Genomic DNA, 69,325 nt, shown 5'->3' on the forward strand with positions numbered 1-69,325 from the left:
CTAAAAAGAAAGTTTAGGCACAGAGAGAGGAGAGAGCGGACATGTGAAAAAGCAGACATGAAAACTAAACAGAGAGAGATGCCCCCATGAGCCCAGATGTGTTCTCCATGAGCAGAAGCTGAGAGAAGTGGACTGGGTGTGTAGTTCAAGGGTACAGCACTGACCCAGCATGTGCAAGGCCCTGAGTTCAATTCCCAGAACAAAAATAAAATAAAGAAGACTAAGAAGAAGAAGAAGAAGACAGAAGAGCAAGAAAGAATTCTTCTAAGGAATCACGTCTCTGCTGACATCTGGATTTTGGACTTCTGGCCTCCAAAAAGCGTGAGAGAATAAATTTCTGTTTTTTGAAGCCACCAAGTTTGTTGTAATTGGTTTCAGCATTCAGGAACTGAATATAGACGGTGAGCGCTGGGAGCTGTAACCTAATCAGTCTCTCCTAGAATGATAAGAATTTGGGGTAAAGGGAGAGATACTGAGTCCCAAAGGATGCTGGGGGCCATCTGGCGCCATGTGGAGAGGGAGGGACAGAGACGAACAGGGGACTGGGCAGAGCCTCAGGACACTGGGTCCCCCCGAAGGTAGCCTTCCCTTCCCAGCCTTTTTAGCAACACAAGCCAACACTTTTCCCTTCTTTCTTAAGCCAGTTTGAATTGGGTTTCTGTCACTTGCAACCCAAAGAGTTCTGACTAACAGAATTATCCTCGCCTGATAATTATCATGAGCCTTAAAAATAGCTCAAATCTTTGACCCACTGATCCATCTTTCTGCTCCAAGAAAATAATCAGTATAAGGACAGTCATTGCAATGAGAAAAAATAAAAACAGTCAATATATGCAATTACAGGAGATGCATCCATAAATTCTGGTCATCCCTATGGGGGAAACTATGTAATCATTAAAAGCCAGATCTTCATGCTCATTATAAAATGGTAAGTGAAAAACAGGACATTAAAAAATATATACATATGCACACATGTACGCCCTCATAATTTTGTATATAAGCAAGATTTCTCCATTTAAAAAAAATTTGCTTTAGAACATGTTTTTTAAAAGATCAATACACATATAGTTGAAATCCTTTGTATACTTTCCCCCAGTTCCTTATGTAACCCCCTCCCCCTCCAACGGTAGCCACTCTGGTATTCCCAAGCGGCCTTTTAAATATTTACTACCTACGTGTGCATCCATAAGTAACACATAACGATATTTGTACATTTTTACATTTTAATAAATAGTATGAGGCTTTCTGCGTCTTGCTTTTTCTCAGCCAACAATACGTTTGTGAGCTTAATCCATCTTGATAACTTGTAGCTTTAGTTCATTAATTTTCACTGCTGTCAAGAATTCCATTTCTGAGTACCCCACACTTTATTTATTGCTTCTCTGGTTAATAAATGCTGTGGTTATTGACAATATTTCTGATTCTAAAATGCAGCAGCTCTTATGTTTCCTTGTGTACACGGGTGAGATTGTCTCCAGGGATTTATACCCCAAAGTGCAGCAGTTGGGGTCCCTCCCTCTGGGGAGCCGCTGCTTGGATTGCTGAGTAGCTGCTACCCAGGGTGAGTAAAGACTTGGCATTCCGCCTCTCCCACGGGGAGATGTTTCCCTGTTTGCAATTCAGTGGGTAGAAAACTGTGTCTCTCTGTGAGGTTTTGATGTGCATTTCCCTGTTTATGGTGCCACCATCCTCCCACTGGCTCTGTCCCCTTCGCTTTCCTCCTCTGTGAAAGGTCGTTGCCCACTCTTCTACTCCGGCATTTGCTTTTTGAATGGAAATGTATATGCATGAACTGCGCTCAGATAGCAGCAGTGCTTTAGCAACTTTATTTTCTTCTTTAGGTAACAGTCATTTGGGGAGGTGGCCCTGTCTTCCCACCTGGAAACACCACCTCACCCGGCAGCCACCCGCCCACACACCTGTTCCAGCCACGTGGTGCAAAGGGGAATCGCCAGCCTCTTGCCCAACCCCACCTCACAGGCCACAGTGATTGGCCCAATACGAAGCATGTGACCCAAGCCAAGCCAATCAGAGGCCTTCCCTTGTTTGAATACGGTTTGTCGTCCCCTAAACTCGCTGTGGGACATCCTCCTTGTGAGGAAATAAGAGGGTAGACGCTTAATCAAACTGTGAAGGAGGGGCACTTGGGAAGTAATTGAGATTAAGTAAAGCCAGGCTTAGTGGCCCACGCCTGTAGTCCCCGCAGCTCTGGAGGCTGAGTGAGGCTGGAGTACCGAAGGTTCAAAGCCAGGCTTAGCAATTTAGCAAGGCTGTAGCAATCTGGTGAGACCCAGTCTCACAATAAAAATTAAAAGGGACTTGGGATGTGGCTCAGTGGCTGAGTGCCCCTGAGTTCAATCCCTAGTACAAAAAAAGAAAGAAAGAAAAAGATAAAGTAATTGAGGTGGAGGTGGAGTCCCCATGATTGAATACAGGGTCTTTAAAGGAAGGGGGAGAGACCAGGACAGAAAGACAGACAGACAGACACACACACACACACACACACACACACACTCCTGTCTCTCACCATGTAATGCCCCATGTCATCTCAGGATTATGCCAGCAAGAGGACCATCACCAGATGTGGCCCCTTGACCTTGGATAAGAACTGTGAGCCCAAATCAAGCTCCCCTCTTTATGACCTACCCAGCCTGTGCTATGCCAACAGCAGACTGAGACACCTGGGATTGTAAACCCAAGCGGAGGAGAGCACTGTTTCTTCCTTGATCATGAAGGCAGAAGAATGTGAGGCCCGCATTTCACAGCAGAGGGGGCAGCCTGAGACCAGGAAACCATTCAACCAGGGGAGGAAAGAAGCCGGCGCAAGTACAGAGGGGCCTGCGGGTCACCAGCCCTCCCAGACATGCGCAGCCCCCTGCAGCTGGGACCGCCGAAGACCACAGACTTGGAAGAGGAGGCCTGCCCCTACCACTGAAGGCCTCCAGCCTCTGCACCCCCCCTGCCCTGGCTCTGGCTTCCCAGCGCCTTGGAAACGTCTAGACTCAGGGCTGCAGAGAGCCTCACTTCTGAAGCTGGAGAAGCAGCCCTCAAAGGGCCTAGGCCTGCTGACCTGTGGGGAGTGGCTGTCCTGGGTCCTGGAGGTCCCCAGGGCCAGTTCCTGCCCCTCGGGTCTTGCACCTCCCCTTCTCACGGAGGCTCACCGGAGGCTTAACAGGAGAAGTGTGTTCCAGAAGATGTGGCTCATGGGAAAACTTCAGCCAAATCAATTAATGATAAAACCCTTGAGCAAACACAGCTACTTTTATCATTTTAGAATGTTCTGATTTGAACAGCAAAAGAAATTAAATTAGAAACACAGAGACTCTGGGTCAGAACCCTGGCCGCTCTTGTTGGTTTTTAATCTCCCATTAAACGATATATCTTCTGATGGCTTTTGTCAGTTTATTCAATGTAATAACCCAAGACTGGTGGCCTGCTGACCTCTTCGTTCCCTCCACAAGGCTGACAGGGAGGATACCCCTGGCAGCCAGGTCAACTGATCAGCTTAAAATGGGGATGGGCAGGTAGGCCACGGTCATGGGCAAGAACAAGGGCACAGAGGACCCTGGGGAGTGGACATCAGCAGAGCTGTGAAAGCACAGGGTAGGACAAGGAGGGGCCCCAGGGTTATCTGTGTGACCCCCTGAGTCACCTGGAGCCCAGAAAGCATCTGTTTTCCCAAATCACACTCAGAGCTAAGCTTGGAACCTGACATCCTGTCCATAGGAAGGGGCTGAGCCTGGCACTGGGGTGTGGTCCTCAGCTCTCTGTCTCCTATCACGGCACCGCTACGGCTTATTGAGCTCAGTCAGGGAGACAGAATTAGAAAGAGGCGCAGACTCCATCTTTGGAGAGATCTTGGCCTAAAGGAAGAGGCAGCTGCCATCGTGGAGACCCCTCGGGAGGCTCCAGGGTGATGGAGACACTGACAAATTCAAATGGGTGCCCCTAAAAATTCTGATCAGAGGAGCAGAGAAAATTAACATCCTGTTTTGGTGAGAAAAAGAAAGGGTGACTGGGCACACACCTGTAATCCCAGCAGTTCAGGAGGCTGAGGCAGGAGGATCTCAAGTTCAAAGCCAGCCTCGACAAAAAGTGAGGTGCTAAGCAACTCAGTGAGACCCTGTCTCTAAATAAAATACAAAATAGGGCTGGGGATGTGGCTCAGGGGTCAAGTGCCCCTGACTTCAATCCTGCCCCTCCCCACCTGCGGAAGGAAGGAAGGAAGGAAGGAAGGGTGGGTGGGTGACTGGAAATTGCTGTTGGCTTCACCAAGAAAAACTTCCTGGAGGATGTGGAAAAGGAAGAAGGAGCCATGCTGAGATGCCTACAAGCACTTACGCAACCATGCACACCTGAAACCACGTGCTCACAGGCCAGGTGTAAGCAGCACAAGTGTTCTCCTTCCTCGGGTGTGCACAGATGTGTACATGCAGATTCACACACTTGCCAGGCCTGGGCTTTGTATGTAGCTCAAATAAGATCTGCTCAGCACAAAGGTAGGGGAGCCTGCACCGCCCGCCACACTTGAGTCCACACACAGCTGTATCTCCTGTCCAAAGTCCCTGAGCCCCCTGCTGGGCTGCACCTGGACACCTGGCCCCTGCCAAGGTCCAGCTTCCTGATGAATCTCGCTGAGGGACACTCACAGGGCTGCTCCCCAGAGCTGCCTTCAGCACAGAGGTCCCACAGGCTGGGGATGAGTCTCCAGGGCTGCGGGCCACCCCAGCCTCAGAGAAAGGCTCTCCCGGTTCCCTGGGCAGCTGCTGGCTGCCTCCCTCTTCTTGGCTCAAGGTGTCTGCGGCAGGTCAGGCTGTTGAGATGGAGATTCATGTGCAGGTGTCTGGGAAGAGCTCCTGGGCGCAGCGCCTGTGGGGAGTGAGGAGGCCGGGCTGGGCACAGGGAGGCGCAGCAGCCACGAGGCACAGCACAGGCCTGCGCCACCCCACAGGGAGCTGTGGAGGGGATGGCCCCGCAGGGTGTCCCTCACGGGGAAAGGGGACTGTCCTCTATGCTGGTGCATCTACTGGTTGCTGGCTTCCGGCTGCCCCTGGAGAGGTGGCAACCTTCAGGGAGGAAGTGCTTTTCAGCCACGAGCAGTCACAGGGAAGAGGGGCTCAGGGTGGAGCTGAGACCCATCAACACCTGCCCCCGCTGGACAGTGGGCACTGAAGTCCTGACAAGAAGTAAGTGGACAGTACCTCGGGTCTACTACAGTCTCCAGAGGAGGAGGTGCCCCACACCCTTCCTACTGCAGGTCTCACTCGAGGCCCTCCTGCTGCAGTTGATGCTCCTCTCTTGAGTTTCTTGGGGCCTGCTCCCGGGCCCATGTCTTCCACATCATCCCATCTCCTTGGATTAGACTTCACAGCTCCAGGTCCTGGCTTTGGAGGGAAGGAGGGTCCCTCCAGCACCCTCTGTCCTCTTTCTAAGGCCTGGGCTCCTCCCTGAATGCAGGGAGCTGAGTCATCCAAAGAAGGGGTTGGGACAACCCCAGGCCTGTGCTGGGTGACTCAGATCAGCTGGGCAAGGGCTGAGGCCACCGATCCACTCTGAGCTGATGAGACAGTGGGGAGGCTGGCATCGGCTCTGTGGGTGGGAGGTGGCTTTCCACTGCTGCCCACAGGGTGCCTTCCCCTGTACCTCTGTCCTCTGTTGACTCGGCCACCATCTCCGTCTACTTCACTGAGTCCTGAACAGGAGCCCAGGGCCTGCTCCTCCTCCCAGGAAGGTGAGAGAAGGAGCTGCCCCCCAGGCCGGACAGCCTTTCACCCTTCCTAAGATGTGCGCATCTTAATGACCTTGGGATGGGGATCTGCCTGACAGCCGGTGCGCACCCTGGTCTAATCAGCAGCCCTTTCCCCTTGGTGGTACCTAAAATAATGGATCCTTTTCAAATCAATGCTTTCTTGGATCTGATGAGATGGATGCTTTGCCTCCACCTGGGAGGTGACGCGGTCCTCTCTTCCTGGGGAGGGAGGGACCAAGGCCCAGCTACTCCCCGCGTGTCCTGCTCAGGTTTTCACCGTGCGGCTCCTGCATCTGGCCACTCCCAAGCTTCCCGTAGGCACATGAAGAACAGAGCCGTGTTCTGGAGCCAAATCAAAAATTATTTTTGGAGCCTCAGGGCAGGGCAGAGGTTCACCTCCCATGCCCTGCAGTCCTCACCTGCTGGAAGTCACCACCTCCTGAACCTAAAGAAGAGTGCCCGGAAGCTGGTGCAGGGCCCAGCTGGAGGGCGGGGGTGCAGACCCTGGAGAGGGGGGCTGGGGCTGCAGCTCCAGACGCAGCCTCTTCAAGTGTTGCTGGGCCTGGCACTGTCCCCAGGGGAGGGAGTTGGCCCCGTGAGGTGGCCACATGTAAGAAGCCTGGGAATTCAGAGAGAATTCAGAGAGAAGAAGAGGCCAGGGTGAGGGCGGCAGGCAGAGCTGGGGCGCGTGCTGGACCTTGCCCAGCCGTGGTGGGGACACCCCTCAGCCAGGCTCCCTGGGACAGCTTCCCTGCCCTTCCATACTCTGCTTCCAGGGCTCTCATCACTCCCTGGAGGCTTTGGTGGACACTAGATGGCCATCCAGACAGACTCTTCAGGGAGGAGGACATTGATGTTGGAGCTTCTTTCAACAAGCAGCAGGGACAGGAGGAAGCTACTCCAGGCTCAGGGGCAGGCGTGAGCAGGTGTCTCCAGAGGGGAGCAGCAGGTGCTGGGGAAGCTGAGAACCTCTGGGCAGCAGAGCCTGCGAGCTCACTGCGCCCCCCACCCACCCACCTGAGTGGGACGCCCACAGCCGGGGCATCGAGCAGGGCAGCTTGCAGGGCAGGTCAGTGGTGCCCTGGCCTGGGGGCTGCTCGCTGCATCACTCTGCTCCACAGATATATGCTGCAGGTCAGGCGCCGGGCTAGGGGTCGGGGACTCAGCTGTGAAGCAAAACTCCCTCCTCTTAAGGATTTTGCCTTCTAGTTCAGGAGAGATATATTAAGGTAAGCAGAATTATCACTTCTTGGCCTTTTAGCTAGAACCAATTATAAAATGACAGTGGTACTCAGTGCCATGGAGAAAATTACAACAGAATAGAGGGGCAAGAGAGGGATAGGAATACTGCTTTATGTAGAAACTACAGGAAAATTCTTCTGGGGAGATTTGGCCAGATCTTAAAGAAATGTAGGAGTGGGCCAGGAGGGAATCTACAGGAAGTAGATTCCAGGCTAAGCAAGAAGTAGGTACAAAGGTCCTGGGGCAGGAATGAACTTGGGATGGTCAAGGACTAACAAGAACTAGAGTAAAGGAAGCCCATAAGAGAGGAGAGGGGAGGGGAGGACTGAGAGGTAAGCAGCATCAGATCATGTGGGACTTCCTGGGTCATGGAAAAGACTTGAACTCTGAAAGGAAGGGGAACTACAAAGGACTGAGCAGAAGGGGAGATGTAACTTTGGTCTTTGCAGGAGAACAGGCAGTCAGGGCAAGGGGCAGGAGGAAGAACACCTGTTAGGAAGCTGTCAGAATCTTCCAGCAAGAGATTCTGGTGGACTTGGGGGCAATGGTGCATTCCTATAATTCCATTGGCTCAGGAGGCTGAGGCTGGAGGATTGCAAGTTCAAAGCCAGCCTCAGCAATTTAGTGAGGCACTTAGCAACTCAGCGAGACCCTGTCTCAAAATAAATAAAAAAGGCTGGAGATGTGGCTCAGTGGTTAAGTTCCCCTGGGTTTAATCCCGGTACAAAAAAAAAAAAAAAAAAAAAAAAAACAGAAGAAGAAGAAAAAAGAAAGAGGAGAGAGATGCGGCAGTAGGAGTGCGTGGTGTATATTTAGAAGGCGGAGCTGACAAGATTTGCTGACAGACTGGCTTTGGGATGTGTTCCAGGATCTGTTGCTACATAACAAACCGCCCCCAGGCCTCGGTGGCTTAAAATGACCACAGTCATTTGTTTTGCTCCTGAATCTGCAGATTCAGGCAGGGCTGGGGGCAGGGGGTTCTCTCCGCTCCCCAGGGCATCAGTGGTGGCCTCTTCCAGGCCACACGGCCGGCGGGTGGGTGCTGCCGGTGCTGGAAGCTTATCCTGGCCAGGGTCCGAGGCCTCGGCCCCTCTTCACGTGAGCCTCTCAGGGTGCTCCCTGGGCTTTTTGTGACAGCAAATGGCCTCCAGGAGCAAGTGTCCCAGGAAACCGGGCGCAGGGGGAGGTGCAGGGGAAGGGGCAAGGCTTCCTCTGATCAGCCTCAGAATTCTCAGGACGTCCCACCCACGGCCTTGTACAGTCACTGAGGCCATCAGAACCCAGGGGAGGGGGTTAGACTCCACCATCTTATGTGACCATCATCAATCGCCACGGAGTGCGAGAGAGGAGGCTGCCGAGGGGACCCCGGGACGTCCCACTGGCACGTCCCAACGGTGATGCCAGCTACGGCCAGAGGCAGCTGCACAACCTCGCCAGGGCCCTTTCCCTCCACCTGCTTCCTCGGGTCCAACAACAGGCCGGTTAGAAGACAGCTGCTCCTTGCTGCCCAAGTGGCTGAGCCACAGGGTGGAGCAGCCTCCCTGTGGGTCCCAGGAGACCCGTCTCCTCCCAGGGGCTGCTCCCAAGCTCCTTGGGGAGGCCCAAGGCAGCTGGGCTTGGGAAGCACAGCAGAGAGGGTCCTGGCTCCTCGGTTTCCCCACTTGGGGCTGAGTTGTAGAGCTGTGTGTGTGTGTGTGTGTGTGTGTGTGTAAAGCCTTGTGAATTCTGGATCTGGCACTAGAAGGGCCTGGCTGGCCTGAGATGGCTCATGGTGGGGGTTTTACATCGACTCTGCAGCTCATTAGGGATTACAGACGAGCCTGGGCCGCAGGCCCTGGGGTGAAATACGGCCCCAGAAGGGAGGCTTGTGGGCGGCTAGGCTTGATGAAGGCAGCCAGGCCATTACTTACCCATCCTGATGGGCTTTATGCTCCCAGTGGTGACATTTTTGCTGCAATTGCTTAAAAAAAACAGTAGCGGCGCCTCCCCCGTCATTTTTCTACTTATTCCCTATAAATGAAAAGGCAGGACATGTCCAGGAGGGCTGTGCCAGAGCATCTTTTCTCCCTCGTGCCTTACGGCTTAGGATGAGACCAGAGATGCTGGGGCTCCTTTGGACCCACCCTGTCCTACCCACCTCCCCGGTCTAATACCCTTGTCCCTCCTGACCTCCAGTCCCTGGCCTCGTCCTCACACCTCTCTCTCTCTGTGCTGAACCCTTGGTCTCCTGGTTCCTTGCAGGCCACCTTCCTTTCTCCTCTGTTCCTCCTCAGTCCTTCCCTCTCTCCCCTCCCCCCTCCCCTCTCTCTCCTCTTCCCTCCCCTCGTCTCCCCCCTCCCCTCCCCCCAAGCCCTCCTTCTCTCTTGCACTTTTCAGGCCTCTTCCCATTTTGCAGATGAGCAGAGACCCAGAGAGATGAAGGAGCTTCCTCACCCAAGGGCCCAGACCTCATGGCCCTGAGCAGTGTGGCTCCACAGCCTGGCTCTTAGCGCTGACAGTCTAGATGCTCAATGTGCCATGGCTGTGATTCATGGCCACTGTGACGTTAGGGGTTGACCCTTGTCCCTCTAGCCAGGTTGTCTGCATTATAGTCCCCTAGAGTCTCCCCGGGAAGCTCAGGGCTGGCCAGACCCGACCCTTGCTCTAGGCACCCGTTGGTTGGAAGGCAGAACCTTGATCCCAACACAGACCTTTGGATCAGATTTGGTATTTCATGATCTCTCAGAGATTCGTGGACACCTGAGGGTTTGTGCTGGAGGATTTTCTTTGAATGGGGACACTCCACATTCTGTCAGTGTTTCCTCCAGGAGGGGGACTAGATGACCTTCAGACGTTCCAGGGAAGTGTGCAGGGTGGCCAGAGCTGTGTGTTCACAGACGCCATCGGCGATTCCTTCCCTGGCCCCATTTCTGCAGCAGGGAAGGCCTGCGGGCGGGCTGACCGTCTCCGGGCTCCTGATGCTTGATTATGCCCTGATAAATACAGGCTTGGAGATGCCCGGAAACCATACCGTGCCATTAGAGGCTGGGCCTGGCCACCTCTTTCCTGAGTTAGGTCACCGTGGGGAGCTCGGGCCTGGTGCCAGCCCCGCTGTGGCAGGGAGGGGCACATGCAAACCAAGCCTGGAGGCAGAGGCAGGGCAGAGGGCCAGGACCCTCTCTGCTGTGCTTCCCAAGCCCAGCTGCCACCGGACTGCCCAAAGCCGGCTCCTAAGGGAGTCCTGTCATCGGAAGAGTCACCCAGCATGCATGGTCGGTCCCGTCCTGTCTCTTTCTCTGATCACACAAGAAGCCCCTTAAATGTCCAGCTGGTGCTCTCTTACTCACACAAGGGACCTTGAAAGTGCCCTCTTCCCATTTCTCAGGAGGCACCCCACGCACCACCAAGGCCCTGGGCTCTGAGAGCCTCTGCTTCTCCCTCTGGGGCCCTGTCACTATATATTTTACTTCTATTTTTTGTTTATAGCCCATTTTTCCTGAGTGGAACGGAAACTCCACCAGGTGGCTGTTCTTCCCCTTTTCTCCACTGCTGTCCCCCAGCGTCTGGAACAGTGCCAGCCCAGAGTGGGCACCTAATGAATGTTTGTTACCCTGGGTTTTTACCTAGTGGATTTATGCAGTGGAGCTTGCCCAGCCTCCATCCACAGCACGCAGCCGCTGCCGGAAGGTGGCCTAGGCTGTACTGGAGAGCGCAGGGGAGAGGGAGCTCCCTGCCATAGGGGGCATCTCACCTCTTCCCCTGGAAATTCTGTGGTATCTTCCCCTAAGATTCTCTTTATCCAGGGCTCGACCCTGCGACAGCTCAAGGCACAGACATTTTTAGCTCAGGTACTCTGCTTGGACACAGGGGAGGACATTCAGGGAACAGCCCTTTGCCTTTTCCAGAAGAAAGAAGTACAGTGTCTTGCCCAAGTCAATCTGTAAGTTAGTGGTAGGCCAGATCCTGCCCTGACACCTGCCCGCCTGCCCCCCGCCCACCCAGGCAGAGGGTACCCTTCAGGCCTGAGCAGGGCAGGAGATCAGAATGAGTGGACTTGGAGTTTTGCTCAAGTAGGCAATTCAAGGGTCGAAGGCGGCACCCCAGTCTTGGCTGGGCTGGGGGCACTGGAGGAGGGTCCTGCCCTGGCACTATTACAGATAGAGCTGCTTCTCAAACAAACAGGGGGCTCCCAGAGTTTCTCACCTGGACCTCTTTAGAGCACCGACTACTGGGCCCCAAGGTGCCAGATTCAGCAGATCAGGGCTGGGACCCAGAATCTGCATTTCTAACTAACGCTGGTACTATCTGGAGAGGAACCCACTTTGAAAACCACTGACCTAGCTAAAAGCTTCCCAGCAGTCCCCAGGTTCACCCTGGGGAGTCGGACAGGACGGGCAGAGGGCAGGGACTGCTCCTCCCCACCTTAGGCCCGTCAGGAACCTTTAAATTCTTCGGGGATTATTTTTGTTATAATTTTTAAAGTTTTAAAAGAAAGCAAGCAATTCAATGCACAGTGTGAGTGGCAGTTATTTATTCAACCTAATGCACATTTATTATGTGCCTACTGTGTGCGGTGTAAATTTTTTAATAGCTAAGGTGAGGTCCCCATTGTCTGGACACTTAAAAGTCATGATGGGGAGGAGACAGATAAAATGGCATTCACAGAAAGGAGAAGGGATGACTGCCAGCCGAGTTTAGAGGTACAATAGGAACACAGGTGGCAATTCATTCCACCTGAGGAGTTGGGAAGAGCAGGCAGGGGAGGGCAGCATTTCACCCAGCCTTGAAGGATCCCAGCCAAGAGGAACATGTGAACAGAGCCCAGAGAAAGGCAGGATCTGCATTTTTAAGAAATTGGACCAAAAGCCTGGGGTGCTGTGGCCTTGGGGAGGGGAGTGGGTTGGCAGGCACTGGAGGCAGGCCAGGAAAAGCAGGTGGTGGGCAGGTGGTGAAAGTCCCTGTCTAAGTGACTGTGACTTTGCAAAAGAGCCCTGAAGACCTGAAGCGGAAAGAAGAACCTGGAAGGGCAATTTGGTGGCTCTGCAGGAAGAGAGGGGGGATGGCTGGAGAAGGGAGGCTGGGACCAGGGAGAGGCAGGTGCAGATGTCTCCGAGAGGGGCAGCGGGGTAAGGGGTGGAGGACAGCGGAGTGGGCAAGGAGAACTGGCTTTATTTGAGAACAGACAGGAAGTAGGAGGGACCCATATGCTCCAGGATGCCTGGGCTCTAGCTTGGCCACAGGACTGTAACGCGCGATCCTGTCCTATTTCCCTGCCCACAGGTGATTCCGAAGGCTCCAGAGTGATCCACCTGGGTGGGGCTACTGTGGAGGGGGCTGCTGGGATTTTGCCAGAGACCTGCTCTGGAGAATCCTTGCAAAATATGTAAAATTAAGGGCTCCCCTTTGACCCTCCACCTCCTTGGTCTGGCAGCCTGGCATTCTGAGGAAAGAAGGGCAGAAAGGGCTAGGGAAATCTGGGGGGACTTCCTGGAGGAGAGAGCTGGGCAGGCAGAGGGAGGGAGGGAAGTCATAGCAGGAACACAGGACCAGGCAGGTCCCTCTCCGGGCTCACAGGGGAGGAGCCCAGTCAGCAGCCTCACACCTCTGGACAGAGGCTCTGGTCTCTGGCCAACCTGCCCGGTCTGGGGCCCTGAGAGTGGCTCTGGCAAGGGGCATGGCCTCCCAGCAGATGAGGAAATGCACCCAGGGAGAGCAGCAACTCAGCTGACAGAGCCAGTTAGTGGCCTTGCAGGAGCCTGAATTCAGCCCTCTTCTCTCTGGGGTGGCTGGAGCTGGGCAGACCTCCATGGGGTGGAATCTCCCATGCCAAGAGGGTCACAGGATGCCTGGGCTCTAGGGGAAACTGCAGGGCCTGGTGTGCACTGCTCCCAGCCAGGTGAGGAGGCTGGCCCCGCGGGCAGAGGGTCACTGCCTCAGAGCCTCAGGCCACTGCTCCACCTGACCTGGGCCTAGGGCTGCTCCAAACTCTTCCTTGCAGTTTCAGCCACAAGCTGCCAGGCCACAAGTGGACAGCGGGAGGAAAGAGGCCCAAGTGCTCTGGTCCTCTCCCTAGTGGTGGGGACCATGTGGAAGGACAACAGGGACAAGCAGGGGCTCAGCCCATCAGGTGTCAGATGGATATAATTGTGCTATAGCAGGGTGGGACTCTGCGACTGGAGTCTCTCACATAAGGACAGGCCCCAGTCCAGTGACGGCTCCTGCCTGGGTGGCAGGAGGAGATATTGCCGTCTCTGCCTCGCCAGCTCCATGCAGGGCTGCTTCTTGGGGTCAGGCCCCTGCACCTCCTGTGCCCTCTTTTTAAAGGCGCCTGGGGAAGTTCTCAGGTGTAGCAGCAAATTCCCTGACTTCCCCGGAAGGCAGATGAGAATACAGGGGAGGGAGGGGACAGCATCTCCCTCCCCCTCCCGCTTGGCCTCCTTGAGCCCTGCACTGGGAGAAGCCAGACACAAGAAATTACAGAAGCTGAGAAAGTTTTGGCACCTGCCCATGGGGAGGGGTTGGTATCAGGGCAGGGACTTGGAAGAGCCAACCTCCTGCTCTCCCCTGGGGCTGGAGAATGCTCTTTGTCTGCAGAAGGGGATGCAGCAGGTGGAGTTGGGTTATGAGGTGCAGATGAAGCCACCCCCACCAAACTCCCTGCTCAGCAACCAGGTGTGGCAGGTGCTGAGCAGGGACCCCTGCTGCCCATCACCTTCTGAGGGTCTTGGCTCACTGTGTCCCTTTCCTTCCACCTGTCCATCCAGCCCTCAAATGGCCTCCGGATCATCAAAGTTTCCCTGCATCTCTCCCCAGCTGGATGCAGTCTGCGGTCTGACCGCGTCTCCTACGCCTGCACTGCCACTTTACAAACGTCTAAAGATGCTATTACGATTAATAAAATGCAAACGCATCCACACCCATCCAGATACCAGGATCTCTAGTGGATTTTCATCATTGTCACTGAGCTAGGAGGGGGAAATGCCTCAGCATTTATGGTGCACCTACTATATACACTAGACTCTTTACATCCATCATCTGTTTAATGACACCCCAGTGAGGCAGACCGTACCACCCCCATTATTCACATGTAAAGGGGCTCTAGCCAAGCTGAGCCCCAATATTTTTGGAACATTAATGGTCAAAAATGGGAACAAACTTAGTTGTCAAAGCTGCCAGCCCGTCACTGAACCATGCTGAAAAAAGACAGCTCTTTTGTTCTGAGAAAAATGATTTAGCGGGTTTTTTTGTGTGTGATAGAACAGCCAAGCCTCTCCTCTGGACTGGAGAGGAGGGGGTCTGCTGAGGAGCACATGATGGCCTCTGCAGGACTCTGGGTCACAGGGCCATGGCCAAAGGCACTCTCATTAAAGGTACAGGCTGTCAGCCGCCTAGAGAGAGAGAGCTTGGGGACTGCCACAGAGGCACTGGTCCTTCAGGTCCCCTAATACGGGATAAACTTGCCTAAACCCCAGAGCCTGGTCTTAGCCAGATGTTGTGAATTAAGGGAATTAGGCCTGTGTCCCAATGAGGAGGGAAGATGGCCCCAGTGGGAGGCAGAGTCCAGGAGCAGCCATTAACCAGAGCAAGGTGGTGGCCGAGTTGCCACCAGGGGCTTGGGAGATGTGCAAGAATTCCTTGGGGATTCCCAGGTTGGGAGGAGAACATGGAAACGACTAGACTTTCCACAAGTGGTAGGCAATCCAAGAAGCCCAGTGCTCGGGCTGCAGAAGCCGGAGGCATCTGGGTTCCTACAGGTGAGGAAACCGAGGCCAGTTCTGTGACCCAAGGCTCCCCTGAAGCCCTGCTCCCCGGCAGGAACACAGTGCAGCTCCCGGCCTCTGCCCTCCCTGGAGCGGCTTCCCCTCCACCTGGGCCATCCTCCTGCCCAGTCTCCTTGGTCACCATCCCCTTGCCCCGCAGTGGAGGCTCCTCCACTGAGTTCTCGGACATGCACGTGTGCCCTCCGGGCGGCGCTGACTGGCTGTTTACTCGCCGCCTGTCCAGGCAATAATTAGGACCCCTCTTTCCATATTAGCAGCTGCTGTCGTGGTGCTTCACGGTCTCCTGATCACATTTCTCCTCCTCTTTATCCGGGAGCAGGCTTCTGACAAATCCACTGCTCCACATTCCTGCAGAACAGGCAGGAAGATGTCACAGAGATGAGGCTGCGGTTGGTGAGGGGTCGGGTGGCTTTCTTAGAATATAAACAAGGAGCAGGGTGTGGTGGCACAGGCCTGTGATCCCAGCAACTCAGGAGGCAGAGGCAGGAGGATCAAAGATTCAAAGCCAGCCTCAGCGACTTAACGAGACCCTGAGCAATTTAGCAAGATCCTGTCTCAAAATTTAAAAAAAGGTGGGGGGGAGGGGACCCTGGGGATGTGCTCAGTGGTTAAGCACCCCTGGGTTCAATCCCTGGTACAAAAAAATAAAATAAAAAGAAAAGAATAAAAATGAGGGGCTGGGATTGTGGCTCAGTGGTGGAGCGCTTGCCTAGCATGTGTGAGGCACCTGGTTCGATCCTCAGCATCACATAAAAATAAAGGTATTTTGTCCATCTACAACTAAAAATATTTTTTAAAAACTAGAATAAAAATGAGGAGGTTCTGACTGCCAAGGCCCACCCATCTGTCAGCAGGAGGCCATATACTGCTGGGGAACAAGAAGAGACCACCTTATGACCTCACAGCACCCCCAACTCTGTCCCCAGTGCCTAAATTTCCTCATCAGAAATGTGTCCCTTGGCATAGGTCTTGTTAAAAATGAAGATCAATATTCCCGAAGGGAGACTCCTCGAACTCAGAGTGACTTCTGAGGGACACTCTTGCCTGCCTGCTGGTCCATCCAGGCTCTGCTCCCAGCAGGTTTGGCCAATGGAAGCCACTGGCTGGAGACTGGTGGGAGAAAGAGGAAGAGAAGCAGAGGTTTCTTTTCCCCTCTGATTTGTGATGTCCCCTCAGTGGCCGTTCACGGGCTTCCACAGCTGGTCCCCTCCACAGTTTGTTCCAGCCTGGGAGGACCCTGGACAGGCCCTTCTCTGCATCGCATCTCCCACCAGGCAGCCCAACTCCTGGGCTCTGTCCCTTGTACCTCCATTCTGGGGTGGGGCTCCCTCACATCCTGCTTCAGTTCTTCAGCCCCATTCTAACTAGTTCTGTACTGTATGTGTCCCTAGTGAACCCCCTGGAAAAAGTCCACTTTCCCACCTGGGACCCTCACTGGGACCACCTCTCACACCCAACTGGAACCATCCAACTCCCGCAGCATCACCCCTTCCTGCGTCAGCTTCCTCCAGCTCAGTCAGAGCCACCACCAGGCACACAGCACTCAAGTCATCTCCCAGCACCGTCCCTGATTCGCGTTTCCCTATATCCAATCTCTCTCCAAACCTGTTTCCAGGTATATATCTTGAATCCTTGGTCTCCGCCCACCATCATCTCTCCCCTGGCCCGTAGCCTCCTGACTAGTGGCCCTGCTTCTTTTCTTGCCTCCCCACAATCTGTTTTGCCTGCAGTACCCAGAATGATCTTTTAAAGACATAACTGAGGTCATGTCCTCAATACTGTATCCCACTCAAATGCTACCCAGGGTTGATGGGTATGCGTCATTCATGTGTAATGCCACCTGCTATGGGCTATCCAGAGGGGGAAAAGGGTCCACTGGAGTATATTGAGGGCTTGGAACTGATGACAGGAGACTAGACTTGGAGAACAGACAGGAAGCATCTCTGGCAGGAACGACCCAGACAGAACAAGCCAGGTGGCCCCCATTGCCACTGAGAGGAAGCCTGATTTTCTTCCCCACTTTGGGCAATTGGACTCCAAGTCCAGGACAAGAGTGAGCAGCTGACCAAGTCGCCAAGATGTGTGCAGATCCTAGCCATGAGAGAGACAGAGACGGACATGGAGAATCTGGCCCCTCTGTCTTTCCTGTCTGCTCCCAATGGGAGCAGGGGTGTTCACTAAGAGTCAAACCATGATAAATGTCCACACATGGCTTTGGGGCTTTGTGTGATCCGGTCCCCTGCCCCCAGGGCATGTATGCCATGCAGACCTGTCGGTTTCCAGACATGACCCAACTCTCTCCTGCTTCTGCAGTCAGGACAGGACTGACAGGCAGAGGAGCAGGCCCCATGGCCCTTGCTGCCTGAGTCCTCTTGTTTGCTCTGATCTTCCCGCAGCAGAGGTGGCAGGGCTGGCCCTATCTCTGCATGACCCAGTTGGCTATGGGAATGACCCTAATCCAGCCTTTGAGGCCAGCACCTGTGTAGACCCCGAGTGTCATCAGGGTCACTCAGGGCTCTAGGTTGCTCCCTCATGGGACCGTCCTCTGGTGCCAGCTACAATATCCCCACCCCGTCCTGATATGCAGAGGGGGGCTCTTCTTCCAGATGCAAGGTTTGTCCTCAGCAGATGCGGAAATCCTGTCCCTATTGTCCCAGCTCCCACACATTCCCCTCCCGCCTCCCACCACCTCCTTTAGCACCTACAGCTGCAAAATTTCAGTGTCGAGCATAAAAGACAGGTGCTTGTCTTTGGCTTTATTCTTTTAAGAAGAAAAACAATGAAGAGACAAACCCCAGGAAATCAAGCAAGAGGGGAAAAACCAACCCTGTGTTCGGGGAAATGTTAAATCAGCGAATTGAACTGCGGAGATGAAGGCGGGAGGCCGGGTGGAGCCTGTCATACCCGCGCTGTGACAGTGACAGTGCAGCAGGAGACGCAGGCCCAGCAGGAAGGGGGCTGCCAGGCTGGGAGGCTGACATCAGCACCCCCTCCTGCTGGCCCCTGAACTTCCCCCTCCAGGGCTCCCCTTCCACTCTCCTCTGGCCTGGGCTCAGGTCTCTCCCTCTCCAGTACGTGCAGTTCAGCCATGTTGCTGGAGGATAGAACTCCCTGATGGTGGCCTCCTTGGTCCTCAGCTCCTGGAGGGGAGGCCGCCCTCTGGTTCCCCTTCCCTCAAGTTTAGCCCTCAAGGAGCCACATTCCTGTTTCCCAGGGCCCCATGTTCAGTGCCACAGTCGCTGGCCTATGACCTTGGGCCAGCTAGTCAGCATCTTAAGAATTCAGGGCACAGAAGGGGAGAGAAAGAGGCGACTGGGGGTCTGTGAAGAGGGGCCTTCAGGTGTAACTACTCACTGCCAGGCTACGAGGTGGCTATGATGGAGGAACAGAGAACGTGGAGGGGAGAAAAGCAACCCGGAGCGGCAGCCATGGAGGCCAGCAGGCTGGTGGGGGAGGGGAGGCTGGGCACCCTCCCCTGTTCCTGACCCCTCTAGTACAGCCTCGAGGGGTCATGCAAGCCCTGGGGGTGGCAGCTGTGAACTGGAGGGTGAAGGAATACCTGCTGCCCACTCTGTGGTCAGTGCTGCCTTGCCCAGGCTGGGTGGTCCCCTGGTGAGCTGTCTTATCCCTGGGCAGCATCTGCCCTGGTGGTCTGTTCAGAGCCGGTCTCTGCAGGGACCTGGCCTCACTAAGCTAGTGGACAGTCGTTTAGGACAAAGTGAGGCCTTCTCCTCGGGACTGCACAGACAACTGGGCCTGCCATCATGAGCTTTGAGGAAAAACAGTGCAGGACGATGGGATGCCCTGTACAGACCTGAAAGCCCAGCGACTGGGGGCAAGGGGACCAGGCTCTTCTTTCAGGAGTGCCTTTCCTTGAGAGCTGACCGCAGGACAGCCTCAGAGCCAGCCCCCTTCTCCTCCAGCTTCCTGATGCTCTGGCTTTCTTGAGTACCCTTGACTGAGGGGTGATTGTTCCAGGGACTCAGCAGGGGAATTTTTCTGCCCTTGGGGAAAAGGGAAATATGTCCACGTCCATTTGTTTAAATTATTCAGCCCTCCAAGTTCCAAAGCTGCATGATTGAGTGCCCCAGCGTGGCCAGGGAGCTGGGACTGTCAGCACAGTGCACAGGTCCCAGAGGGCCTCCAGGTGGCTGCAGGAGGGAATCTGGGGGCTTGCAACTAAGCACCCCGGTCTCAAGGCCCTGAGAGCAATGTCCCTTTCACTGCAGCTTGAAGGGACATAGGAGAAGGAATGTCACCGCCGGGCCCAGTTGCTTGGTAATCAACCATTCTCAGTGCCCTGCACGGAAAGGCAATTAGAGCCAGAATTAAAAAGCCATCACATCATTTAAAATCCAATAACATGGCTGGCCTGAAATGTGTCCTCAGTCCCTGGGGAGAGTGGAGGTGGGCATGGGGAGGTGCCGAGGGCAGAGGAATGTGTCCGGGAGGGAAGAGAAAGAGAGGCAGAGAGGGAGAAGAGGGTAGCTTGGTCAAGGAGAAAGTTTCTGGGGCTCTTGTGGCTTCTGGCCACACGGCCAACCTGCTCCTTTAGTCCCTCTGGAAGTCAGCCGTGGCTCTGGCCTTGAAGTCCTCCAGCTTTCTGCCCATGCTAAGTGCCACCTTGTGGAATTCAGCATCGATTCCTGGCAGGTCGTCTTTCCTTGTCAGCCAGAGCAGGTGCTCCTGCAGGAACAGGCTGTGCTCCCTCATCAGTACACACACACACACACACACAGCAGTGCCTAGCACTTAGCTGAATGCTGGGCAGCTGACATTAGCTAGCTGCTCTCTGGTGGGATCTTTGGCCACGGCGTTTACCCACCACCCTGAACTAAACATCATCCCACTCTCGCCCCCCACGGCCTCCCCTCAACTTAGCAAGATCATCCCCCAAAACAACAATAAAACTCAAGATCCTCGAAAGTGCCAATTAACCACAAAGCCAGTCTGACCATTCCCCCCTTTGCTTCGGGAGGGTCTAAAGAGGACCTCTGCACACCCCTAGGTGTCAAACTCTGCCTTTGCTTCTCACTCCTAAGTGAGTCAGAGAATTTCTAATCTACTGAGATGATGTTAACCCTTTTCACATCAAATAAAGCCCTTCTGCAGGTAATCTTCCTGTCATGAGCTGGCTGCCTTGATGTGACTTGGAAGTGAGAGGGGATCCTCTGTTCCCTTTCATTTGCCGTCCTTCTTAGTAAAATCTTAAACTGGGAGGATTCAGGTTTGATGGGAGCTCTTCTTGCAATTTATGCCTCCTGTCCCTCGGGGGATTACACGTGTCTATTTTAAATAAATTCCCTCTTTTTTCTCTCCTTTTTGCAAAGAACAACTGCAAATCTTCTCTGAGAACAGCTTTTCTTTGGGATAGAATTCAGTTCTGACAGTCAAACTTCTACAGATGAGGCCCTGAGTGAATAATGATTAAAGGAATTATCTCTGTGATGGGTCTCGCCTGAGATCTGGAGATGTTCTCTCAAAGTCCTGCAATGTTTCCCAATACTTTGATTGCTCTTTCTAGAAAAATCTTATTCTAAGAAGTAGAGAAGGAAAAAAAGGGGGGGGGGGTGGAACGAGTGGGGATGGATGCTATTCAGGAAGGGAAGGTGAACCCTAAGGCCCCTGTCTTCAGAACTGCCCTGGACATCTCCTTCTTGCTTCAGATCTAGAGCAGCTGACACTTGCCACTACCTGGACCACTCTCCCCAGTGCCATCCTGCCTGCATCCTGGATGCTGTGGTGTGAACACAGGATAGTGCCTCGCTCACTCCAGGATCCTGCCTGAGATTTTTAGGACCTGGCCATTGGGTGCCCACTTCAGCAGCATGTAGCACCCAAGCAACCACAGGATCAGGAACAGAGGAGCATGCTGGCTTATGGTGGCAGAACAGGTCTCTGTGCAGCTGGACATCAATACACCAATGAAAGGGTTGGAGCCTGAGCGCCCCCCCCCCACCACCCAAGGGAACCGGAACTGTGAATGGTCTCTGATACCTGACCAGCAAACAATCCCCACTCCATTCCCGGGTGAGCGCACCCTCCTCCCCAGACCCCACACCTCCCCAGACCTCACCTGGTCTTGCAGCCCCAGCCCTGCAGTGCAGGGGAAACAGGATCCTCCCTCTTTCCCTGCCACTTGCCTCTGTGTGACTGCCACCCACAGCTGTCAACGGAATCGGCTGCACTGGGCCTGCTGTTTCCATTTGCAGCCGCTGGCAGCCCCCCAAATCCTACAGCCATCAGCCCAGCAGCTGTAGGGAAGTCAACCGCTGAAGTTCACTGGTGCAATGGAAGAAAACGTTTGGACAGCCCGCGCCTCTTACCCGAGTCTACCCCGGATTAGGCTGACATTTGAAGCGAATTTGGCTCCCATCCACCCCGCACACACTCTCTACCGAGACTCCTTCCTTCTTAAACATGAAAGTTCAAACTTTTCTCATCCAGGGACTGCCTTAATCATTTATGAAAACATGCCAGGATCCCTGTTCTAGCGCCTGGTGCCCTCGATCAAGGAGGCAGGAGCTGCCTGCCCCAAAGGACGTAAAGAGAAAGGAGAGCCTTGGCTTATAAGAGGCCAAGCTTTCCTTATAATTAATGCGTCACTTCCCAAGCCATCTGCTCTCTCTTCAAACCTATCCATCATCTCCATAAAAAGTATAAACACATATACATTTAAAATCCAATTCAAAAGAGCTGGTATCACAAGCACAATTCACAGAAAGTTCAGGAAAAACAAACCCCAGTGGACATCTAAACCACAGACCCTGCTCTTAGTACCCATCCCCTGTCCTTGGGAAAAAAGTTATGTGGCCTCCTCTTGAAGTTTTATGGCAGCCGCTTTTGTGATAAACCTCCATAAATAGAAAGGGAACCCAGAAGCAAGTTGGCAACTGGGACATTTCGAGGAGTATTTTAACCACCCGGAGAAATATTGACCAGGAAATCGGCAGGGATGCTATTGTAAAACTCAGCTGAGTCCCCAAGTCCCCTGCACGCTGTCAATAGTCCATGAGGCTGAACCAAAAAGGAATGCATTTTATCGGATTGTTTCGGGTCCAGGTTGTCGTTGTACATTGAGTGGACGCCACAGGAAATCGGAGATGCAGGAATGTTAATTTGGGTAGCAGATGTAACACACAAACAAGCAGCTCTGCAAATTGGAAATTAATTCTGGATGGACCCGCTCTGTGTCTGTTTTCCTCTCCATTTGCACCATGTCTGTATCATGGGGTCCTGGACGTATGGTTTCTGCTGTGTATCATTTCTCAGCAAATCATCTGTGAGTTAAAAAAAAAAAAGACCCTGAGCCCTAGAAGGAAAAGAATAAAAATACCCCACAGGTCACCAAAGCCCGTGTCCCCTGGGGCACCGTCCTTGCCCAAAATACATCTCTCAGTGTTTTGCTTGACCCAGTTTGAAATGCCATCAACTCATGAGTCCAGTTGCACACCTCCGGCTCTGTGGGGAACGTCAGGGACTTTAAACACTAGGGCTTAACCACTCTCTGCTCCTCCCCCGGCTCCTGCGTCAGGTTCTTCGTCCCTCCTTGTACTTTGCCTAAAACGGGCCACGCACATTTCTTACCAGGACTCTGAGCAAGGCAACCTTTTGCCACCTACCATTTTTCATTTTTATGCCTTCAGCTTTGGCACTTCCAGCAATCCCCAGGCTAATCTGGTCCATCTGAACCCTGCCTTCCTCTAGCTCCTGGCCTCCGCCTCTTTAAGGGAACCATCTAGAAAACAAGGCAGTGTTTGAGTCATCCCACCTCCCCCAGGTCCCCTCCTCCCCCACAGCTTTCCTTCTCTGTCAGCCCCTCTCTCCCACCCACATCCTCCGTCTTGTGTCCCCGGGGCCTTGGTGACACAGTCCGGCAGTTCACCTGGCCATTTCCAGCCCAGACTTCTAACCTCCCCGGCCTTCCTGTGTTAGGTCTCTGTCCTCCCTGACGTTGGCTACATCTCCCAATTTAGTATCATCTGCAAATTTAATTAACATGCCGTCGCCTCCTTGTTCCAGGCCATTAATGAAGATGTTATGGCAGCACCCGGCAAACAATATTTCCAAGGTCACGAGGAGATGGGAGCTGAACTGCTAATGCTTGTGGTTGGAGCCATTTCCTCCGAGTTTTGGGAACTTCCTTTCTCGGACTCGGGGCAGGTTCTTGCACCTCCCGCAGCCTCAGCTGCTGCACATCTGTGGCGGTTCTCATTTGGAAAATGAAGAACAGGAGACTATGCCTTCTTTTTATTCTCGTCCAGTTTGTAGCAGGAGAAACAGGCATTAATTATTTTAGGCAGAGACAATGTACACAGTAAAGACGAGCAGCCATCACCGGTTACCCAGCCTAGTCTCCCTCTCCAAGGCAGAAACCACCACCACAGGAAATGCCCAGCGGGGACCAGGGTGTCTGATAGAGAGGCAGAGACGACAGGTTCCTAGGTGGCAGACCCCAAGGGCTCAGCCCATAGTGAGGGGAGCAGAGTTCGCTTCACCCCAGCGGCTCATGCTGCTCACACTTGGTGGCCCAGGAGCAGGTCCCGAGCCCCAATGAGCCCACATTCTCCTCTTGCCTCACAGTGAGCTCCTTGTGAACCCCAATTTGCCTGCCTTCCTCACCAAACCACAGATATCACACTGCAGTACAGCAAATTACTTGGATCTGAAATACTGAATCATGGGAGATTCAGCACTATCCACGATAATGTATTCATGCTCAAAAAACTGATCCCAGGTTATTTAGTGTTTCCAGCACTTCCCTTCTCCCCGAACCTCACCATAGGCCCATCTCAGAGTTCGAGGCTCCCAGGCCTCTCTCAGACAGAAGGTCTGGAAGGTATCCCTGGCCCAGAACCCAAACTGGCCTTGCAGAGACAGGGTGCAGATCTCAGAGCCCTGGTGTGCATGGGCCTCAGGAAACGGCCTGGACTTTCTCCTGTGCTGCAGAAATAGGCCTGGCCCACCACCGGTCCTCCCTCGAGCCCAAGCCCAACTTCTCCAAGCCGAAGCACACACAGGAACAATTGCCCTTGGCTGGTTGGGCAGCTCGGACTGTGGCGCACTCAGACGCCTCAGGCTGCTCAGGAAGACAGCAGCAGGTTTGGGGAACTCACCTGGGGCCACTGCGTGTCTTCCCCGGCTGTACACCTGGATGTGGTCAACTCCCCAGAGCTGAGAAGCTGAAAAGCAGGGGTTAAAACCTGAATTCAGAAGCCAGATACCCTGAGTTGGAATCCTGGTGCTGCCGTTGGCACAGCTGTGTGACTTTGGGCTGGTTGTTTCACCTCAGCTTTCCCATGTGTGAAATGGGACGATGACCATACCGACCTCTTGTGAGATTTTAAAAAGCTGACTAATGTCTGGCAGTTGTTTATTATATACTCCAGTTGCTGTTGAGGTCAGGAACCAGCAATGTTTTCTATAAATATCCAGATACTAAATATTTTTGGCCTTGTGGGCCATGAGGTCTCTGTCATATGACCCAACTCTGAGGTTGTGGTCCTATAGATAATGCATCACTGAACTCGAGAGTGGATGTGCCCCATGAAAACTACTTACAAACTTGAAAATTAAATTCAATGTGTCTTAATATTATTTGGATTTTTTAATTATTAAAAAATGTAGGGCTGGGGTTGTAGCTCAGTGGTTGAGCATTCGCCTCGCATGTGTGAGGCCCTGGGCTCGATCCTCAGCACCACATAAAAATAAATAAAATAAAGGTACGGCGTTCAACTACGACTAAAAAATAAATTTTTAAAAAAGTGTAAAAAATTATTGCTAGCTCACAGGCTGTATAAAAAAGGTGGCAGCTCTGGTCTAGGTGTGAGAGACGCAGGTGTTATTGCACCCCACCCTAACTACCCACAGTACCTGTGGAGCCCCCCACCTCCCCAGCCCATGACAGTGACCTCATCTTAAGAGCCCCTCTTGAAACTGGGGCAGTGAGACCCCCATCAGGCAGATTAAGGGGCTCAGCTCTACCAGGGCATTCAGAGTTCTAATTCCTCAAGATAAATCCCAGAGATTCCAGAGATTTCCTTGCACATCCGCCAACTCTGCCAGCCCAGCGTGCCGGAGGAGGTCTGACTGGAGATGCAGAGTAGATGGCCGCGCACAGAGACCCTGCTGGCAGGAAGCAAGCCGCCAGCCTCCGCCATCTGTTTCCATTAAGCTTCGCTGAGTGGGGAATTTAGAGGTTATCTGTGTTGGGTTTGAAGCACTGTGAACATTTGTTTCTTTCTGAAGGGAAAAGCCAGAAGACTGAGAGGGCAGAAGTTCTTGGGCATGAAGCAAGCCCCATCTGGAGGTTTGAGGCAGCCCCTCGGGAGCTGCTAACGGCCAGCATGGTGGCCCTGGGGAAGTGGCCACAGCCCACCTGAGCCTCGGGATTCCACACCCAGACCGTTCCCCACCTCAGCCTTTCCCAGCTCCAAAGCCTTCACCCATCTCGAGTGGCCTCCAGCATGACGCTTTCATTACAGATGCTTCAAGATACTCTAAGGACCCCAGGATCCCTCCATCAAATCCTTCTGCTTGGTTCCTCAGGGCCCCACCCTTGACCTGGCTGAGGGCTCCCAGCCCACACAGGGGACCTCCTGTGCACCTCCCACCCTCTGTGAGATCCTCCCACCTGTGCATGCCCTGCATCCCCCACCCTACCCTGTGCCACACCTGGCCACACCCAGCCTTGACCCCGTATATGAAGTGACTTTGCAGCGGGGTCACAGAGGGGCTATTTCACTGTGCCTCAGTTTCCTTATCTGTGAAATGGGGAAACGAGAGCACAACCTCATGGGGTTGCTGATTTTAATTAGAACATGTCTGTCAAGCACTCCCTGAATAATACCGTGTTCTGGGAATGACACTGGCCGGCAGCAGCAGCAAGTGGGGTTCCCTGGGTCACAGTCACCCCTTCCCTCTTCGAATCTCTACCCTTACTGTGTGAACTACACAATGACCACAAGACATTTCTTGCCTGGGTGTCGGGCCACCCCAGTACTGCAAACATCCAGAGCCTCTGTGCCCCCACCCCTCTATGTCACCTTTGCTCCCTGGTGGAGTCTGGCCCTGCACAGGCCTGGGTCTGGACTCAGCCATCTTCATTAATTGATTGAAACCCCCAACACACACACACACACACACACACACACACACACACCTACCTTTCTTTCATGAGGGAACTGGGGAGGAAGACCAAAAAGAAGTTATTTCTGATACATCGCTCTGACAAGCTGACAGAGAATCTGATCAGTGAAGAGCTGGCCCGGGGATGCTCAAAACACCACATATTTAAGGGGGGAACAAAAAGACTTTTGATAAAATGGCCCTCTGAGTGGCACTGAGTTTTAAGTGGACCCACGAGTGCCACCTGGACGTGGCTGGCTTCCACAGAACCCTGGCTGACCAAAGAGGCCTTCCAGGAAACCCCCAGAAGCCCAGGGCATGGCGGGCCCTGCCCATGGTTTCCATGAGCCTCAAGAATCCAGCTCCCCACCCAGAGCCCCCAACGGTGTGGGCAAAGGTTAATGGGCCCCAAGGGGAAGAAGGGAGGTATATAAGGGCCCGTCAGACTAGTGGGACACCAGAGGACAAGCCGAGACCCCTCCAGCCTCCATCAGACCTGGCTGGTGAGTAGCCACAAGACGAAGAGGGCGGGACTTGCCAACACAGAGGTTCCAGCTGGAGCCAGCTCCATGCAGGGCTGTGGGGGAGCTGACCCAGCCCTGTGTCCCTCTGCCACCTTCAGAGGCCTAGCTGGGTTCAGAGGGAAAGCCCTGCACTGACTCCCAAGGGAATGTGTTAAAGTCCCCCATGGGGGCAGCCGCAGGGCTGAGGCTGGGGGCTGGAGAGAGGCAGCCGGGGGCAGCTCCGAGCAGATCCACAGCAGCCCAGAAACCCAAGCCCAAGCTCGGCAGGGACCCAGGCTCCTCTTGGCGTGGCAGCTTAGCTCTGGAAAGTTAAGAACAATCTAGTCCCAAGGGAGACCCTACAGCTAAGCAAGACAGGCTTGGCTGGGGACAGCAGCTGTCCAGGGAGGGGGACGGTCCCCTTCATCCAGCGCAGAGCCTTGAAAGCAGAAGCCCATCCCTGCGGTGGGGGAGGGGATTCCCGCTCTGTCCAGCTCCCCCTCCCAGCCGCCAACGCAAGTGAACGCAGCTGACATGCGGCTGCCAGTGGCTCAAGAAAATGAGCTGCAATTGGATTTTGCCTTTTTTTATTTAAAGTTTTTATTGATTCTTATGGAGTGAATTAAATGTGAACAGCAGAATGGAAAGGGATCTAAGCACCTCTGTGAAGGAAATGGGACCCACAAATGTGACACATCCGTCTCTGCTGGGAGGGAAAACAGGGCCCTGGGGACTCCACGGGGGGGGGGGGGGGGAGATAGGAAGGAGGGGCAGGCGATGGGGGCTCCGCCACTCCCACCATCCTCAGAGCAGCTCTTGTCTCCAGGCCCCTGACCAGCCTGGGCTTTCCCAGAGGTGACCTTCCATGGGTCACCGTCCTCCCCAACCTATTGGGAATTCATATGCACCTAGGTTGGAGGCTCGGGTGTTTGAGTGCTTGCGTTCTTGCTCGTGGTATTAAAATGGAAAGGAGGAAGAAAGCAGGGCTGGGTGTGGTGGCACAGGCCTGTAATCCCAGCAGCCCTGGAGGCCGAGGCAGAAGGGTCACAAGTTCAAAGCCAGCCTCAGAGACTTAGCAAGGCCCTAAGCGACTCAGTGAGATCCTGTCTCTAAATACAAATATAAAGGGCTGGGGATGTGGCCCCGTGGTTAAGCACCCCTGGGTTCAATCCCCGGTACCAAAAGAAGAGAAAGGAAAGTAGGGAGGAGGAGGCAGAGGGTGGGCGAGGAAGGCAGCAGGGATGGCAAGAAGGCAGAGGGGGTGCTGCTGGGGGGAGGCTACATGTGCCCGACTGTGCCACCCAGGTCCAGGACCATTCTGACCCCTTTCGAACTCTCGCACCTGCAGTCCCACACCCACCTGCTCCCTGGCAGCACCGGGGTCCCCTGCAGCCTGCCTTCCTGCCAGCCACTCCAGGCATACCCACTTCCAGGACTCCCCACCGCCCTCTCGGCATCCCGGGGTATGGCAGCTTGCAGAGAGAAGGCCCTCACACTGTTGCTTCTGGACGGTGGCCACCAGGCAGCCAGATGCCCCGGAGCTGGGGAGGGACGAGTTCCAATGCTCATCCCACTGAGCTCTTTTTTTCCACCTGGCTCTTACTCTGCCTGGGTGAAGGTCTCGGCCTTTTCTCCTGTGCACCTGGGGTCATGGCCAGAGGCTTCCAGGTAGAGCTGCAGTTGATGAGCCTGGATCGTCTCTAACCGTCCCAAGGAGTGCCGCCTGGGTTCTGTTGATAATCTAGGAGTTCTTTCTTTGAGCAATGAGGTCCCTCCTGCCTCACAAGGAGACCAGCTGACCCCAGAAGACCTCACCTAACCAAGGGAAGGGCTGCATGGTGTATGGCACAGGCTGGGTGGCCTTTCCCAGGAGCTTGGTCAGCGGCCACCACTCTGGGGCAGGGAGGGTACCCTGAGTTCATCTGGGAAAGCTTGGGTTCAGAGAGGCCAACCACTTGCTCAGGGTCACACAGCTGGCGTGTGGACCAAAACAGATTAGCAGTCTATCACCGTGCCCTAAATCTAGTGACAGGAGCCCCTTGTCCCTGGCCAGCTCCGGGATGGTGTCCTGCAAGGCCATGGCTGCCCTGCTGGTGGTGCACGCAGCCACCATGCTGGCCTCCCAGACAGAAGCCTTTATGCCCATCTTCACCTACAGTGACCTCCAGAGGATGCAGGTAAGGAGCCCTGTGGGTGGGTAACATGGCTGCACCAGTCCCTGAGTGGCCCAGGCTGAATCAGGGCTGGCATCTCTGAAGCAAGCTCTCCACCATCAGCTACCTATGCCAGGGCCACCAAGCAGAGTGTCAGGACCAGAGAACCTGAAGGCCAATGGTCCCTCCATGTCAGTGGCTCGCTGGGTGACACCTTTCCCATCTCTGCCTGTCGTTCAGACCGAGTTTTCAATTAACAAGCCAATTACTATTTCCTGGGCCTCTCTGTGCCAGGGGCTGCCCTGGTGAGGGGCCTGATCATGCAGGAAACCTAAGCCCCATCCCTGCTTTCGTGGAGCAGACTGGGAGCTGGGACCCAAACCACAAATCACAGAAAATTAACAGTCGAAGGCAAAGAGAGATCACGAGGTGAGAGGAGATGAATTGTCCCCCAATTGTCTGGTGTCTGTATGGCATTTGACTCCCTGTAACCAAGAAAGGAAGAAATGGGACTTTTGTGCCCCAGCCTGAGACCAAAGCCCCAGCAGGGCCAGGTGTCTGTTAGTTCTGTAGGGGTCTCATGGCTCTGTGGCACGGCCTGTCCCTGCCTACACACCATGTGGGACAGGTCTCCACACTCCCAAGGAATGGGGCCCTTTGCAGAGACCTGGCTGAACCCAGCTGCCCCCACCAGGGCAGATGCCCCCCCCCAGACCTTCCTCCCACACCCGCCAGCCGCTCACTCTCCCCAGAGGACAACCCATCTCCTCGAATCACCCCCTCAGCAGGTGCATAGCAGAATCCCAAGAGTGCCATTAGAGACACCAGAGGAGTGGGGTGTGTCTGATCTCGGTCCTGGGGACCTGGTACTCAGCGTGCCAGGTAAGATTTGGGGTTGGATAGAAATAGACAAACTCGGTGGAACGCAAGTTAGCAAATTGGTAACCAAAGGACGCGACGTATTCATCCATTGCACGGTTTCCCTTCCCGTAATTGCCAGGCACTGGGATTTTTATGAAGAAGCTGCAAACTCCTTCTTCCATAATTCATCTCCCTGTCTTGCCTCTTATAAATCACTTCCCAGGGACTCTGAGTTCTGGGCCACCCCATGGCGCCCTCACAGGCTGGGCTGTCTTGCTACCTTTTTTATAGGCTCTCGGCTACGAAAGACACATTTTCACACTTAATATGCACCGAGGGTGGCCGTTATTCTCAGCGTTTTAACTTAATTAACAGTAACAATCTGGGTGCAGTGTTTTGACCGCAAAGGAGTGAGCTCCCCTTAGAGCCGGGCTGTGGGCGAGCAGTTCCAAGGGCGGTCCTCAGCCTCAGGTACCTGCGACTGCTCAAGCAGGAGACACCTGGTGACAAGGTTCTCTTGTCCTTGGGAGTTCAGGCCAGTGCTGAGCGACTGGAGATGGGCAGGGGGCCTCTGGTGGGTTGAGGGAGGGCAGTTATGTGCAACGTAATGCTGTGCCCCTAGGAAAAGGAACGGAACAAAGGACAAAAGAAATCCCTGAGCGTGTGGCAGAGGTCTGAGGAGGAAGGTCCCCGAGACCCCGAGGAGACCTCAGAGGAGGAAGAAAACAAAATGATCAAGGTAAGAAAACAGCGAAGAGAAACTGAGCCCCGTGGAGGCAGGGCCCACTAACCTCAGCCAGCCCTGGAATGTTCTAGGACATCCAAGCAACAAGCTCCATCCTGGTAGAGGGACACAGCCACCACCAACGAGACAAATTAATCATTTTAGGCACCAAGGAAGAATGTATGGTTGGGAGTGGCTGGGGGCAATCTGGGGCACTGCCTTGTGCAGGGGAGGGGCAGGGAAGGCCTCTTGGAGGAGGTGACATCTATTTCAAACCTGATGAAGAGAAGGAGCCACCCAGGCAGAGTTGAAGCAAAGGATTTTGGGAAAGAGCAGCAGTGCACAGGCCCCGCTCAGGAGCATTGTTGGCCCTCGGCCTCATGGCTGGGCTTACGGAAGAGCAAGAGGTGGGGGGGACAGCTCAGGCAGGGCCTAGCGCAATTGGGGTTCAAAGCAGCAACCTGACCAACTTAGAAAGATCTAGGGCAGCGCAAATGGAGACCATCAAGAGGCAGCTGCATCCCCAGGATAGAGATCTTGAGGGCAGCCGTTCCCTCCCTCCCCTCCTAGGCAGGAACAGGAGCTGGCCAGGGCCTGGGACCCTGGGAGGCAGGGACTGTCCGGCCTGCAGGGGGCCTTGAACTGCCGGCCCAGACAGCTCTCCAGCTTCCAAGACCCCTTCATTCAGGCAATGAACAAATACATTTTACAGTGTGCAAGGCACTGGGGACAGAGTAGAGAGCAGAGCAGACGGTAACCCCCACCCTGTGGAGAAGGAAAAGGTACTAAAAGGAAACACCACAAACAAGATAAATAAATACTGTAACATGGTCGGTATCAGTAGGCGCTATATGGAGGAAGATGGACCAGGACGAGGAGGCGAGGCGAGTTGCAATTTTAAATAGGGGGGCAGAGCAGGCTTCATGAATAGATAGTATTAGTGCAAAGACTTAAAGAGAAGGTGCAGTGGGCCTTGGGGATGTCTGGGAGAGGAGCTGTCCAAACAAAAGAATCCTCAATGCAAAGGTCCTGGGGCAGAGGAGGACCTGGTGCATTCAGGAAGAGCAAGGAGGCTGACTCGGAGTTGTTTAGACTGAGTTCACTCCACTGAGGTAGGAGCCCTTGGGGACCTTTGAAGAGAGAAGGGGCATAATCTGATTTACACTCTAAAGGGTTTTCCCAAGCTGCTATGTTGAGAACTGAGGGTGCAAAGGCAGAACTAGGAGAGACCACCAAGAAGGCAGGAGGGGGATGAGAGAGCCCAAACTGGAGGGAGGTCACGGTAGAGGGAGGACAAAGTGGCTGAATTTTGGAAATATTTTAAAGATAGAAGCCCATGGGATTTTCTGAAAGAATGGATATGGAATATGAAGAAAGAGAAACATAAAAACCAACTTCAAGTTTTGTGGCCAGAACAGCTAGAAGGGCAGATTTGCTACTAACTAAGAGAGCAAAGCCTCTGTTGGCTGAGAGCGGGAGACAGAAGATCAGGAGGTCAGGCTGGACCTGGGAACTGTAGTTGCTGCTGGCATCCAGGTGGAGATGTTGCACAGGCAGGTGGACGTGCAAGTCTGGATTCAAGAGCAAGGTTAGGACTGGAGATGTAAGCGTGGGAGTCACCAGGGAGCAGATGGAATCCCAAACCAGAGAGGGTGAGGGTCTTGCTGGGCCACACAGGAGTGGGGCAGAGTGAGCCAGGCTCCTCACCTCACACCTCCCTCTGGACGAGGCCCAGGGAGCTTTCCAGTTCTGACTGGCGTGTGGCCCAGAGAAGGACCTCCACATTCTCACTGCACTCAGCAGGGTGGGACTCCTTTTCTCCCTGCACTCACCACAGTCACGGTCACGGAGGGGACAGGGTGAGTCAGGCCGCTGGCAGGGACCAGGGGCACCTCTGAATGGCCTCTAACTTCGCCTGAGCCATAGAACACATACAGCCAACGGATGTCCCTCCTGGGGAGGCGTGGGGTAAGGAACCCCCCCACACACACACACACACCCCTTTTTGTCTCCTGACATCCATGCTACTCGGGGCTGGGAGGTCTTTCCCGAGCTACAGTACAACCTCCTCATCTTGGAGGAAGGAACACAGAGACACTCCTCAGGAACCTCAGCCCTGAGGGCCTGCTCTTTCCCACACCCCAGGAGACTGGGCCACTCTCCCCGGAGAAACCAGGGATCTCATGTCTGTGAGCTGCTTTGTGCAGCAAAACCATTAACCCAGGAAGTGCAGGGGGTGAGGGCAAGATTGGCCAGCACCCCTAGCTCTGCCTCAAGGCCATAAGCACCCCTCTTGGTGGACAGCTCCTGTAAGTCCCACTGTGTCCCCACCTACAAGAGAAACAGTAACTTGGGGGTAGAGAGCACAGACCCTGCAGCCAGGCCCCCATAATGTCTTCTTCCTGGGCTGCTCTGTGTGGCCTGAAGCAAGTCATCTTTGTCCTCAGTTTCCTCATCTGCAGAATGGGCCCTCTGACAGGCTGCACCTCACAGGATCATTTAATATAGATAAGCCCCTTGGAACCAGCCTGGGCCCTGCTGAGCTTAGCTGTTGGTTAGGGGAGGTGAGTTCCCTCCCTGTGGAAAGCCAGGCGGGGTTCCTGGAGCCCCACCCAGCCGGTTTCAGCTTCTACCTCAGGGGGAAGTCTCAGCAGGACTCTGCCCCCTGGTTAGAACTGGGACTGGAGCTAGGACTCTCAGTGGGACCCTGAGGCCCAGGGGATAGGCCACCAGCTGGATGAAGCGGCTCCCTAAGCCCTCCAGGCACCTGTAGGGCGCTCAGGGGTTAACGGCCCTCTCCACGCCTCTCTCTTCTTGTTAACGCTGCCTTATTTCACAGCTGACTGCTCCTGTGGAAATTGGAATAAGGATGAACTCCAAGCAGCTGGAAAAGTACCGGGCCGCCCTGGAAGGGCTGCTGAGTGAGGCGCTGCCCGGTAAGGGTGGGCGGCGGGCAGAGCGCAGCGGGGTCTCCGAGGCTCCCTGCGCCCACCCTGGGGGTCTATTGCAGCAGGCATCCCCCCTTCCCCAGCAGGGTTTGAGGACAGCTTGTTTGTTTTTCTGCTTCGCACTTGAGAACGGAGCTGCCTTCTCCTCCTGGGGCACAGCCCCATCTCAGAGGGAAGGACACTCAATCACAGGGCGGGCTGCTGGCTGCTGGTGGCCAAGTGGCCCCATCCTCCAGCTCAGGGGCCGTCTCAAGCCCTGGCCTCCAAGGCTCAGGCCGGTTCCAGACGTCCTCTGGCAGAGGGCCACGACAAATCAACCCCGGGGCCTCCCGGCTCCAGATATTCTCATTTCTTCCCAAGCACCTCCGAGGCCGGGAGGCTGCTGCAACGGGAACTGTGGATCAGCTTTTCCTTTTTTTCAATCTGTTCTGCAAATCGAAGTCCTGCGCCCCATTTGGCCTTGCCGATTCAAGCTCTGCCCGAGATACTTGTGCAAAGCTAGATCTTGTCTGACAAACAGCCACTAATTACTTCTTCTAGTCCAGGAGGAGAGGCGAGAGACTCGAGGAAGTGGTGTTAGAGAGGGAGAAACCCAGAGGTTAAATGATTTGCCCCAGGCTAGAGAGAGCTTCCAGTGCCTTCCAAAACGCCCATCCCTCGCCCCCAGTGCCCTGCTCCCCCGACCTGCAGCAGGTTTTAAAAGGCATTCTGCGGACTCTACAGAGCAGCAATCCTGTACTTTTTCCCAGCAGCCAAATGACGCTCCTAGGAGAAAGGTGGACCCTCCCAGGAAGCCCTACACACCTGGATGAGCCGAAAATCCTGCCCCACCCACAGCTGGCCTCTGAAGCCAAGGGCCCTCTCCAAAGCAGATCCCTCGCCGGCAAATAAAGCATGAAATACACAGAGATGACTCCTTTATTTAATATCCTAATTTCCAAAGGGCAAACTCAGGTCATGAGGCAAAGTGAAGGGGGCTGAGGAACTGGCCATAAATGGTGCATACATTAGCAAAATGTGTGCCTTTTGTAAGTATCAAGCTCTAATATTAACTCGGGTTGGTGGAATGGGAGGATCTGTCTGGCCCTTCCATTATGGGCAAGGAAACTGAAGCCCAGAGAGATGGCAAAGCAAGGGCTAGAATCCAGGTCTCTTGAATCTTGGTCTTTTTTCTGTGTACTGACAAGCTGAAGGTCTGATGGGCCTGAGGATTTCAGGGCCTCTGCATCAACCCCGTGCTGAGTAACTTCCAACCAGCCCTTTAACCTCAATGAGCCTTTGCAAAAGCAAGGTGGTAATATCTGCCTTGAGATCTGGGGACCGAGGCACCAGCAAAGAACAAATTACTATTATTATTATCACCTTGTGACTACATACTCCAGCATCCGCAGCAAAATTGCACAGCCAACCCACTTATTTCTGCCTTCTAAACAAAACTGGATGGGAAATTTCATTCTAATTTAATTTTACATTAATGAATGTTCATTTATTTATAAACTGGGGCCCTACAGGAATCGCAGCTCCCTCCACCCATAGGTTACCAGCAACTAGACGCAGTGTCCACTCTGTATTGCCACCTCACCACCCGCCACGAGCAAGGGCTCAGCCACAGATGATGGTCACCAGGGCAAGAAGACTCCGACTTTCCAAAAGGGCCCATGTTTGGGTATTCTGACTTCTCCTGAGGAACACCCAAGCCTTCCATGGGACCCAGGCCCTGCCCTACTTTGTGTTTCCACACATTTCTGTCACACATCCTAATCAACCTCAGAGCAGCTGCAATTTCCCAGCAAATGCTGCCAAAATCTGGTACTGAATGGAGAGGGCTGCTGCAGGGGCATGCTGCAGGGGAAGGCAGAGCAGAACAGGAATCCCCACCGCACACCCTGGGAGGAGCTGCATCCGGGACTGGTCCTCGCCCTACAGAGTTTCCCCCATGTCAGTTCACCCAATTATTTGTAACATCCTCCAAGAAGCAGGAAAACAAGAGGTTCAGGTCTCTCCAGGAAAAAAAAAAAAAAAACAACAAAACAAACAAACAAAAAAAACAGTGCATGTTCTTCCCTCGACCTATGCTGCAATCTGCCCCTCCACCAGCAGGAGGTGCTCCTTCCTACCCCACCCTATACCATTTGGGGAATTTTCCCTAAGATGGGGGGCAGGGGTTGGAGAACAGCACTGAAACCCACACCAGGGAAGGAAATGGGACCTCTAGGCAATGTCACCCCAGGCGGTCTAGTTTTGAAATGGGAATTGGTTCTGCAAGCATAGCACCTGGGCAGGGCCCTGTGTGTTCCTGTAGAAAAGCCCTGTTCAGCACTGCAGCCTGGCTGTCCGCGACCCTCACCCTGGGGCCTCTGATGTGTTTCTCAGTAATGAGTCACAGCAGGGACCCAGCCACCACCTACATCTGTATGCAGAGTGCCCCTGCGGCCTGCTTAGAAGTGGTGGCTCCTTTCTTCCCTCGTTTTCCTCCTCCTGCCACTCTTCGATTTCTCAAAAACAGCGCAAATAATTCTTCTTTGCCAACAAGCTCCTCCAGGTTCCACGGCAGCAGACTCGATTGCTTAGGGGACATGCGCAGCCCTGGAAGAAATGAAAATCGGAGGGAGGTGGGGGAGGAATCGGTAAGCTGAGCCAAGAGAAAAAGACCATGTTATCACAAAACAAGAAAAGAGATGACACTCCTGGTTAAAGCTTTTGAATGTGTCAAACAGAAACCAGTCAGAGTCGGAGATGGGAGGGTGCCCAGGACAACCTGGAGACCAGGGGACCATCCCTGATGCGGACTCCCAAAGGTGTATCCAGCACAATCTGCAAGAACCTCTGTGGTTAACAGGTACATTAGCCTGCGTGGTCTGGAATGTTCTTTACACTTAACCGGACCACGGGTAATTACCAAGCAACCTGAACCTGGCTTCACAAGATGGAGATGATGAAGTATTTTCTCGGTAACCGCTTCAGTGTGATTTCATAATTACCCAGCTACGTGGATTTGCCATGAAATTGAATAGTTAAAAGCAAAGAGTAATTGCCTGATATCTGTACTCTGTAATTTAGTATAATCTAATCATGGACAAAGCCCAAAAGAAAATACTCTGAAAGCGTTACATTTTTCTCCATACACCATTTATTATTGACATCGGCTAATGTATTCCATGCGTCTAAAGGAACTCTAACCTACGCATACCAAAGTGTAATCGTGGCCAAAAGGGTCAGTGTTTTATTTCGTTTCCATCAGATTATGAAAAGCAGGTGGCACAAGTGTCCACCAAACCTGTTCTGGTATTTTCCTGAGACTATTCATCCCCTTCACTGACACATCCCCAGACCTGGAGAGAACATGGTGGCTTCCTCTTGCACAAAGCAGACACAAGGAGGCAAGAAGTTGGGAGCTCCACAGGTCATCCCAGTCCAAATCTAAGCCACAAATGGCTTCTTCTTTTTTTTTTTTGTCAGCACTGGGGGTTGACCCCAGGGGCATTTTCTGCTGAGCTACATCCCCAGCCCTTTTTGGGACAGAGTCTCACTAAATTCCCAAGGGCCTCACTAAATTGCCCAGGCTGCCCTCAAACGGCAATCCTCCTGCCTCAGCCTCCCCAGTGGCTGGGATCACAGGCCTGTGCCACTACACCCGGCTTACACTCACTCCCCATCCCTCAGTGTGATGCCACCTGCAAAGTGGTTGAGAGGAAGCCTAGAATAGCTAAGGACCCCGGGTTGGGGCTGGGGCTCAGTGGCAGAGCGCTTGCCTAGCTCGTGGGAGGCCCTGGGTTTGACCTCAGCACCACATAAAAATTAATAAATAAAATAAAGCTATTGTGTCCAACTACTTCTTAAAAAAAAATAGCTAAGGACCTCAACGAGGTGGATCAAGGACGAGTCCACAGTCGGAGAGCATCTTAGAGGATCTGATAAATGTGTGCAGGGCTTTTTGCAGGAAGAGGAGAATGGAACCCACTAAAAGATTTATGGCCATTATTATTAGTATAAGGCTCCGAAGAGACAGAGAGGCCAGCAGGAAGGCAGGCGGTGTGGTGGCCCTCCAGGAATCCAGAGGGTGCTCTGAGCAGCCCTCGCCTCTGCAAAATGTGTGGATGTGGTTACTAAGTAGCTGTAGACACTGCAGCCTCTTTTTCCTCTTTTGCCTTTAATAAATCAGAAGACTGACAGCAGCCTGAGCCACTCACCTTTACCAAACTCCCACTAACGATGAGAAAGGAGGGCGCAGCCATGAACTTTTACAGTGTTTTCCTTTTCTTTAAAATATGCTTTCCCTCATCTGACAGGCCCCTGGGAGAGCCAGGTGGACAGCGGTGGCTGAGGAGCCCTGAGGCCAAGCCCATCCCAGGGACAGCATGTGGAAGGTTCTGCGGGGCAAAATAAAGAACAGGCAAACCAACCCCATTAAAATGGGTAAAAGGGTGCCTTGGGGGTGAAAAATGTCAATGGAGGACAGAGGAGGCCACAGAATTCCAGGAAAGGGGCAGGGCCAGAGCTGGGAGCTCAGAAGGCAAGCGGAAAGGCGGAGCCCTGGGAGGCAGGGGGTTACCACAAGGTTTCTCTCAGAGCTGGTGAAGAGGGGTGCTGCCGGGCACCCACTGTTAAGAAGTTGGGAGCCTGGGAGCCTGTGGATGCTCCATACCAAGGCCTGTTAGACCCAGAAGCCACCGTGGGGGCCATGGGTGGACCTGGGTGGCTGGAGACCACCACTACAAACATGCTGGGTTCCAGGCCAGAGGAAAGTCGACAAGATGTGGGGGAAGAGCTGTGGGCCATTTGGCCATAGGTGTGTATAAAAGTGGCAGCAGCATCTCTGGATACAAAGAAGATCAACAAAGCCCCCACTGTGTCCCACTACTGGGGTGGCTCCCATCAGTCTACATTTTTAAAGCGCCCTGAGATCCATTGTGATAGAACAGACCATAACTCTGAAACACTGCAACGTTCACCTTGTTTAAGCATCAGTTTCAAGCCCTCTCAGAACACACAGGGCCAGTATTGATGCCGAAAGGCTCATTCTTTATATATTGAACTGCACAGCTGCAAGGAGTAGCACAAATGTTACCAACTCATTTGTCATGCAAACAGTGCTTCAGAAAGAAATAAAATACTATTATGTGGTATATGTGTTAGGCAATCACTATATCAAATCCATGGCATTCCGTGCAAACACAGGCAGAGAAAAGGAAAACAACACTTGGTGAGAGAAATCGCACCACATGGGAGCAGCTAAGTCGGGGAGATGGGGAGGCTAACAACGGAAGCCTGACCGTGCAGAGGCTGTAATTTTCCCAGCAACGTGGCCAGTGTTGAATACCCCTGAGGTACAGCAAGTGGCAGGAATGCAAAACCCTCACAGAGGAGCATGGCCCAGGGTCCCAGGGAGGGAATGGATTGATGTAGGTCTGCTGGGTAAAGCTGCAAGGAGATACCAGGGAGGGGGGCTGGGGAAGGCAAGAACTAATGGGAGGGCTGGAAACACTAAGCGCGCAATAAATGCTGGGAAAGGGAGCTGATGAAGGATGTGGAAGGAATATGAAGTGAGCAAGGGAGGGTGGGTAAGACAATGAACTATAGCTCTACTTCCATTGCCATCACTTCCCATGCTTCCCTTAGGGGCTTCCTGCTAAGGGCCTTCTTGTAACCAAATCGCCTGCCCTGTGGGAGGGTCTACACAGCACTGGCAGGGAAGATTTGGGTTAAATATAAACAAGTAAGAGAGTGTGCCAGGCACTGTCCTAAGCACCTTACACAAATTATTTCTTCTAATCCTTAAATAGCAACCCTATAAGGTTTATTGGCAAACAGGCTAGAAATGTTAATTGGATACGATCACATATCTAATAGTTGTAGAGTTGGGATTTTAAATCAAACTCTCAGATCCAGAGCCCACATCTTACAACACAAGGACAGCATCAAGATTGGGAGTCTCTGGGGTCTCCCCTTACCTATCTCCCCTTATGAGAATCCTACCACGCAGCCACGCGGCCTCCTCTGAGCAGCCTCACCTGCCGACTCCCAACCAGGGCATTTGGCTTTTCTGTTTTTCTGATGGGTGGGGTGTCCTATTCCAGGCTGGAGCACATGGAGGCCAGAATCTGTCCTAGGGCAGTGCTGCATGCACTTGGCGCTTAACTTCGGCCAAGTGCAAGGCCAGGAAAAGAAGCCAGCCCACAGCAGACCGAAATGGGGACAAAGTCCCAGGGCATGCCACTGCCCAAACAAAACCAGATCAGACATTGGTCCTCAAGCACAGAAGGTGGCATATGATTTTGCCTCCTGACTGCTGGCAGTGGCTTGTCTCGAACTATTAAGCAATTCATCCATTAAATCAACCAGACTTTACTGAATACCTACCACGTGCCAGGGACTGCTCTGGGGATGAAGGACTCTGAGATAAACAACGCTAGACCTAACAAACAAGAGGAAAGGAGAGGGGCGGAGCAACAGGAGAAAACAAAAAATTAAAATTCATGAGACCTCCCCAATATGGCGGCTCCAAAGCCGAGTCAGACCTCCTCATCATGGCCGACTCATAGGCCAGTCGCCGACCTCCCCAATATGGCATCCGAGGCCGACCTTCCCATCATGGCGCAGGGCCCCGCCCGCTCCGCCGCGGCTGCTGGCGGGAGCAGTTCCGGGTGCGGTGCGCGCCGGGGGCGGGTGGGGGGCGGTGTCCTGGCCATGGCCGGCCTGTCGGACCTGGAGCTGCGGCGGGAGCTGCAGGCCCTGGGCTTCCAGCCAGGACCCATCACCGACACCACTCGGGACGTCTACCGCAACAAGCTGCGCCGTCTGCGGGGCGAGGCCCGGCTACGAGACGAGGAGCGGCTGAGGGAGGTGGCCCGGCAGCGGGGTCAGGACCGGCTGCGGGAGGAGGCTCGGCTACGCGAGGAGGCGCCGCTACGCGCCCAGCCAGCCGCAGCCTCTCTGCGGTCCGAGCCCTGGGTCTCCCCTCCGGCCTCGGGCCCGGCCTACACAACTGCCGGGGCCTATGGCGATCTCGGAGCCTCCGCATCTTCCTGGGCCGGGAGCCGCGGCCTGGCCTACCCCGCCCGCCCTGCGCCGCTCCGGCGACGCGCCTCGGTCCGGGGCAGCTCCGAGGAGGACGAGGATGCTCGGACGCCCGACAGGGCCGCACTGGGCCCGGCCCGCCGCTGGTGGGCCGCGTCCCCGTCCCTGGCGCGGCCGCCCTCTGCCCTCCTCAGTCCCGACCCGCGCCCAGGCCTGAGGGCCTCGCGAGCGGGCTCTGCAGGCGCCCCGCGGGCCCGGCCCGAAGTGGGGCGGCGGCTGGAGCGCTGCCTGTCTCGGCTCCTGCTCTGGGCCAGCCTGGGGCTGCTGCTCGTCTTCCTGGGCATCCTCTGGGTGAAGATGGGCAAGCCCCCGGCGCCGCAGGAGGCGGAGGACAACAGTACGTCCCGGGCCGGCACAGGGGAGGGCCGGGGGGCGCGAGTCCGCAGGGGCCACCGCCGGTCCAGCGCCAGGCCGCACAGCCCCGCGCCCTGTGGTGCCTCTGTCTTCCCAAACCCTCACTTCCCTTCTCCCCGGCACTGCATTGTCTTCTGCCTTCGCTTTCTTTTCTTACTTAGCCCTCCCTTCTAAAGCCTCCCTTTCTGCCACATGCTGGCGGGGGGTTGAGTTCCCCAAACCTCTGGTTTTCCCTCTGGAGAGAAAGCCACACCCCCGCTAACACATCGACCCCGTCCCTTTTTGGTTCTTCCTTTTGGGTCTCTTGCTCACTCACACTTTAGTCCCTTTTGAAAGTCCCCCCCCCCAAGGCCACCCCCTGATTTGACTGGCCCACAGAGAGGATCTGGTTGGGGTCCCAGCTTTGCAGTGCCAAAGAGACTATTTTGGACCATGGGACCTTCATTTGTCAAAAAGTTTATGCTAGCCCTGCCTGCGGAACAGTTGTTGAAGAAGCTTTTGAAGGGCTTAAACTGATCCCAACTGAGGTGTTTCAATAAGGATTTGAGAGGATCTGTGATTCAAGGAGGGTTCCAGACATCCTCTGTCCACACTTAAGTTACATAATTAGACATACCAATGAGAGGTCTGCAGGATATGGTATGTCTCCTGAAAAGCTGAGGGTTTATATGCTTTCCAAATGGGAAATTTGACTGTCCCTTTACTCTGGGCTCTAGTAGAAAAAAAGAAAAAAAAAAACAACATAATTTCAATATAAATTTAGGTAAAAATGACACTATAGTTCACCAACTTTTAATATTCTTTGCAAAGCATGAATGTATTAATACTATTCCCAGCTTCGAGTCAAAGCCACACCTTTTCAGTTGAAATACAGGAAAAAGCTAAGTCTTAGGTATTATGGCAAACGGATGTTTGGTTGTGTGCAAGTCTATGAGCCTAGGGAGACATCCAAGTGATTCCTCCACTGTGAGAGCAGTTGACCAATTCTGGGAGTAGTTTATCAACCTGCTAAAGAAATTAAGCAGAACTGAATGCCATGGTAGCTGTGTCATACAGCGTCATGTGCCCACTCACTACCAAAGTGCTTTAACACAACAGCTTTGGGAGCATATACTGGAATTACCTGGAGTTCCCCACCCAGATGGTATTCATCCCTATTTAACATATTGTTGTTTACTGTTAATAAAACTGTCACACATGTTGTCTGTTTGGAGCCTAACTCCCTGGGTTAAGCAAGGAAGTCCTATTTGATCCCATTTTACAGATAAGTTGTTGAGTTGCTTGAGAACCTGTGACCACTGGGATGAGGACCCAATTATCTAAACTACTAATCCATGGTTGGGAAACGTGTACTTTCTATTGTCTCTCCATTTTAAGTGCCACATTTCCATGGCAACTTTCTAATCCCCTTATCTGTAATGTTTTACTTCTCCCAACTTTTGAGAGTGACTTTTAATCTCCTGTGTGTTTCTTTTTTTGGTCTCAGTGAAATTATTGCCAGTGGACTGTGAGAGGAAAACAGACGAGGTGAGTTTGAGTTTCTTATATTTCTCCGCCATCAGGTGGAAACTTCCCCAGCAAAGATCATATAAAGGTCATTTTCAGGGAAAGCTTCCTGTAATGTACCAGAATCATGTCACATTCTGTGATGTTTTTGGCAGTGAAAGAGGACTTGAAATGCAGAGAACTGAGTCCCAAGGTCCAGTTCTGGGCTCATTACAGAGGCCTCCCATCAGTCATAGCACCAGGGACTTTGGTCTGTTGCCTGAGTTGATCCAAGGAGATGCAGTGGGTTGTTGAAGGGCCTCGAGCTTTCTGGCATCTGGCAGAAGTGCTGGTAGTTTCCAAGCATCAGGAGCTGTGTTCTCAATTCCATGTTCTCTGGTGTGCACTTGTGGCTCTGAAAACACTGTTCTGATTGGATGCATCAGAGGGGCTTGTTTGAAACACACTGTGAGTGGAATTAGCCCTCTTAGTCTGTTTAGATTTGTTGTATGAAGCCCTGATAATTCCTACAAATAATATTTGGGGGAGGCGAGCAGCCCCACCCATTTATGATTCATGCAGAAGCAGCACCGGAACGGAACCTGGATGCTGGTGCTGGTGTTAGTCTGGGGAAGATATGAGGCAGTAAATTTTCAGGTTATAAATCCTACTAGGAGGTGTCTTGTGCTGCTGGAGGGCATGACTTAGTAGTCTAATTACTAAGTGTACCGTGCCAAGCCTCCGCAGCCTGGGGGCTGAGAAAGAAATGACGCATGGTCATCGGGACACCCTTGCATTGACTTCTGCACTTAATGAAGGGCATCCTGCTGCAGATAACCAGATTTATTTTCCCTTGGCTTCTGATGTGTCATATTTGGGGTGTTTTATAACATTCATTTGTTGCATTCATCCACCAAATACCATTGTTTCCCAGATGTTTTGCAAAAACAGATTGATAATAAACTTACTCTGCCCCCAGCATAAATACTGCAGGTAATGATCAGAAGTGTTGCAGAAACAGAGGTGGCCAGAGGAGAAACTAGAATTTTGAAGACTGAAAGCAGAAACAGGAAAAAAATAACTTTTCTGTATGGTGATGTTAGTTTTGTTTGTCTTTTATTTAGAAAAGGGTCTCCTGGTTTCTAATTCTCAGTCTTTCACATCTCTAAGTGTGTCAGATCCCAAGTGAATGGCACATGTGCTCCCTGGCCTTCTATGAGTATCATGCTCACGTCCCAACAGAGTGAGCCCTAGTACATCCTCCAGGTCCCCACTAAAGATGTGCTCAGTAACCAAACAGCTTTTCTCACCTGCCAAGTGGCACTTCAGATGCTGAATATTCCGTATTCCCAAACCTGCATCAGAGCACAGAATAGCCCGTCCTGGGCCTTATCCACACAGGCTTGTTGGGCCGACTTCATGGGCTTATGAAATGGCCTTCATAGAGGGTAGACTCAGGAGCTGGCAGATGGGGACATACTTCCTGGCTCCTGGGATTCTTGCTAAAGTCTCCTTTGTGTGGCTCCAGTCTCATCCAGGACCCAGACAGGCATTTGAGTATCTGATAAGTGTTCTTTTCCATCTCCACCGTTGAGGACTGTGACACTTTGTGTTTTTCTTTCTGCATTTATGCTGCTGGGAATGTGGAGACAGGCTGGGAGTGGGTGTGTTGTCTTAATCAGGCCATCTCGTCGTCTGGTACCTTCCTGTTTCCTTTGGGTAGTGTCTGCTTATGTTGAGTGATTTGTATGTGAGCTCGCAAGAGTCCCGCCACAGTCCTTATGCAGAGGTCCCACCTAACCCTGTAGGAGGCAAGCCCATGGTTGGTGACCTTCTGCCCTGTGTCCTCTGAGCCCTACGAGATCTGGCAGTGATTCCTTTTCTCTCTGAGGAGTCTGGGCTGCTGGGTTCATCATCCCTCTTACTGGCCTTTATTCCAAGGAGCACTGCAGATGGCAGTCCCTTCGCTATTGTATCTGCTTCTGCTACACGGCACCCTTCTCAGGAGCTTCACCTGATATTTATCACCTCTATTCCTAGGCAAAGCACTTTGCAGAATTTCTGTGGGAAGCCATTCTCCCATGTGATTGGGCACCTCCCTGATTGGGTGTGAGATGTTCTGGCTAAACTGTGTTGGAACTAATCCCCACCCTCTCCAGGTGCGAGAGCCTATCCGTGTAGGGACATTGACCCTGAGACCAATCACTGACCCTGACCTTGGAATGCTGTCCCCCTCGACCTTCATTGGATGGAATTTTCCCCTGAATTTCTTGTTCCCCAATAAAAGGCCATCCTCTGGCGTGCTCTCTCTCTCTCTCCTGCTAGTCCTGAGTAAGCCTTGCTGCCCCACCGGGTGGTCCGAGGCAGGAGCCAGAGGGAGGGCCGTCTCAGACCTGGTCAAAGAAAAAGGTAATTGAGTCTTGTGTGTTTATTTTGATCTCACTAGTTAACTTCTATGCTACGAACCTCTTGTATGAAGCCAGCGTGCTGGTCGCGCGGCTGAAATTTCTTTTCTTTTCTTTTTTTTTTTGAGACAGTATCTCACTATGTTGCCCAGACTGGTCTCAAATTCCTGGACTCAGGGGTTCTCCCATTCCCACCTCCTGGGTAGTTGGGACTACAGGCGTGCCCCATAGCACCCAGCTATTTCTGTTTTAAGAATTCCAGGGCTGAGGGTAGCATAACAGGGCCAAAGAGCAGACAGCTCAGTGGTAGAGCTTTGCCGACCATGTCCACGGCCCTGGGTTCCATCCCCAGTACTGCAAAAAGAAATCAATTAGTTAAAATAATACCATGTTCCTTGCCGTCAAGACATACCTGATAGTGCGGCCGTGGATAGGTAGACACTGATGCGCACACCCATCGCCGGCGCCCACTGACCAGTGTCCTGTGCCTTTTCAGTTCTGCCAAGCCAAGCAGAAGGCCGCCTTGCTGGAGCTGCTGCATGAGCTGTACAACTTCCTGGCCATCCAAGCCGGTGAGTCGGCCACACACGCCCGCCGCCTCCTGGGGGGGGGGGGGGCGCCACTCTGGTTAGTCAGGCCACCAAGCCATGGTTATCCCCAGAAAATACCTTTAGTGGGTAAGCTTCAGCTTCCTGCCTCCCCCTGGTGATGCCGTGGCAGTGCATCTTTGGTTCCCCAGGGTCCCCAAGCACAAATCTTTCAGCAAGATCCTCCCCCTTTTCTGGGATGCCTGATGCTCTGGGGGTTCGTGTTGGCACTGGAAGGGGCCAGGCCCAGGTCTTCTCAGAGTCTGTGAGGACCTGGCTCTGCACATCATTCCCCTGCTCAGAGCCTCCCTGGCCCTCACTGCCCAATGGGTGGCCTGTAACCCATTGCTGTCCCCAGTGGGGCCCAACTGACATTTCCAAACATCATTCCCTCCCATTCTCCTTCCCTTGAGAAGCAGCTGCTTCCTGGCTCTGCCTGTCATTTGCTGCTTCTTTGGCCTGCCCCTCCCCCTCATGCACATAACCAGTCCTAGCTGGGCTTCAGGATCTGGCTCACAGGCTCCCTCCCCTAGGGACTGACCTGAGCCAGACAGTTGCCTGGGCCAGGGGAAAGGCCTCTTGCCTGTGTAGGCAGCAGGTGGTCTTCATGGCTGCCCATGGTGTCACATCTGGTCCTGATCATGCCTCCTAGCTGCAGGACCTTGGGCAAGTCCCTGATCCTCTAACGGCCTCAGTCTTCCTGTCTAACTGGGTAATGTTGGATCTGTCTTCTCTATAAAATGAGAGTCCAGCACTGTCCTTCAGCAGCCCCACTCATCCATAAGGGTCCCCTACCATTTCATTTGGTGAACTCGTGCTTTGAGACCAGAGAGGTCATCTACATTATTGTGTCCTCCCCCAACACCTAGCTTCTAGGAAGTTCTCAAAATCACCTGTGGGCAGCACAGGGGAGGGTGTGGGGCTCGAGCCTTAGTTAGATATACTTGAACTGGACGGAGCAGTTCAGTATTCTTGGTGACTTATTTTGTTTGTTTATTTTTTGTTGTTGTTTTGAGAAAAATGAAAAAGACACTTTATTGGTTTACTAGAGAATACACAGTGGAGTCCTGACCCAGAAGCTGTGATTCTAACTGCCAGAGGGAAGAGTGGGCTTTTAAGGTGGGGATACAAAGGCCACACTGCAGCTGGGCACTTCCAGAGTCACGGATCTTTTGTAATCTTGGACAGCCGTTTCTCAGATCTGCAGGTGCCAGCCCCAGTGTCTGGATTCCTTCACACCCGAGTCTGTGAGCTTCAGGACAGATGGCCCAGCTCACAATGGGATGAAAGCTATCTTGTTCTTGATTTCAGTGGTTCAGTCCATGGTCAGCTGGCTCTGTAGCCCTGCGCCCCACCATGGCCAAAGGGCATGGCAGGGGACAGCTGCTCCGCTCTGACAGCCAGGAGGCAGGGAGAGCAGCTCAGTCCTGAGGAACGTTCAAGAGCACTCTTACCCGAGAGGTCAGAGGACGTCTGAGGCCTGTGCGGTCAGCTCTTGTGTGAGAATTCACTGGGCAGTCAAAGTCAGATGGACTTGTTTTGGACCCTCTGTCCTCAGGGTCAGTCTTATGGTATCAGCTCTCCTGACCCTGGGAGACTGGAGATGATTGGGAGGCACCTGAGAGCTCTCAAGGGGAGGGAGGAGTGGGGGCCACATATGACAGTCATCGATGAAGTCAGGGGCCCAGGGCCTGGGATGTAAATTCTGGCCTAAGTGTATGTTGCAGAGCTTTGCATCTTCTTCATGGTCCAAGGACCGGAGCACCAGCATCACCTGGGACTGTGCTGAAAATGCAGAATGAATGCCATGACCCATCTTGACCCAGTATTTTTAGAACAGTCTTGGGTTTTGTGTGTATCCTGAAGCTGAGAAGCTCTGCCCTATGCTGGGTGCTAGTAGATGTTACGCCACCATCCCTTTCTCCATGTTTGGTCCTGGCCTGTGTGATCAAGCCCTGGCACCTGCTGCCCTCTAACCAGCCTGGCAAGGGCAGCTGGGAGGACATAGATCTCACATAGATAGGCTACAGGGAAATGTGTGCTCTCCACAAAGCCACACCCTGCCCCCCCACTGGGGATCCGAGATAACCTAGGTACTGATCTGCCTGTTTAGGATAGGAGATGACTCAGCCCAGAGTCCTACTCGTAGTCTAGTAGAAGAGACCACCAACCTCCCTGGCCCCTGGGTGATAGACAAGAACTGAGAGGGTGTGAGTCCAGGAGGCACAGTGCCTTTTAGCTGGAACAGTCAGGAAAGTGTCACAGGGGAGGGAGCCTCTGAGCCCAATCCTGAAGCCCAGGTAGGACTGGTTATGTGCATGTGGGGGAGGGGCAAGCCAAAAAGGCAGCAAATGACAGGCAGAACCAGGAAGCAGCTGCTTCTCAGAGGAAAGAGAATGGGAGGGAATGATGTTTAGAAATGTCAGTTGGGCCCCACAGGGGACAGTGATGGTGCCAGGCCACCCATCAGGCAGTAAGGGCCAGGGGGGCTCTGAGCAGGGGAATGATGTGCAGAGTCAGGTGCCAAGAAGGCATATGCGGCAACAACAGCTTGAGTGGCGCAGTGTCATTTAAGCAGAAGCACTTTAAAGCTTTATTGATAAAACGTTGGTTGGAAAGGGGACAGGAGAAAACCAATCAGGAGGCAGGTCAGGCCAACCTAGCCAGGGCAAGGATAGTCCAGGCAGGGCAGGAGGACAGAAGAAGCCACCTTGGTCTTGGGAGACACAGTCATGATCCACTATGAAGTGGGAGGATTTGGTTGGGGGTGGGTGGACAGGCTTGGGTTCATGCTCAAGAATGAACTGAATATCAGCCTTTGGGTCCTCCCTGCACGCAGACATGCAGAGACTGGCCGCTGAGGCCTCTGGCTGTGCCCCGAGAGGGCAGCCAGGCTGTGTGAGTGTTAAGCGTCTTGTGATGCCTGTACTGTCCCGGCTCTCAGGGAGTCTAGTTGACCCATAGGACACAGCACACAGCAGTAAACCACAGCCACCTGAAGGAGGGCCAAGGGCTGTGGCAGGCCACCAGGTCTGAGGCAGGTTGGCCAAACGAGAGGCCCCATGGGCTACCTGGAGGACTGGGCAGGACTATGGGGGAACCTCCTAGCTTCCCAGGTATTGGAAGAGAGGCCCCACTGCCCAGTACAGACCTCGCCCTCTTTCTCCCTAGGACCCTCAAAACAATGGACTTGTCTCGATCCAGGTTGCCAGCCTGTGTCATGATCAGAACCCCTGTGGTGCCCACAGCCTCCTGCCTTTTTTCCCAGGCTGTGTTTATTTATAGTGCCATTCCTGTACCTTCCTGGCTATGTGTCGGATCCTTTTAGGGATCAATTGCAAACAGGCCTAGGTATTGGGCAGCTTTTTAGTCATTTAATGCAAATCGCTGCACTGCTTTGCAGGTCAGGTTTTAATGATCTGGAATCGATCCAAGCTAAGTGGCTTTTGATCTTGCTGCAGAGTGAAGATGCCCCACAGAAGCCAGGGAACCGTCGGCCACATGCTCCTGATTAGAACTGATGGCTTGATTTTTGCTGTATTTTTAGTCCAATTTCAGAGTAATTTTTTTTCACCTTTTCTCTGTGTTTGAATCTGTCTCCCCCCTCCCTTAGGTAATTTTGAGTGTGGAAATCCAGAGAAGCTAAAAAGCAAATGCATTCCTGTTCTGGAAGCCCAGGAATATATAGCAGTGAGTAGGCTGCGCTCTTCCATTCCCAGGAGGGCTGGTGCTTTCCCATTGATCCTTCAAGCCCTGCGGGCTTTTTACCCTTTTTGTTTGCTTTGTGGCTTTTGGGCTTGCTTTCTTTTTTCTTTTTTTTTTTTTAACCTAGTGGAGTGTTAGTCCACCTTAAGTTAAGGTAGCCACCGTGGTGGGGACCACTCCACTGCCTTTCCCTAGCTAGGTGGCCACTGCAGGCTTCCCCTAAGGGGTCTGTTGCTTCTCCTTTCATTAACTTTGCTCCACTCCTCAGCAGCTTTCAGGGCACAAATTTAACCAGTCCGTTCTCTCCCTTTGTGATTCCGTTCAGACTGCTCAGGGTCCATTTGATTTTCAGTGTGGCCGCTGGCTGGTGGAATTTTGAAACTTTGGAGCTGGCGGGGACCTCAGAGGTCATCTAGTTCAATTTTCATTTCACAGATGAGGAAACTGAGGCCCAGAGAGGGTCAGGGACTTATCTGAGGCCACAGAGCTGGGTCTCTTGTGTGGCTCCCACACCAGCGCAACCATACTGAGCCACCGGCTCTCTGGCTGAACGCGGCAGCCTTTGAGATAATGCTATTCCTTTGGCGGCCTCAGGCCTGTGCTGTTTTCCTGGATGTGCTTCCGCATCACCTCCCCTGGTCAGAGTCTCTTCATGGCTCTCATCACCGCAGATTTCCTTGCTGCCAGTTTGCTGGGCATCTAGCTGAACAGGGCCTTGGGGAGTGTGGAGCATGAGCGGAGCGGCTTCCTTAATCCAGCAGCAAAGTTCCGGCTGCTCCGCCCAGAGGCAGAACTAATCCCCCCTCCCCCACCCCTCCAGAATGTGACCAGCAGCTCCTCCGCCAAGTTTGAAGCAGCGCTGACCTGGATACTGAGCAGCAACAAGGACGTGGGCATCTGGTGAGTGTGGGGCAGGGCGGGGGCGGGGGTTAACAAGGTGGGGATGGCTGCTGCCATTGTTCATACCTGACAGCTAACTCCCTTGCTCCCACAGAGGTCTTGGGTCTGAAGTAAGACACAGGATGTCCCAGCTGAGTCTGGCGGCCCAGGGATGGGGCTTTGGGGCTGCAGAGCAGGGGGCAGTTTCAGGAAGAGACACACCTCCCAGGCCTCTTGCTGCCCTGCCTCTCCTTGGTGCGAGTTTTCATTTTAGATGAAATGATTCTGTGTGTTGGTTTTACTCAGATGGAAATTGCTTGGGAAATACTGCATTTTATTCTGCCAGTCTGTTTCCGCCTCTTTGTTATCTCTGGCCACTGTTAGTGGAGATAGTGAGCCTTTCAGGAGGCTGAAAGGGCCGATGTGTCTGCTCAGCCAGGGGGAGGGGCACCAGCCGACAGCCATGCCCCTTGGTGTCCCCTGCCAGAGGAGCTGGTCACAAAGACCCTTGCTCAGCTCTGTGTTTGTGAGGATCTCTGTTCAGGCTCCAGCTCCCCATATTAAAACACACTCTAGGGTTCGGTTGGCTTCCTCTCTAATCTGCCCAAATTACTAATTCCATCAGCAGTGCATCCAGCAGAAGCCCCTTGGTCAGTGCAGCCTAGAGCTGGATAACTGGAATCATGGCCCGATTAAAATTCACTGGCTTAGAGAAAGTGCTGCCCTGAGTGGCTGAGCAATTTTCCTGTGTTGGAAAAGGCAAAGGAGAATCCGGGTTCTCTCCTCCACAGCGCTCACTGAAGCCCCAACTCTGGAATGACAGCACCTGCCTTTGCACACTTGGGCAGGTGGTTGAGCTACTCAGATGACCAGTGTTGAAAATGGGTCACTTCCGATGGCAGCATTCCAGAGCTTGATGTCGTGCCCTCTCACTGGCTGGAAGAAGGGTCAGGTGTTCCTATCCCACAAGTCTTGACGCCTCCCTGCCCGGGACCTGGGCAGGAGCTTAGTATCAGGGGACTGGTCTTGAAGAGCCTGGTGGCTCCCATCTCAGAGCCTCACCCATGCCCCATGATCTTTACCCTTAAACAGCTTATGTGCCTGCTCGTCACGGAGAAGCGCAGCCTCCTGGATCCTGTCTTTGAGTTCTTGCCATGCAATTGCAGAGCTAGTGATTCAGTAAACATTTCCATCTCTCTGTGCTGGGAGGTGGGAATCCAATTTACAGTTTAATCTTCCGCACGCTGAGAAAGGCTGTCAAAGACCCAACAGAGGGGGACGTCACTTTAGCTGTAGGGGTTCAAGCTTGCTGCCGTCTTTAAAGGTTTATTCTTTCTAAGTAGCCAATGTGGGAAATTTCTGGAAAGAGCACAACCAGGATACCGAGCCTGTTCTATAAACAAACAGAAGCCTGTGGTCCCTCTGTCCTTCCCCTGTTGGCCTCCCGCTGTTGAAGTAGGACTTTGGAATGTGTCTAGAGCCCTGTGTCCTCTTCCAGGTTGAAAGGGGAAGATCCGTCTGAGCTGGTGACAAGTGTGGACAAGGTAGTCTGCCTGGAGTCTGCCCGCCCCCGCATGGGCGTTGGCTGCCGCCTGAGTCGTGCCCTGCTCACTGCGGTCACCCATGTGCTCATCTTCTTTTGGTGTAAGTCTTCTACCACCCTCCCTGCGCTCCCTTCCCCCCCCCCCCGCCATCATGCCACTTGCAGGCAGCGCCTTGGGAGCGCAGCGTGGTGCCCTCGTAGGCGTGAGTGATGAGGTGTAGGAATCCCATCCGGAGGCTCGTTTCTGTCTGGTGAACTTGAGGTCTGTCTCATAAAACAGAGGAGATGAACAAGTCGGCCTCTGCCCTGGTCTGTCTTTACCTTTGGAGATTGGTGGCTAGAGCATTAGGATAACTAGAAATGTCCTTGATGCAGGCAGGGGACTGTCAGCTTCCCTGAGAGGAAGCTGGGGCGGGTGTCCAGGTGGTGCCGCTTCTAGCACTTGCCAGGATCCCATCGTACAGACCAGCTCCAAGCGGGAGGCACAGTGGGGGCTTGGCCTGATTCTACTCCTGAAAAATGTAAGCTCCTGGGGAGCTGCAGATACCCGATGAGAGCAGCGAGGACGTGCAGAGCGCTGCGCTGACAGGAAAGCAGGTCTCGTCTCTTGGCATCAGGACCGCCTTTGAGCAGGGACCTCAGGGTGTCTCTGGAAGCAAAAGGCCAGGGCACAGAGACCACGGCTCTCCAGAGATAGCCAGAGCTGCGAACCACAGGCCTGCGTGCATACCAGGCCTCCTGCGCCGTCAGGCCAGAAATCATTATCGGCGGCAGCAGCCCAGAACACAAAGGGCCGCCATGTATATATGTGTGAATCGCCGTGTTCAGGTCCACGAGGGAGGAGATGAAAGCCCGGAATGAGGTGGGGAGGGGCCGAGAGCTGAATAGCTGGGGACGCCTCTGGTGACAGTAGCAGGAGGAGGATGATCACTTCCTAGCCATCCTCCCCCTGCATGTCTGCGTGCTTGCTTCCTGTGTGCTTGTCCTCTCCCTGACGCATAGTAGGTGCTTGGAACAGGATTGGCAGGTTGCTCTGCAGCACAGTATCTTGCCCACAGGGACACCGGCTGAGTGTCAGAACAGCCAAAGGACATGCCAGGGATTAACGGGGGCTTTGTTCCCTCACAGGCTTGGCTTTTCTGTGGGGGCTCCTGATTCTCCTAAAGTACCGGTGGAGGAAGTTAGAAGAGGAGGAACAGGCCATGTATGAGATGGTGAAGAAGATCATAGGTACGTGGCCCCTGTGGAAGGGCTGCCCCTGCCTGCCCGCGGACCGTGCGCCCTGAACTCTGCATTCTCTCCTGCAGACGTAGTCCAGGACCATTATGTGGACTGGGAGCAAGACATGGAGCGCTACCCATACGTGGGCATCCTGCACGTGCGTGACACCCTCATCCCTCCACAGAGTCGGTGAGTCCTCTCTGGGGTTGCTGAGCCCCATGGAAAGGAAGCCCAGAGCCTGGCGTCAACTGAGGGCACCTCCACCCAGCGTCTGAGCGAGTGGGATGCCGTCCACACCTCCTCCTGCTCCTGAGTGTGCTCTGCTCTTTAGGATGGAACGAGCTAGGCCAGACCTATAGAGCCTGGGCCTGCCCCTCTGTGGAGGTGCTCTGAGTGCTGAGGCCACTGCAGTGCTGCGGGCCCCAGGGTCCCCGCCTCTAGAGGCTTCTGCTCACAGGGTGTGATGGTGAGGGTTCTGTAGGTGGAAGTCCAGGGCGGCCAGGGTTCAAGGCAGAGCAGCCAGCTCTTGCTCCACTGCTCTGTGATTCTCATAGTCCCATCTCCCCATAGATGCAGTTGGAGGGCTGGTCCCTTGTGGTCATAAGTGGTGACTACCAGCAGCTAGAGCAAAGTCTGTCTTTTCACAGCTGGCAGTGGAGAAGTGGGCTTCTTGTCACTCTTATAAGTAAGAGAAAACTTTCCCAATGGCCTCCTGGGACACACTCCTTGGGACTCTTTGACCAGAATTGGTTCCTTGACTTATCTTTGAGTCAGTTACTGGTGAGGAGGGAGAGGTAGTCTTCACACTTTATGACCATGACCCCACAATCAGAAATCAGCTACAATACCATGGTCCAGTTCCCACACACGCATGTGCACACACACATGTGCACACACACATGCACATATATGTAATCGAAAGCAGTTTTACAACAATCCATAGGGTTAGTTCCAGGAAACAGGGCTGCTAGAAAGGGCCAGCAGGGCCGTGGTCACACATTACTGCAGGGCATCTTCCACAGGGCCGTGGCTGCTGGGGTGGTGCTCTCTGCTCCTGACAGTCCTGGCGTCGGGTGGCATCAGGGGCAGAATCTGAAGAGGCAGCCACCAGGGCTCACCACAGTATCACCTCAAATGGTGGCTCCTGCACAGCTGACTGACCCCATCTCTGTCGCACACTTACCTGCTGGATGACACTAAGAGGCCAGAAGGCTGCTGGCAAGGCACTTCCCCGAGCCCTGCACAGGGGCACGCCCCTCACCTGGCCTCACCACAGGGAGGGCCCCATTTGACAGCTGAAGCACAGGCGCTTGCTCAGTCCCACAGCCAGTGGTGCTTCTGTCGCTGCCACCACCAGACTCTGATCACCCCTCTCTGTGCAACCCCTGAGGAATTGGAGAATTAGAACATTTAAGGGTCTGTTTTAAACACGAAGGTGCTTGACAGCCTTCTTGCCCGTCCAGCCCCTGGCAGCGGTGGCAGTCAGGAAGCTGAGGGAGAGCAGATGTCTGCAGTGTGCACATGTGTGCTGTTGGTCCTCAGGCAGTCACACGGCTCTTAAACTCCCATAAGGGCCACTCGGTGCACTCAGGCTCCTGCCTCATTCCTGGTCCTGCCAGGAGTCATCTTGTGACCCTGGGCAACTCGCGCAACCTGTCTGAGCCATGTTTTCCTCATGATGAAACAGGATTCCATGACCTTTCAGAGAATTGTGGGGAAGAAAGTCCGTCCTTCATGCATTCATTTATTCTGCAAATGTTTGTTGAGCACCAACTAAGTGCCAAATACCAAGGGGAGAGAGTGATGAGGGAAAAGCAAGAATCCCTGCCCTGCTGGAGCTCTTGTTCTAGAGAAGGAGACAGATGACAAGAAGCATAAGGAAATTGTGGTGTGGGTAGTGAAAAGCCCAAAGAGGAAGGGGCCAGGGACATCAAGGAGGTGGCCTCAAAGCTTATCCAAGGGTAGCCTTTAGCACTTGAGCCGAACTAATACCCAATGTGCACATTCCCTTCAACAAGAACATGAGGTGGCTTGGCAGCTGGCCTGCAGCTACAGCCGCCTGGGCCCGAGCTCCTGTATTTTAGCACGGACGTGGAGAGCTGCTGCCCTGCGGAGTGTAAGCCCATCCTGCTCCCCAGGAGGCCCACTCCCCCTGTGGCTCTCAACCCATCTCCTGAGGCACCCAGTACTTCCAGGCCTCCCCGTAGATAGATGAGGGCCTGCTTCAAGAGCCAGAGGGAGATCTGAAGAGCTTGTTTAGTGAGAAAGCAGGGCGGCTGACTGGAGCAGCCAGCTCAGGCCAGGCTTGTTCATTACCGGTTAATGGTAAGCCTGGAAGGGGGACTGGGTGAGGAGCTGGTGGGCTCAATGTGGACTGCCACCTCCTCAGGCCCAGTAGGCAATGGGAGCTCAGACTCAGAGCCCAGTCCCCAGGGAGTATGTGGCCTTGGCCAGACCAACCAAAAGGAAGCTGCCGATCAGGGTTGTAGTGACACCTGGCCCCCAGGGAAGAAAGCTGCTGCACCCCAAGGCCACCCTGCCCTGACTCCCTGTCCTCACATTTGTCTTTCCTGGGTGACCCTACTGCCCCACACGTGCCCCTTCCCTGGTTCTCTTACACACGGAGTCCTGAGGAGATGGTCTCCAGTCTGAGGCCTGTGTGACACTGGAGCTCATCAGAGGGTAAATATGAAAGCAGCCTCCTCAACAGCCCTGTCTAGTCTCCAGTGGGGAAGAGGAGATGGGAAAGGGGCTGGGGGCGGTGGGGGGGAGGCCCCAGGGACCCAGCAGGAGCTCTACCCCTGGAAGGAACCCTCCCTGGTGGCTGTGATCCCTCTCTTCTGGGCCTCCCTGGTCAGGGTGTTTATTCATCCCTATCCCCCAATCGCTGTGGAATCTGGACTCAGTGACCCCTCTACTTGGCATGCAGATGCAGCTGGCACAGTAGTACAGCCCGCCTGGTCAGGGCTGCTGCGGGTCACGGCCCAGCTAGAAGCAGCGAGCCCACCACAGCCCCTCACATTTGGACCTGGGGGCCCCAGATACAGTCGGCCCCTTTCAGCTCCCTCTAATTGGATGCTTTTGTAGCCGAGAAGATTGAAGAGTTATTTGAGTGTGGCCCAGGAAATTTCTGTCCTCTGTGGTTTGTCATGTTAGTACCCAACGGCTCTTCCTCCCCAGACTGCACTGGAACTTGGAAACTTGTCCCCTTTTGTAGAAAGGGCTTGACAGGCCCGCTCCCTTGGGGTGAGACTGGCCTGCTGAGCCCTGCCCATCTCTTTATAGGAGGCGCATGAAGCGGGTATGGGACCGCGCCGTGGAGTTCCTGGCCTCCAATGAATCCCGGATCCAGACAGAGTCCCACCGCGTGGCTGGAGAAGACATGCTGGTGTGGAGATGGACTAAGCCCTCCTCCTTTTCTGACTCAGAGCGATAAGCCCAGACAGGGGGTCTGTTCCCAGTCAGCCTGTCCCAGGACAGCCCACACCAGGGCGAGGGTCACCAGACCTGCCGGTGCTGAATTCACACTTGCCTTGACTATTCACCCTCCTGACTCCAGCCCCAAGGCCTCTCTGAAAGATTTCAGAGGTGTTAGCTCTTCAGGAAAACATGGGCTTCCTTTAAGGGTGGAGGGGAGAAGCCAGGAGTGCAGCCCATCCTCTCTGCCTGGTTTTTGGCAGAAAGGGGGAGGAGGGTTTGTTTTCCATGAATAGAAAACAAAAGGGCAGCCGCTGTGAGACCTGTGGAAGCCTGAGGCTGGTGGGCTGGAGGGGCCTGGCCAGGAGATGCCCAGTGAGTCTGCCTGGCTTGGGAGGTGGGTCAGGGATGGTGGGATGGGGCAGCAGGGGCGTAGGGGAGTGACTTGGTCCATGTGCCTTGGGGGTGAGGGAGAAAGCCTGTCCTGTGACTGGGTGGGCTGCTTTTGTCCTAAAAGGGGAAGATGCTAGAAATTAGAACCAGTGACTGTAGAGAAACTGTCCAGAAGCACTGGGCCCTGGTCTTCAGGGCCTCAGGGGGGGAGGAGGGAGCTGCTGGCATGACCTCGAGGAAAGAGGAGTCTGGTTAGAGGACAAGAACAGAGGGTGGGGCTGCCCTGCAGCCATCAGTTAGCTCTTCAGTGCTGCTTCTCACAGAAGTTGCTGTTTCAGAGCAGACTTGCAGCCACAGGTCGTGTCAGGCTGAGAATGCAGGACTCTGAGAGCCTCGCATCAGGGCTGAGAGCCTCCTGTGGGCCAAGATCACCTTGTCTTACCATGACCACCGCCTCCCCACCGGGCGGGCTGTTTACCCAGAGCCTGCAGTCAGTACCGCCGGCGGCCGCACACTGCCCCCTGCTGGCCGCCCCGGAGTGGCCACCGCACTGCCGCCTGCTCTTCAGCCCGCGCCTGCCCGCAGGAGGGCGGCTGCAGAAACACCCGGTGGGGGGCCTTATTAGTTAAGTGCGGAGCCTCTCCAGCGAGGCTCATCCCTTACGTCCTCATCGGTGCTGGGCAGGAGAGTGGAGCAAGCAGAGGAGACAACTGCTGCCTGCAGAAGACACCGACTGCCCCTTTCTGGGCTTACTGGTGTTTGTTTCTTAATAAAGCTCCAGTCTGCCTGGTTTGAGCAATACTCTCATTTCCTCTGATGTCTAGGTGATCGGCAGGGCTGGCACCAGCACCCGGGTGGCCAGGCCCTGTTCTCATAATCAGGCTCCAGCCAGAATAAGAACTGTCACAGGCTTCAATATCAGGGTGAAACTTGGATAAGTAAACTATTTATTAAAAATGGATGTGTTTCTCCTCCATGGTGCTTTGCCTTTCCCCCAGAGGAATGCAGCGCGGGATTGGTAAGCCTGGCTCCTGGAGAGGGCCGATGGGAGAGGCACCTGCACCTCCAGGGCCTCCGCTGCTTAGTGACAGGTCCTGAGCAGGCCGCAGCACTGGGAGCCTGTTTCCACATTTTTAAAGCTGGGTGACCGCCTCTTCGCAGGGAAGCTATAGGATTGGAACTCAGCAGGGCCCAAATGGTCCCAGTGGGTGGCCAGGAGTAGGGGATCGATAAGGCCTTTTTCCTTTAGCTCCATTGCTGCCTCTCCTCAAGGCCCCCCAGGTTCCTCTGGGGCTCTCTGCACCAGCAGGGAAGGGAGGAAGGCAGAGCAGAGAGGTTGGGTGGGCTCTCCAGCAGCTGATGACGTCCGTTAAGAAGCAGGCCTCTTACCTCTGGCCCCAGCCATTGGGGTGACTACCAAATGGCTAGTGTGCCGAGCATGTGCGGCCTGGTGCTTTGGGGAGGCAGGACTGGAAGCATTGGGGTTCCTCCAAGGCTTGGGGATTGGCATCAGGATGCAGACAGGGCCTTCTTGTTTGCAAGGGCCCAAGATCAGTATCCCAGGAAGGCAGCCTCCCAGCTGTGCCTCCTAAGGTCTGTAGCCAGTCACGGCCACCTTCCTGTCCCCATGTGTCCCAACCTGTTATGGTCCCGTCGGCAAGCCATGTTTTTAATCTGAAGCTGATCAGGGAGCCAGTGCAGGGCTCTATTTCTGGGAAGCTGTTTGGAGAGCAGAAGCCAGATCAAAACAAAGGGAACACCAAAGGCCCCTCCGCCCAGCTCCTCCTCTACGGTAGGCAGTGGCATCTGAGCCCAGCCGCCGGGGCAGACTCAGCCTCATGCAGAGCTGCAGACATTTCTGAACCAACTTCGCAGGTTTCCTCAGCTTTGAGGGCCCAGCCTCGCTTTTAAGCAGCTCTCAAAGGATAACACAGGGCGGCAGGGTCTGCCTGAGGGGGGCTCTGAGGGCATCCTAGGACGGGTGCTTTGCTGAGAAGTTTTAGTTGCTCTGCTAGAAGCCCTTCGGAGTGCTCACCAGGTCACAGATCTGTCTCTCCTCAGTGACAAACAGCCCTCTTGGGCCCTGGTGGGCACCATAAAGAAGCTTGGGGAGTGAGGAAGGGAGAAGCTGTACCCCACAAATCTCAGCTATGGACATCCACCCAGGCGCTCCAAGCCACCTTCCTGAGGCTCTACTAGGGAAGAAGGTAAACACAGCCATTTGTCACTGACTTATCATAAGAGCTGCGGTAGCAGCTGTTCCCCCTTAATTAATGCACCATCGACTTTGAGCCTCAAAAATCCCTTTGCTGAAGCACGGGTGTGGACTCAAATTCATTATCCTGTTGGCCTCCTCCAAAGGGAATGGGCAGAGGAGCAGCTATAAGTCACCTAACTGTTCCAAAAGTCCTCCCTGGGGCAGCCAGACCAGCTTGTCTCCAGAGAAAGTTCTGGCAACAAGGACAGAATATGGACAGAGGGTAGAGGGTCCCACGGTGCACCAGAGACAAGGAAAGCAGAGGGCTCCGTGGGCACCGTGCCACCTGGCAACTCCATGTGTCTCAGGGCTGATGCTACACCAGGGTGTGGCAAAGCATGGGCTTCAGCATCCCCAAGACCAGCTCTGTCCTTCAATAGATGGGGTCCTTGGGCAACTCACTCTGTCCCTGTAGCAAGGAGAGCTGATCTCAGGTCTGCTGTGCTGCTATGGGTCTGCCAGAACATCACAAAGCTTCATTCCACAGGAAAAGCCAGGATCTCTCAGAGGCTCTGGGAGGTTTGGTGGTCTGCCCGCAGCCCAGGGCTCCTCTGGTCTTTTCTCCTCTGCTCTTTCCCACACTACCCAGCCACACCCCTCACTGCACTGACCCTTACCAGCCAGCTTCTGCCTCAGGACATTTGCGTTTGCTGTACATTTGCTCTGCATCCCCCAGGCATGCACAGGGCTCATTCCCTCTGTCCTTGTCTCTGTCCCCATGCAAGGTTGCACTTGCTCCCCACCCTGCATGTCCTCTAGGGACCTACCCTTTCTTCTCTCCCTAAACCTGGCCCATTACACACTTTTCTTATTCTTGCTGTCTCGCCACCACCACTCCAATGGCAGTTCCGCTCCTTGAGGCATGAATATTTGTCTGGCCCATGCACTGCTGTCTGACCAGCTTTTAGAACAGTGCCTGGCACACAATAGGCATTCATTAAATATCGAATAAAAAAATGAATGGAAATGTCCATCTCAGAAGGGAGAGCCAGGTCTCAAGTCTTAAAGGCCTGAATTCCTCCAGTTCTGTTCAGATTAGTTTTGTTGGTTTTTCCTTTTCAAACTGAGCAACTTGAGGACATCCCCACTGTCTGACCTGCCATGAACCCCAGAATGCTCCACTGCCTTGTCGCAGGCACCTGTCCCAGCAGGCTGCTCCCTGGGGGGTCATCTCCCTGCCCCAGGGAAGCAGCCCCGAATTGGCTGCAGAGGGGACCAGGTTGGACTATCGGAGATGCCGGAGCAGGTGTGTGTGCTGCATTTCAAATGGGACAACAGTACAACAGTGGAGACTCACCCGTCTGGCAGCACCACATGACACAGGAAGTCACGGGCAGGGTCCAGGCCAGGCCTCTCCCCTCTGCCCAGTGCTCATTCACACAAGGTCCAGGATGAGACCTCCACAGCGTGACTTCACACCAGCCTGTGAGTGACAGCTTGGAGCAGATTTTCCTTGATTTCTAAGAAAAGTAACTGGATGTTTCTCTCAGAGTTGCTCCAGTTCTGACGCAGGCCCCTCCATGAAGTCAAGGGCAAGCATCTAAAAGTCCCAGGGGTGTGACAAAACTCCAGTGTGGGCAGCTGCTTTGCAAACCATGGAAGTGCTTCCCACCAAGGGTCCAGGCCCGGGCTGTCCCGGAGTGTGCAGATCAGCAAGAAGAGGAATGGGAAAGAGCTTCAGAACAGCTCTGAGGAGAAGGGGAGAGGACTCATCGCTGGTGACGGCAGCCCAGCTTCTGAGCTGCTTCGTTCCGTAAGGAGACAGGGGAAAGTACAGTAATTTTCTTCAATGAAAACAGGCAACAGAATTCCCTTTGCCTCGTTCCCCTTGCAATTAAGCCCTTCTCTGCAAATGAAATGATTTGGTTTTCATGGGACTAATTTAAGCACACTGGAAGGACCGCTGAACTTTTTGATTGCAAACAGCAGTGTGTGTAGAACAGTCTGGCAGCCATGCGGGCTGATGAGCGGCCCTGTCATGGAGACCAGGGCTTGGCAGGGAGTCTGCTCTGCTCCTCCACAACCCCCTCTGTGTGGCTCCAGCCCTCTCCTCTCCAGCCCCCATCTCCCCTTCCCAAGCAAGGAGGCTGGACTGGACCCCAGCTGCAGTGGCAGGAGCCTCTGGCACCTTGGTGATGGCTTGGCAATGACACGCATCCTTTGCCACCCCTTTCACCAAGAGGTGGCGTCTGTTTCTTCTGCCTTGAATCCAGGAGGGCCCTGTGAATGCTCTAACCAATGGAATGTGACCAGCAAGACGCTGACCGGTTCCCAACGGGCCCTTCAGAGGCCTTGTCACTTCTGCTTTTGCTCTTTGGGGTTCCCAAGCCACCACAGTAAGAGGTCTGGCCATCCTATGGGACAGACCTTCTGGGGAGCCGCTAGGGCATCCCATCTGATATGTGGGCCAGGTTCCTTGGTGTCAGGTTTGTTCTGTGTGGTCAGATAAGCATGCCCCCAAGTCCTGCTCCAAGCCCAAGAATCACAAATAAATAAATGGAAGTCATCTTAAGCCACTAAGATCATATTATTAGCTGGATATGGTGACAAACATCTGTAATCCCAATGGCTCAGGAGGCTGAGGCAGGAGGATCACAAGTTCAAAGCCAGTCTCAACAATTTAGTGAGGCCCTAAGCAACTTAACAAGACCCTGACTCAAAATAAAATATAAAAATGGTCTGGGTATGTGGTTCAGTGGTTAAGTGGCTCTGGGTTCAATCCCTGGTACAAAAATAAATAAATTAAAGATTTTATTATTATCACTATGATAATAATATGAAATAGTTTTCATATTTTATATGAAATAGTCCGAAACTCCCAAGAAGACACACAAAGATAGTACAGAATTCACAGGTAACCTTCACCCTGCTTGTCTCAAAGATGGCCTCCCACAGGACCAAAGCACGTTGTCACACCCAGGAAGTTGGCCTGGATACTGTACTGTCAACCCAGGAACGGGACCTACTTCAGTTTCACCATCTTTTCCTGCACTTATGTATAGGTCTGGGTATTATGATGGTATGAGGGTCCTAAGAAATGTCATCTCAGGAATCTACTAGGGTTTGGGTGGTCTGTCACCCCCGACAGATGAACAATCCCTGCAGAGGTGTGTTTCCCCAGGAGTGCGTGTTACCCAGCATTCTTCAATTGAATGAGACAGAAACACAGCTCTGAAAAACTTGTGCAGGGGGTGACTTTGTCAGCTCGCATAATCCCACCCTCTGAGAGGCAGGGAGGACTAGAGCGGCCTGGTCCAGGGACAGGGGATGCCCGAAGGCCTAGGTGTGAGCCATGTCTTCAGAGGGCTCGTCAAATGGCTGCCACAGCTCTGAGGACCCATCTGAGAGGAGGGCGAGCAGGGAAGGTCTCAGTCCCATGTGAGTCTGGGCCTCCTCTAGGCCAACCCTGGGGCATGGAGCACTACAGGGGTCAGGACTGGGCTCCAGGTATCCCTGAGTCAGGACACATAATATATATGCTTGGGGTCCCTCAGAATCTCAAACTTGGAAGTCCCCTCAAAGTCCCTCTCAAAGGAAGGAGTAGAGCACTGTGACCAGCAGAAGAGGGGAAGGATAAGAATTCAGAGCAAAGGAGAGACTGCAGTGTGCTCTCCCAGGGGAGAGTGGAGAACTTTCCATGTGAGCACATAAAGATATGGTGGGAACTCAGAGTGGCCCTGAGGGACAGGAACAGCTAATATGCAGAATAGCCACTGAGACTGTTTGCCAAAATTCTGGCATAAGATTAAACTCCCTCGTTCTCTTTGAAATTCGGCACAGCAGTGTGATGCTTTAGCCAGTGAAATGTGAATTGAAGTGACAAACAGAACTTCAAGACAGAAGCATTAAGAGCCCCTAAAGGATCTGCCACAATGTGTTGATGCAGCACAGGCTGCCCCCTCAGCCTGGGTCCCAGGGTGACAACATGGAGCAAAACCCCCAGCTGTCCCACAAGGTAGTGATGTGAGCAAGAAACCAACCTATATTATTACCATGAGCCTGGGATTGATTGTTACTGTAGCAATGGCTAGCCCATGCTGACTAAAAGTAACTATCACCTTGTCTTCCCTGAAGAAAGGACAAATGGGTAACTGTGCAATAGGGGAAACATGGGGACATGCCTGAATTCTCATACTCCAACATCCAGTGCCTGGAGGCTGGGGGAGTAGACTAGAAGAGTCAAGAAGTTCTGACCAGGGCACGGTGGCACACACCTGTAATCCCAGCAGCTTGGGAAGCTGAGGCAGGAGGATTGCAAGTTCAAAGCCAGCCTCAGCAAAAGCGAGGTGCTAAGCAACTCAGTGAGACCCTGTCTGTAAATAAAACACACAATAGGACTGTGGATGTGACTCAGTGGTCAAATGCCCCTGAGTTCAATCCCTGGTAGAAAAAAAAAAAAAAAGGTTCCTACCAGCCCTGGGTTTTTTTTGTTTGTTTTGTTTTGTTTTGTTTTTAGTTTTGATTTTGGCTCTGCTAGTCCTTGTGCAGAGACCGGGACAGTATCTGGCAAGCTCTGTAGTAAGGGTTGAAGCTGGATCTTTCCAATCTGTCTATGCAATTACTACCAAGACAAGGCCCAGGTCCCCTGAAGAGAAGGATCAGAGGAGCAGCGCCCAGCAGGTACATGGACCAAGCAGGGTCCTCACCCTGTGAGAGGTAGAGCTTGTTCTCCCAGCAGCCACAAAGGGGAGCGGGGCTGCAGTTCCAGCAAAGCCGAGACACAAGCGGGCTCTGTAGTGAAGAAGCCAGAGGGCCATGGCCAGGCCAGTTCTGCTTAAACAGCAGTGCGTGGCAGTCCCGAGTGTCCCATCCCCCACAGGGACATTGCACACAACTGCTGAGCGCTGGATCCCCAGGATCTCCAGTGGGATCTGGAGGGTACAGGGGTGATGAGCTGGGCAGAAGAAAGGAAGTGTGTGTGTGTGTGTGTGTGCGCGCACACGCATGCACAAGCTCCAGCCACCAAGCGGGGGGAGGGGCTTCCTCTGAGACAAACACGCTCCATGTACTTTATCAAATTTGCAGATGCCACACAGCTGGGGGGATGATGGCAAATTTGCCAGATGACAGAGCTGGAGTCTAAAGAGAAGTTGACAGGCTGGAGCGACGGGGTGGATCTAACGAGATGAAACTTAACAGGGACAAACGTGTTTATTTCGTCTCATTTACTTATTTGTGCCCCATCTCCATATGCAGAGGAATGGGGAGAAGGAGGCTCCCAGGAGGAAGGAAGTGGAAGTCCCTCCTCTCGTGGGGCTCTGCCCTGCCTTCTCAGCCCTTCCAGAACCTGGTGTCTGTGGGCAGGGCCAGGCCACAGCCAAGGGAAATGCCTGCCCACCCCTCACTGCTGCAGGGGAGACAAGGCTCAGCCCAGACTCCCTGCCAGGCTCTGAGTGGGGACTCATGTCCTCCCTCAAAGCCCCTTCTGGAGTGGAGGAAGCTGCAGGAATGCCGGGAACCTGCCCACAAGGCAGAGGCAGCCCCATGATCCCCTCTGTCCTCGCCCCTCCATGGCTCCCTCCCCAGCCCTTGGCTGACCCCCAGATTTCCAGCCCTGTAGCGGCTGGGGGAAGGTGTATGTGTACCTGGGGCAGGGGAGCTGGCGGTGGTGGAGGAACCAGAGGGGACATGCAGATGGATGCAGTCCACAGCACAGCCAGCGGGGAAAGGGCTCTGGACCTAAACCAGACTCTGACTCCCGGCCTTCCTGGCTGGGTGGCCTTAGGTGGCACACTTCCTCTGTGCCTCACATTTCCCATCTGTAGAATAGGGATGTCGCTGGCACCAGCATCACATTCATTAAAAGGATTAAGTGGCATAATGCATGGACTGGCACATAGACAGTTCTGCTGCTGTGAACCTGTGTGGCTTTCAGAAGTGTGACCGAGAATAAACAGATGGAAGGACCCAGTCTTGAGGCTACAGCTAATTACAAAGAGTGTTTTTTTTTTTCTTTTCTTTCTTTTTCTTTTTCTTTTTGCCAGAGACAGGTTCTCGCCGTTCCACCCAGCCTGGCCCACATCTCCTGGGCTCAGGTGATACTCCCGCCTCACCCTCCCAAGCAGCTGGGACCACAGTGTGCCCCACTGCACTGCCTTCCAAAAAACATTTTGAGAGGTCCAAGTGCCCCTGCCTGGGGCAGGCTGGGGCAGAGGGGTGAGCGCCCTGTGCTGAAAGTGGGCAGGCACCAAGGCAGAGGGAGGCCAGTGTGTGCGGATAACCAGCAGGGGTCAGCAGCACAGCAGGAGGGAAGGGAGGTCACCAGCTCCGGGGACAGCAGTGACCAGGTCAGATTGCCTTGCTTCAGGACAGACAGATCCTGAATTCTCAGCCACAGGCCTGGACCCAGGCTGGGAGAGTCTGAAGTGTGTCCTGCCGGGGTCAGAGGCTTCCAGTGAGGAGCCGGAGGTGGAGCTCACTGAAGGCAGACCTGAGGGGGCTCCAGCCAGGGGTGCTGGCATCCAGGGAGATGAAGGTCTGGGTCCAGGCCCCAGAAGAGTCCCGCAGGTAGCTGAGACCAGGCCACCTGGGCACAAGCCTCCCTGCCCTTGAGACCCAAGAGGTGAGATCTTTTTCCCCTTCTACATTTGGGGATAGAAGGGCCCACCGCACCCCACCCCTCCCTACCCCATGGAGATAAGGCTGCTCTGGGAGAGAAGGAAGGAAGCAGCCCCCCAACTCTGGAGAGGAGGGGAGAGCTCGATTCACCCCTGCAGACTGCCCTGATATACAGAGAGCCCTGGGCCAGTCGTTGGGAGCACGCCCTGGGGCTGAGGGCGGATGAGGGGCTCAGCCCTTCACTGGACCCTCTGGGACCTGCCTCTCAGCAGCAGAGCCCCAGAGACAGATGGGAGCTAAGCCCAGGTAAGACCCGACACTGCCAACCCAAACCCAGCCATGGCCCTGACGCTCAGGAGGGGCAGCTGTTCACTCCTGGCCCTTGGAGTGACCTCCACCTCCCTCTGGGGAGGGTGCCAGGGCAGGGTGAGCAGGAAGGAGCAGAGGAGCAGGGAAACTACTGCCCCTGATAGGTCACCCATCTTTGAGACGGAGGAAGCTGATATCCGTACCTCCACCCCCACCCCAGGAAATGCTCTGGCAACTGATGGGGAGAGGGACCCAGCCAAGTGTCTGGGAGGGATCCTGGGGCATCAGGGTGGCGCCAGGGACACAGGAAAAGTTCCCTGGCAAAATCAAACCAAAGCCAAACAAAGGGGCCCTCTCCTAAGAGAAGGAGGCTGAAATTCCACTTTAATGATTCATTCCTTTAGCTTAACACTTCATCCTTTTAAAAAGTGCAAACCTGTCAAAGTCTCACCTACAAGGAGGTTTGTCAAAGGACAGGAGAGAGAATGCAGAGCACCCTGTGAGGAAAAATGTGGGGAGTCCGAGGAGAGAGCAGGCAGCGGTGCAGGATTTACTCAATGCTCTGCCACTGTGGCCAAGGCCCAGACCCCTGCAGGAGGGGGAAGCTCAGGTTTAGTGCTGCCCGGTCCTGTGTCCATGGCGGAACTCTGGAACACGCCAAACTCCTGACCCTCTAAAGACACCATTCTCTCTCTCTTTTTTTTTTTAGGACACCATTCTCACCTGTGCATGCTCCAGCGTGCATGAACACATGCACACATGCGAATTAGAGACTATGCATGCGAACCCACACCCTCACCCTCCAACTCATGCCCATGACATAGAGGGACTAGGAACAAGATTCTGGACTCAGATGACCCGAGGGGCTGGGAAGAGGTGCAATCTCCACTGCCCATTCCCAAAGCCTCTCCAGGGCTGATGCCAGGAGCTCCATCCCACCAAAGAGCCGCCTTCTGATTTAGGGTCAGAGCTGTCAGCCAGTGAATATTTATGGAGTGTCTGCAGGAGGCCTCTGAAGTGCCCTTGCAGTGATTGAGAGGAGGAGCGATTAACCCATTAGCGGAATTCATTTCCACATTAACATCTGCCTCTGCCTCCTGCAGGCAGTCAGGGCTCTCTGAGTCCTGAGTTGGCCTACCTGCTGGATCCACCTGCCGCTGGCACCTCTTTGTGGGCTTCAGCGGGGCAAGACCAAGACTGGGGTGGTCTGGCTGGGGGTGGGGGGCCACTTTAGTGCATGGAACCAATATACTTAGGGTGTCTTCCTTTGAAATATACTTAGGGTGTCTTCCTCCCTTCCTTTTTTCCAAAGTAAGTTTAGGGGCTAGAGATGTGTCTTAGTGGCAGAGCGCTTACATAAGGCCCTGGGCTGGATCCCCAGCATAATCAATCATCAATCAATCAATCAATCAATCCATCAAAATTTAAAAATAAAGGAAGCTTAACTTTTATAAAAGTAATACATGGACAAAAATGTCAACAGTCAAAAAGTCCTTCAGGAGGCTTATGAAGAAAGAGCAGCTGTCCCCCGCCCCAACCCAGGCCTAATGTCACCTCCCCTGGCCATTTTTTTCCCCTGCCATCTCAATTCTACGCAAGATGCCTACAAATCCGTGTTTCTTCTGTTTTAGATTTTATCCATCTACCGCTTAGTGTAGGAGATTATATCTTAACTTCCTGCTAGGATTTGACTACCCCATCACCCTCTCCGCCTCCCCGGCTGCCTCCTTGTCTCACGGTTTTTATTAAGTCAGCACTCCATGTTTACATTACTGTCACAACAGGGAAATGTTACTCGAGCTGAGCCTCGTAGTGTATCAGGATTACATTTCCTTTCATGTAAAACTTTTTGTTTCCTAACGGTAATTAATTTGTCCTTTGGTTGTCTTTGCTTATTCCCTGTGACTTCCACATACCTGTCGTCACTTTATCCCCAGTCTCCCTGACCTGGCTTTAAACCTCCCCTCCATGGTCACACCCCGCAGGTCATCTGACCGTCTGACAGCTCTGTTGGTACCTTGACCACATCTTCCCACCCTGGCCGATTCTCCAGGTCTGCAGAACCCAGAGATCCTGGTTTTCCCCTCCCATAACCCCCCAGCACTAGATTACTCTTTCCTGGCCTATGTCATCATGGGGGAGCACCCTCCAGGAGCTTCTGAGACAGGGTGCCCGGCAGGTAGATCTTTTGTCACCTTTGTGGTGAATTGCTGTTAGCCACCAAAACCCACTCTCCCTCCTAATGTGGCGCTAGGGTACAGCTCCGCAGCTGGGCTGGTTCCTCACCTCCCTGCATGGTCCAGGGGCTGGGACAAGAGCTGGCCAGTGCGATGCACGCCAGAGCGACAACTGCAGCTCTGGACTTGGTGCCAAGACACTGGCTGCCTCCTGCTCTCCCTCTTCCTCTCAGTCTGCGGGAGCCTGAGCATGGTGGTTAGCCAGCCGAGACCCTCAGGCAGTGCCCATCAGTCACCATCTAGAAGCAGGACGCTGCTAGCCCAGGGGCCCTGGCTCAGGGCATCTGGTTGCCCCTACTCCTCGGTCTTCAGCCCCAGATGTATTGATTGATTGATTGATTATGCTGGGGATCCAGCCCAGGGCCCTCCAGTTTCAAAGCCTTCTATCTCGGTTCTCACTGGCCCCTCAATAGCCAGCCTTCCCCTGGTGGAGAAAGCCGGATGATGGTCACCATCCATGGGTCCCTTTCACATCCCAGAGTTGCCATCTCTCACTCACTCTGTCCCCATGGGCACACAGCTGTTTTTCACTTGTCTTTTTTCTTTACTGGGGATTGAACCCAGGGGTGCTTAACCACTGAGCCACATCCCCAGCCCTCTGTGCTTTTTATTTTGAAACAGGGTCTCGCTAAGTTGCTTAGGTCCTCACTAATTGGCTGAGGCTGGCCTCCTGGTTTGCTGGGATCACAAGCATTCACCACCATGCCCGCTCCCTTGCTGTCTCTGAGTTGGGTTCTTGGATGGTGTTTAGTCCACCTCATGGACTAACTGGAAGCTCATCTCTGATTTCTTTTCATGCTTCCATGAGACCCAGCACAGTGCCTAGTACAAAGCAGGTTCTGCACGAATAACAGAGACTTGAGCTTCTACCCTCAAAAAGCTCACAACCAGTTGGGTGGAGGTTGAAGGTTGGGAGGAAGAGAAGACAAATGTACAAATAGCCTCATCAGAACTCACCATGGGGCAAATACCAAAGGTGGCAGTGGCCAACATGCCCTGGAATTCAGTGGAGGGCGAGTGTACTAGCTGTGTGGGCAGGGAGGGCTCCCTGGAGGAGGCGGGCTGCTGATCAGGAAGGGGGAGGAGCAGATGGAGGGAGGGAGCTGCTGGATGGGGATGTTGCAGAGGCCAAGCTCAGGGAGCAGGCATGGAGGGACGGGGAGGGGTACTCAGGCTCCACCCTCGGAGGGGAGCTTCAGTCCTGGGGGGGACCACCACGGCCTGGGTTGGGGCTGTGAGGAGGCTGCGCCTGAGAGAGGCCAGGGATTCAGAGAGGGTAAGTGTGTCCTCCTCGTGGGAGTGAAGGCTCTGCTCTGCTCCTGTCCCCCAGATCTGTGCCTGGCATAGAGAGGGGACCCAGTAAGTTAATGAGGAATGAGTGACTGATTGAACCATGCCAGTCCCCTTGCGAGCCTTAGATGACATGACAGATGCCGAGAGCCTAGCTGGGCACACAGTATGTGCTCAGGAAAGAAGAGCCCCTCTGGAGGCCTCTCCAGATTCTCTCCACAGGGACAACCAGGAGTGCTGCAGGTGGTACAGCATCCTGCTTGATGGGGTGACAACACTGAGGCCTGGGACCCCAGGGCAGGTGACCATGGAAATGCAGGACCCCACTTAAATCTGAGCCCATGGGATATACTTACACAAAACCATTTCTTATTTATTTGAAATTCAGACATAACCAGCATCTAGTATTTTAATTAGCTCTCTGGTCACCTTAGCCACAGGGACCCTACTGAGGTTACCTGTAGTTTGGGTCTAGACCCAGCCCCCACCCCCGCCAGGCCCTTCCCCTCAGCTCCCAGCTGCCCTTGCGGGCACGGCCCTG

The 69,325-nt window shown here is 53.8% G+C and overlaps 2 protein-coding genes and 1 long non-coding RNA gene across 3 annotated transcripts; 2 read left to right on the top strand and 1 right to left on the bottom strand.

Moving 5' to 3' along the window:
* Positions 1 to 28,441: 28,441 nt before the first annotated feature.
* Mln (motilin) lies at positions 28,442 to 33,958 on the top strand. The gene is made up of 4 exons (XM_058585561.1): positions 28,442 to 28,558; positions 30,018 to 30,134; positions 32,959 to 33,055; positions 33,735 to 33,958. Exons 1-4 carry the CDS (start codon positions 28,442 to 28,444, stop codon positions 33,956 to 33,958), a joined length of 555 nt encoding a protein of 184 aa, XP_058441544.1.
* A 9-nt stretch (positions 33,959 to 33,967) lies between these two features.
* On the bottom strand, positions 33,968 to 39,667 carry LOC124106728 (uncharacterized). The gene is made up of 2 exons (XR_006856142.1): positions 39,079 to 39,667; positions 33,968 to 35,653 (listed from the first exon to the last, which is right to left on the bottom strand). It is a non-coding gene; the product is annotated as an uncharacterized LOC124106728 (long non-coding RNA).
* A 48-nt stretch (positions 39,668 to 39,715) lies between these two features.
* Positions 39,716 to 56,934, top strand: Lemd2 (LEM domain nuclear envelope protein 2). Its single transcript, XM_046464466.2, has 9 exons — positions 39,716 to 40,481; positions 41,985 to 42,025; positions 44,885 to 44,960; positions 48,589 to 48,665; positions 49,501 to 49,580; positions 51,058 to 51,203; positions 52,231 to 52,332; positions 52,410 to 52,512; positions 55,609 to 56,934. Exons 1-9 carry the CDS (start codon positions 39,755 to 39,757, stop codon positions 55,757 to 55,759), a joined length of 1,503 nt encoding a protein of 500 aa, XP_046320422.1. The 5' UTR covers positions 39,716 to 39,754; the 3' UTR covers positions 55,760 to 56,934.
* The last annotated feature ends 12,391 nt before the right edge of the window (positions 56,935 to 69,325 follow it).

The sequence above is a fragment of the Marmota monax genome, unplaced genomic scaffold (assembly GCF_021218885.2).
Source record: "Marmota monax isolate L192 unplaced genomic scaffold, Marmota_monax_Labrador192_F-V1.1 WCK01_AAM20220418_F8-fsc00211, whole genome shotgun sequence".
NCBI classification, from domain to species: Eukaryota; Metazoa; Chordata; class Mammalia; order Rodentia; family Sciuridae; genus Marmota; species Marmota monax.

Excerpts from the sequence above, each read along its gene's own strand:
- Mln (XM_058585561.1), top strand. The coding sequence starts at position 28,442 with ATGGTGTCCTGCAAGGCCATGGCTGCCCTGCTGGTGGTGCACGCAGCC. Across the intron at positions 28,559-30,017 it reads GTGACCTCCAGAGGATGCAG|GAAAAGGAACGGAACAAAGG; the intron begins GTAAGGAGCCCT and ends CTGTGCCCCTAG. Across the intron at positions 30,135-32,958 it reads AAGAAAACAAAATGATCAAG|CTGACTGCTCCTGTGGAAAT; the intron begins GTAAGAAAACAG and ends CTTATTTCACAG.
- Lemd2 (XM_046464466.2), top strand. The coding sequence starts at position 39,755 with ATGGCCGGCCTGTCGGACCTGGAGCTGCGGCGGGAGCTGCAGGCCCTG. Across the intron at positions 42,026-44,884 it reads GTGAGAGGAAAACAGACGAG|TTCTGCCAAGCCAAGCAGAA; the intron begins GTGAGTTTGAGT and ends GTGCCTTTTCAG. Across the intron at positions 52,513-55,608 it reads CTCATCCCTCCACAGAGTCG|GAGGCGCATGAAGCGGGTAT; the intron begins GTGAGTCCTCTC and ends ATCTCTTTATAG.